The sequence below is a fragment of the Leptodactylus fuscus genome, chromosome 4, assembly GCF_031893055.1.
Source record: "Leptodactylus fuscus isolate aLepFus1 chromosome 4, aLepFus1.hap2, whole genome shotgun sequence".
Taxonomy (NCBI): domain Eukaryota; kingdom Metazoa; phylum Chordata; class Amphibia; order Anura; family Leptodactylidae; genus Leptodactylus; species Leptodactylus fuscus.
In genome coordinates, this window is record NC_134268.1 from 165086095 (window position 1) to 165158183 (window position 72089).

The 72089-nt window shown below is 43.1% G+C and overlaps 1 protein-coding gene across 1 annotated transcript; it reads right to left on the bottom strand.

Moving 5' to 3' along the window:
- Positions 1 to 19287: 19287 nt before the first annotated feature.
- On the bottom strand, positions 19288 to 45084 carry GPD1L (glycerol-3-phosphate dehydrogenase 1 like). Its single transcript, XM_075271335.1, has 8 exons — positions 44917 to 45084; positions 39693 to 39870; positions 37424 to 37564; positions 36445 to 36583; positions 32333 to 32445; positions 23791 to 24024; positions 21771 to 21877; positions 19288 to 20717 (listed from the first exon to the last, which is right to left on the bottom strand). The coding sequence occupies exons 1-8, from the start codon at positions 44958 to 44960 to the stop codon at positions 20621 to 20623; spliced, it is 1053 nt and encodes a 350-aa protein (XP_075127436.1). The 5' UTR covers positions 44961 to 45084; the 3' UTR covers positions 19288 to 20620.
- Between the last annotated feature and the right edge of the window lie 27005 nt (positions 45085 to 72089).

Genomic DNA, 72089 nt, shown 5'->3' on the forward strand with positions numbered 1-72089 from the left:
CAATGGCACTGTATAGCAGTAGCAAAAATTGTGGGTGCACGTAACCCCCATATATTCTTTGAATTCCCAGTCAGACAATGGCACTATATACCAGTAGCAAAAATTGTGGGTGCACATAACCCCAATATATTCTTTGAATTCCCAGTGAGACAATGGCACTGTATAGCAGTAGCAAAAATTGTGGGTGCACGTAACCCCCATATATTCTTTGAATTCCCAGTCAGACAATGGCACTATATACCAGTAGCAAAAATTGTGGGTGCACGTAACCCCAATATATTCTTTGAATTACCAGTCAGACAATGGCACTATATACCAGTAGCAAAAATTGTGGGTGCACATAACCCCAATATATTCTTTGAATTCCCAGTGAGACAATGGCACTGTATAGCAGTAGCAAAAATTGTGGGTGCACGTAACCCCCATATATTCTTTGAATTCCCAGTCAGACAATGGCACTATATACCAGTAGCAAAAATTGTGGGTGCATGTAACCCCAATATATTCTTTGAATTACCAGTTAGAAACTGGCACTATATAGCAGTAACAAAAATTGTGGGTGCACATAACCCCAATATATTCTTTGAATTCCCAGTGAGACAATGGCACTATATACCAGTAGCAAAAATTGTGGGTGCACGTAACCCCAATATATTCTTTGAATTACCAGTCAGAAACTGGCACTATATGGCAGTAGCAAGAAATGAGGGTATTTGTAACCCCAATATATTCTTTGAATTCCCAGTCAGACAATGGCACTATATACCAGTAGAAAAAATTGTGGGTGCACATAACCCCAATATATTCTTTGAATTCCCAGTGAGACAATGGCACTGTATAGCAGTAGCAAAAATTGTGGGTGCACGTAACCCCCATATATTCTTTGAATTCCCAGTCAGACAATGGCACTATATACCAGTAGCAAAAATTGTGGGTGCACGTAACCCCCATATATTCTTTGAATTCCCAGTCAGACAATGGCACTATAAACCAGTAGCAAAAATTGTGGGTGCACATAACCCCAATATATTCTTTGAATTCCCAGTGAGACAATGGCACTGTATAGCAGTAGCAAAAATTGTGGGTGCACGTAACCCCCATATATTCTTTGAATTCCCAGTCAGACAATGGCACTATATACCAGTAGCAAAAATTGTGGGTGCACGTAACCCCAATATATTCTTTGAATTACCAGTCAGAAACTGACACTATATAGCAGTAGCAAAAATTGTGGGTGCACATAACCCCAATATATTCTTTGAATTCCCAGTGAGACAATGGCACTATATACCAGTAGCAAAAATTGTGGGTGCACGTAACCCCAATATATTCTTTGAATTCCCAGTCAGACAATGGCACTATATAGCAGTAGCAAAAATTGTGGGTGCACATAACCCCAATATATTCTTTGAATTCCCAGTGAGACAATGGCACTATATACCAGTAGCAAAAATTGTGGGTGCACGTAACCCCAATATATTCTTTGAATTACCAGTCAGAAACTGGCACTATATGGCAGTAGCAAGAAATGAGGGTATTTGTAACCCCAATATATTCTTTGAATTCCCAGTCAGACAATGGCACTATATACCAGTAGCAAAAATTGTGGGTGCACATAACCTCAATATATTCTTTGAATTCCCAGTGAGACAATGGCACTGTATAGCAGTAGCAAAAATTGTGGGTGCACGTAACCCCCATATATTCTTTGAATTCCCAGTCAGACAATGGCACTATATACCAGTAGCAAAAATTGTGGGTGCACGTAACCCCAATATATTCTTTGAATTACCAGTCAGAAACTGACACTATATAGCAGTAGCAAAAATTGTGGGTGCACATAACCCCAATATATTCTTTGAATTCCCAGTGAGACAATGGCACTATATACCAGTAGCAAAAATTGTGGGTGCACGTAACCCCAATATATTCTTTGAATTCCCAGTCAGAGAATGGCACTATATAGCAGTAGCAAAAATTGTGGGTGCACATAACCCCAATATATTCTTTGAATTCCCAGTGAGACAATGGCACTATATATCAGTAGCAAAAATTGTGGGTGCACGTAACCCCAATATATTCTTTGAATTACCAGTCAGAAACTGGCACTATATGGCAGTAGCAAGAAATGAGGGTATTTGTAACCCCAATATATTCTTTGAATTCCCAGTCAGACAATGGCACTATATACCAGTAGCAAAAATTGTGGGTGCACATAACCCCAATATATTCTTTGAATTCCCAGTGAGACAATGGCACTGTATAGCAGTAGCAAAAATTGTGGGTGCACGTAACCCCCATATATTCTTTGAATTCCCAGTCAGACAATGGCACTATATACCAGTAGCAAAAATTGTGGGTGCACGTAACACCAATATATTCTTTGAATTCCCAGTGAGACAATGGCACTGTATAGCAGTAGCAAAAATTGTGGGTGCACGTAACCCCCATATATTCTTTGAATTCCCAGTCAGACAATGGCACTATATACCAGTAGCAAAAATTGTGGGTGCACGTAACCCCCATATATTCTTTGAATTCCCAGTCAGACAATGGCACTATAAACCAGTAGCAAAAATTGTGGGTGCACATAACCCCAATATATTCTTTGAATTCCCAGTGAGACAATGGCACTGTATAGCAGTAGCAAAAATTGTGGGTGCACGTAACCCCCATATATTCTTTGAATTCCCAGTCAGACAATGGCACTATATACCAGTAGCAAAAATTGTGGGTGCACGTAACCCCAATATATTCTTTGAATTACCAGTCAGAAACTGACACTATATAGCAGTAGCAAAAATTGTGGGTGCACATAACCCCAATATATTCTTTGAATTCCCAGTGAGACAATGGCACTATATACCAGTAGCAAAAATTGTGGGTGCACGTAACCCCAATATATTCTTTGAATTCCCAGTCAGACAATGGCACTATATAGCAGTAGCAAAAATTGTGGGTGCACATAACCCCAATATATTCTTTGAATTCCCAGTGAGACAATGGCACTATATACCAGTAGCAAAAATTGTGGGTGCACGTAACCCCAATATATTCTTTGAATTACCAGTCAGAAACTGGCACTATATGGCAGTAGCAAGAAATGAGGGTATTTGTAACCCCAATATATTCTTTGAATTCCCAGTCAGACAATGGCACTATATACCAGTAGCAAAAATTGTGGGTGCACATAACCCCAATATATTCTTTGAATTCCCAGTGAGACAATGGCACTGTATAGCAGTAGCAAAAATTGTGGGTGCACGTAACCCCCATATATTCTTTGAATTCCCAGTCAGACAATGGCACTATATACCAGTAGCAAAAATTGTGGGTGCACGTAACCCCAATATATTCTTTGAATTACCAGTCAGAAACTGACACTATATAGCAGTAGCAAAAATTGTGGGTGCACATAACCCCAATATATTCTTTGAATTCCCAGTGAGACAATGGCACTATATACCAGTAGCAAAAATTGTGGGTGCACGTAACCCCAATATATTCTTTGAATTCCCAGTCAGAGAATGGCACTATATAGCAGTAGCAAAAATTGTGGGTGCACATAACCCCAATATATTCTTTGAATTCCCAGTGAGACAATGGCACTATATACCAGTAGCAAAAATTGTGGGTGCATGTAACCCCAATATATTCTTTGAATTACCAGTCAGAAACTGGCACTATATGGCAGTAGCAAGAAATGAGGGTATTTGTAACCCCAATATATTCTTTGAATTCCCAGTCAGACAATGGCACTATATACCAGTAGCAAAAATTGTGGGTGCACATAACCCCAATATATTCTTTGAATTCCCAGTGAGACAATGGCACTGTATAGCAGTAGCAAAAATTGTGGGTGCACGTAACCCCCATATATTCTTTGAATTCCCAGTCAGACAATGGCACTATATACCAGTAGCAAAAATTGTGGGTGCACGTAACACCAATATATTCTTTGAATTCCCAGTGAGACAATGGCACTGTATAGCAGTAGCAAAAATTGTGGGTGCACGTAACCCCCATATATTCTTTGAATTCCCAGTCAGACAATGGCACTATATACCAGTAGCAAAAATTGTGGGTGCACATAACCCCAATATATTCTTTGAATTCCCAGTGAGACAATGGCACTGTATAGCAGTAGCAAAAATTGTGGGTGCACGTAACCCCCATATATTCTTTGAATTCCCAGTCAGACAATGGCACTATATACCAGTAGCAAAAATTGTGGGTGCACGTAACCCCAATATATTCTTTGAATTACCAGTCAGACAATGGCACTATATACCAGTAGCAAAAATTGTGGGTGCACATAACCCCAATATATTCTTTGAATTCCCAGTGAGACAATGGCACTGTATAGCAGTAGCAAAAATTGTGGGTGCACGTAACCCCCATATATTCTTTGAATTCCCAGTCAGACAATGGCACTATATACCAGTAGCAAAAATTGTGGGTGCATGTAACCCCAATATATTCTTTGAATTACCAGTTAGAAACTGGCACTATATAGCAGTAACAAAAATTGTGGGTGCACATAACCCCAATATATTCTTTGAATTCCCAGTGAGACAATGGCACTATATACCAGTAGCAAAAATTGTGGGTGCACGTAACCCCAATATATTCTTTGAATTACCAGTCAGAAACTGGCACTATATGGCAGTAGCAAGAAATGAGGGTATTTGTAACCCCAATATATTCTTTGAATTCCCAGTCAGACAATGGCACTATATACCAGTAGAAAAAATTGTGGGTGCACATAACCCCAATATATTCTTTGAATTCCCAGTGAGACAATGGCACTGTATAGCAGTAGCAAAAATTGTGGGTGCACGTAACCCCCATATATTCTTTGAATTCCCAGTCAGACAATGGCACTATATACCAGTAGCAAAAATTGTGGGTGCACGTAACCCCCATATATTCTTTGAATTCCCAGTCAGACAATGGCACTATAAACCAGTAGCAAAAATTGTGGGTGCACATAACCCCAATATATTCTTTGAATTCCCAGTGAGACAATGGCACTGTATAGCAGTAGCAAAAATTGTGGGTGCACGTAACCCCCATATATTCTTTGAATTCCCAGTCAGACAATGGCACTATATACCAGTAGCAAAAATTGTGGGTGCACGTAACCCCAATATATTCTTTGAATTACCAGTCAGAAACTGACACTATATAGCAGTAGCAAAAATTGTGGGTGCACATAACCCCAATATATTCTTTGAATTCCCAGTGAGACAATGGCACTATATACCAGTAGCAAAAATTGTGGGTGCACGTAACCCCAATATATTCTTTGAATTCCCAGTCAGACAATGGCACTATATAGCAGTAGCAAAAATTGTGGGTGCACATAACCCCAATATATTCTTTGAATTCCCAGTGAGACAATGGCACTATATACCAGTAGCAAAAATTGTGGGTGCACGTAACCCCAATATATTCTTTGAATTACCAGTCAGAAACTGGCACTATATGGCAGTAGCAAGAAATGAGGGTATTTGTAACCCCAATATATTCTTTGAATTCCCAGTCAGACAATGGCACTATATACCAGTAGCAAAAATTGTGGGTGCACATAACCTCAATATATTCTTTGAATTCCCAGTGAGACAATGGCACTGTATAGCAGTAGCAAAAATTGTGGGTGCACGTAACCCCCATATATTCTTTGAATTCCCAGTCAGACAATGGCACTATATACCAGTAGCAAAAATTGTGGGTGCACGTAACCCCAATATATTCTTTGAATTACCAGTCAGAAACTGACACTATATAGCAGTAGCAAAAATTGTGGGTGCACATAACCCCAATATATTCTTTGAATTCCCAGTGAGACAATGGCACTATATACCAGTAGCAAAAATTGTGGGTGCACGTAACCCCAATATATTCTTTGAATTCCCAGTCAGAGAATGGCACTATATAGCAGTAGCAAAAATTGTGGGTGCACATAACCCCAATATATTCTTTGAATTCCCAGTGAGACAATGGCACTATATATCAGTAGCAAAAATTGTGGGTGCACGTAACCCCAATATATTCTTTGAATTACCAGTCAGAAACTGGCACTATATGGCAGTAGCAAGAAATGAGGGTATTTGTAACCCCAATATATTCTTTGAATTCCCAGTCAGACAATGGCACTATATACCAGTAGCAAAAATTGTGGGTGCACATAACCCCAATATATTCTTTGAATTCCCAGTGAGACAATGGCACTGTATAGCAGTAGCAAAAATTGTGGGTGCACGTAACCCCCATATATTCTTTGAATTCCCAGTCAGACAATGGCACTATATACCAGTAGCAAAAATTGTGGGTGCACGTAACACCAATATATTCTTTGAATTCCCAGTGAGACAATGGCACTGTATAGCAGTAGCAAAAATTGTGGGTGCACGTAACCCCCATATATTCTTTGAATTCCCAGTCAGACAATGGCACTATATACCAGTAGCAAAAATTGTGGGTGCACATAACCCCAATATATTCTTTGAATTCCCAGTGAGACAATGGCACTGTATAGCAGTAGCAAAAATTGTGGGTGCACGTAACCCCCATATATTCTTTGAATTCCCAGTCAGACAATGGCACTATATACCAGTAGCAAAAATTGTGGGTGCACGTAACCCCAATATATTCTTTGAATTACCAGTCAGAAACTGGCACTATATAGCAGTAGCAAAAATTGTGGGTGCACATAACCCCAATATATTCTTTGAATTCCCAGTGAGACAATGGCACTATATACCAGTAGCAAAAATTGTGGGTGCACGTAACCCCAATATATTCTTTGAATTCCCAGTCAGACAATGGCACTATATAGCAGTAGCAAAAATTGTGGGTGCACCTAACCCCAATATATTCTTTGAATTCCCAGTGAGACAATGGCACTATATATCAGTAGCAAAAATTGTGGGTGCACGTAACCCCAATATATTCTTTGAATTACCAGTCAGAAACTGGCACTATATGGCAGTAGCAAGAAATGAGGGTATTTGTAACCCCAATATATTCTTTGAATTCCCAGTCAGACAATGGCACTATATACCAGTAGCAAAAATTGTGGGTGCACATAACCCCAATATATTCTTTGAATTCCCAGTGAGACAATGGCACTGTATAGCAGTAGCAAAAATTGTGGGTGCACGTAACCCCCATATATTCTTTGAATTCCCAGTCAGACAATGGCACTATATTCCAGTAGCAAACATTGGGGGTGCACGTAACCCCAATATATTCTTTGAATTCCCAGTGAGACAATGGCACTGTATAGCAGTAGCAATAATTGTGGGTGCACGTAACCCCCATATATTCTTTGAATTCCCAGTCAGACAATGGCACTATATACCAGTAGCAAAAATTGTGGGTGCACATAACCCCAATATATTCTTTGAATTCCCAGTGAGACAATGGCACTGTATAGCAGTAGCAAAAATTGTGGGTGCACGTAACCCCCATATATTCTTTGAATTCCCAGTCAGACAATGGCACTATATTCCAGTAGCAAAAATTGTGGGTGCACGTAACCCCAATATATTCTTTGAATTCCCAGTGAGACAATGGCACTGTATAGCAGTAGCAATAATTGTGGGTGCACGTAACCCCCATATATTCTTTGAATTCCCAGTCAGACAATGGCACTATATACCAGTAGCAAAAATTGTGGGTGCACGTAACCCCAATATATTCTTTGAATTACCAGTCAGAAACTGGCACTATATAGCAGTAGCAAAAATTGTGGGTGCACATAACCCCAATATATTCTTTGAATTCCCAGTGAGACAATGGCACTATATACCAGTAGCAAAAATTGTGGGTGCACGTAACCCCAATATATTCTTTGAATTCCCAGTCAGACAATGGCACTATATAGCAGTAGCAAAAATTGTGGGTGCACATAACCCCAATATATTCTTTGAATTCCCAGTGAGACAATGGCACTATATACCAGTAGCAAAAATTGTGGGTGCACGTAACCCCAATATATTCTTTGAATTACCAGTCAGAAACTGGCACTATATGGCAGTAGCAAGAAATGAGGGTATTTGTATCCCCAATATATTCTTTGAATTCCCAGTCAGACAATGGCACTATATACCAGTAGCAAAAATTGTGGGTGCACATAACCCCAATATATTCTTTGAATTCCCAGTGAGACAATGGCACTGTATAGCAGTAGCAAAAATTGTGGGTGCACGTAACCCCCATATATTCTTTGAATTCCCAGTCAGACAATGGCACTATATACCAGTAGTAAAAATTGTGGGTGCACGTAACCCCAATATATTCTTTGAATTCCCAGTGAGACAATGGCACTGTATAGCAGTAGCAAAAATTGTGGGTGCACATAACCCCCATATATTCTTTGAATTCCCAGTCAGACAATGACACTATATACCAGTAGCAAAAATTGTGGGTGCACATAACCCCAATATATTCTTTGAATTCCCAGTGAGACAATGGCACTGTATAGCAGTAGCAAAAATTGTGGGTGCACGTAACCCCCATATATTCTTTGAATTCCCAGTCAGACAATGGCACTATATAACAGTAGCAAAAATTGTGGGTGCACGTAACCCCAATATATTCTTTGAATTACCAGTCAGAAACTGGCACTATATAGCAGTAGCAAAAATTGTGGGTGCACATAACCCCAATATATTCTTTGAATTCCCAGTGAGACAATGGCACTATATACCAGTAGCAAAAATTGTGGGTGCACGTAACCCCAATATATTCTTTGAATTCCCAGTCAGACAATGGCACTATATAGCAGTAGCAAAAATTGTGGGTGCACATAACCCCAATATATTCTTTGAATTCCCAGTGAGACAATGGCACTATATACCAGTAGCAAAAATTGTGGGTGCACGTAACCCCAATATATTCTTTGAATTACCAGTCAGAAACTGGCACTATATGGCAGTAGCAAGAAATGAGGGTATTTGTAACCCCAATATATTCTTTGAATTCCCAGTCAGACAATGGCACTATATACCAGTAGCAAAAATTGTGGGTGCACGTAACCCCAATATATTCTTTGAATTCCCAGTGAGACAATGGCACTGTACAGCAGTAGCAAAAATTGTGGGTGCACGTAACCCCCATATATTCTTTGAATTCCCAGTCAGACAATGGCACTATATACCAGTAGCAAAAATTGTGGGTGCACGTAACCCCAATATATTCTTTGAATTACCAGTCAGAAACTGGCACTATATACCAGTAGCAAAAATTGTGGGTGCACATAACCCCAATATATTCTTTGAATTCCCAGTGAGACAATGGCACTGTATAGCAGTAGCAAAAATTGTGGGTGCACGTAACCTCCATATATTCTTTGAATTCCCAGTCAGACAATGGCACTATATACCAGTAGCAAAAATTGTGGGTGCACGTAACCCCAATATATTCTTTGAATTCCCAGTCAGACAATGGCACTATATACCAGTAGCAAAAATTGTCGGTGTATATAGCCCCAATTCTATTGCTAGGGGACTTGCAGGGTATTTCTGAGGTGAAGGTGGGGGGGCACACCGTTGGAACGGGGATTTGGGGTGTATACATGGGGTATACGGGAATACACTGTCAGTGTGTTCCATTCAGGATCCTGGGAAAGCTGGGTTGCGGCGATTGAGCCCGTCAGTGCCACGTTACACTGACAAGCTTCTCCCTGGAATTGAAGTTATATGTAAGCCCAATATATTCTTTGAATTCCCAGTGAGACAATGGCACTATATGGCAGTAGCAAAAATAGTGGGTGTATATAGCCCCAATTCTATTGCTAGGGGACTTGCAGGGTATTTCTGGGGTGAAGGTGGGGGGGCACACCGTTGGAACGGGTATCGGGGGTATATATCGGGTATACGGGAATACACTGTCAGTGTATTCCATTCAGGATCCGCGGAAAGCTGGGTTGCGGCGATTGAGCCCGTCAGTGCCACGTTACACTGACAAGCTTCTCCCTGGAATTTAGCTCTTACAAGAGCTGTTGGTTGTCTTCTCCTTCCTATCCTAGCCTGTCCCTGCCTACCCAGAATCTAAGCCCTAGCTAGCTGGACGGAAACCTCCGTCCCCGGTGAATTGCAAGCTCAGAATGACGCGAAGCTGGGCGTCGCTGTTCTTTTAAATTAGAGGTCACATGTTTTCGGCAGCCAATGGGTTTTGCCTACTTTTTTCAACGTCACCGGTGTCGTAGTTCCTGTCCCACCTACCCTGCGCTGTTATTGGAGCAAAAAAAGGCGCCAGGGAAGGTGGGAGGGGAATCGAGTAATGGCGCACTTTACCACGCGGTGTTCGATTCGATTCGAACATGCCGAACAGCCTAATATCCGATCGAACATGAGTTCGATAGAACACTGTTCGCTCATCTCTAATCATTACTGCTCCTGGCACTTCAGGGGATGACACCTCACACAGCTTCAGACTATTCTCTGTAACAGCAATGTGCAGCACAATCTGCCAATAAACTAGATCACCATTTAAAGCACTTAAAATAATCAGTTAACATCCTAACTCGACCATGGAAGGAATGGCCATGGCCTTATGAAATGTCCTTTATTTTACATTATGCAGAGCATCAGATTTCTGCATTAGTTATCTGGGAAATGAAAAGCACCAGGATATGCGACACAAACAAGTCAAGGTGCTCAGAGCAATGCTCTGCTATAAAACCTTGGGCCCTGGCATTCACGTAAGTGCTGCTTAGACACAAAGAACTCCCTTTCATATATAGTAATGGTACAACCCAGAGGAAAAGGCAGAATAAATCGCACCAGTGGCGTAACAAGTGACTTGTGGCCCCTCCGCTATGGTGCTCTTCAGACCGCAGAGTATAATAATCGTAGGCCCAGGGAAGGTGAAAAAAAATAACAAATACTAATAGTCACTTTGCCTCACCTTTCCTGGGCATCCTGGCTCTGGCTGTCTTCAGCATCTTTGGCTACCTTCCCGACGTCTCTGCTGAGCCCTGTGATTGGTTCTCAGCAGTCACGTGGGAGCGCACTGACACCGCTGTGCCCCATGTGACCGCTGGGACCTGATCACAGGGCTCAGTCACATGACATAAGACATCGGAGAGGTGGGGCCACACGGTGGCTCAGTGGTTAGCACTGCAGCCTTGCAGCACTGTGTCCTGGTGTTCAAATCCCATCAAGGGCAAAAAACCCATCTGCAAGGAGTTTGTATGTTCTCCCCGTGTTTGCATGGATTTCCATCCCATATTCCAAAAAAGACATACCGATAGGGAAAAATGTACATTGTGAGCTCTATGTGGGGCTCGCAATCTACATATAAAAAAAAAAAAAAAAAAAAAGACATCGGAGAGGTGAGTACAGTGGCATAACTACCACCCGTGCAGCAGAGGCAGCTGCCACAGGGCCTGGGACATTAGGAGCCCGGTGACAGCGGCGTTTTTTTTTCTTAATAGGCCGTTAACTCCAGCCGGTAACGGGCCCTATTTACTTACTGATCCTGGCAGGGCTGGGATCGGTACAGTGTTGGTCAAAAGTATTGGCACCCCTGCAATTCTGTCAGATAATACTCGTTTTCTTCCAGAAAATGATTGCAAGCATAAACTCTTTGGTATTAATATCTTCATTTATTTTGCTTGCAATGAAAAAACACAAAAGAGAATGAAAAAAAAGTCAAATCATTGATCATTTTACACAAAACTCCCAAAATGGGCTGGACAAAAGTATTGGCACCCTCAGCCTAATACTTGGTAGCACAACCTTGAGACAAAATAACTGCGAACAACTGCTTCCGGTAACCATCAATGAATTTCTTACAAGGCTCTGCTGGAATTTTGGACCATTCTTCTTTGGCAAACTGCTCCAGGTCCCTGAGATGTGAAGGTGCCTTCTCCAAACTGCCATTTTGAGATCTCTCCACAGGTGTTCTATGGGATTCAGGTCTGGACTCATTGCTGGCCACTTTAGAAGTCTCCAGTGCTTTCTCTCAAACCATTTTCTAGTGCTTTTTGAAGTGTTTTTTGGGTCATTGTCCTGCTGGAAGACCCATGACCTCTGAGGGAGACCCAGCTTTCTCACACTGGGCCCTACATTATGCTGCAAAATGTGTTGGTAGTCTTCAGACTTCATAATGCCATGTACACGGTCAAGCAGTCCAGTGCCAGAGGCAGCAAAGCAACCCCAAAACATCAGGGAACCTCCGCCATGTTTGACTGTAGGGACCGTGTTCTTTTCTTTGAAGGCCTCTTTTTTTCCCCCCTGTAAACTCTATATTGATGCCTTTTCCCAAAAAGCTCTACTTTTTTCTCATCTGACCAGAGAACATTCTTCCAAAATGTTTTTGGCTTTCTCAGGTAAGTTTTGGCAAACTCCAGCCTGGCTTTTTTATGTCTCTGGGTAATAAGTGGGGTCTTCCCGGGTATCCTACCATACAGTCCCTTTTCAGTCAGACGTTTACGGATAGTACGGGTTGACACTGTTGTACCCTCGGACTGCAGGGCAGCTTGAACTTGTTTGGATGTTAGTCGAGGTTCTTTATCCACCATCTGTACAATCTTGCGTTGAAATCTCTTGTCAATTTTTCTTTTCCGTCCACATCTAGGGAGGTTAGCCACAGTGCCATGGGCTTTAAACTTCTTGATGACACTGCGGACGGTAGACACAGGAACATTCAGATCTTTGGAGATGGACTTGTAGCCTTGAGATTGCTCATGCTTCCTCACAATTTTGCTTCTCCAGTCCAGTTCAGACAGTTCGCCACGGGGCCCCGCCCTTCCTAGTTACGCCACTGGGTGAGTATATATAATTATTATTTAAGTCACCTCCCCTGGCTAGTATCTATTGAAAAGGGGCCTGGTGACATGCTGGGGCTCCTTTGCATTTACAATATGTATAGTGGTTGGGGATTCAGGCTTTCCCCGACTACTGTCATAGTGCTACCGGGCCCTAGCTATCTCCAGCTGGGCCCAGTCGCACTCCCTGCAACCACGATTGTTACGCCTCTGATTCTCACTAACATTACTAAGGGCTCGTTCACATCTGCGCCCGTTCTCCGTTCATGCAGGTTTCTGTTTCCTGCACAAAACAGAGCAGGAGATGGAAATCTGCAGGACTCTTTCAAACCCATTCATTAAGGGTACGTTCACACAGTGGTATATAAAGCAAAATTCTTCATTTTCTGCCATGTATTTGTCTGTGGTCAGATGAATGTGCCTATTCAACAGGGATTTTTCTTCTTCCATATTTTATTAGTATCCTGCTGCGATCTCTGCCTCCTATTGAAAACAATGGAAAGCAGATTCTGGATCGGAATCCACCTCCAAATCCACGGCACATTCCTATGTGTAAACGTACCCTAAGGCATCTACTGGAGATGTATTGTGCCAGGCATAACAGGACACATTCTTGTGTAATCCATGCCTTGTGTGTGAGCTGGTTTGGTCACACAAGGAAGACCTGCACAATTGTAGGAATGTGGTTTTCATATAATAGGGATCAAAGAGCATACTAAGGACTGAAATTTTCTCTGAAACTTAGATATGATAAAAATATCTCCAATGTGTTATCTAAAAGTACAACTTCTGCTAGCAGGTAATATGTATAAGACTACAATAAACTAGAGAGGAGCCAGAGAATGCAACACAGATTTGAATATTTTGAGCTCCAAAAGAAACTGGTGGTATTTATCGATCGCTCCAGTTTTTAGGCATAGATGGATGATATTGTGGTGCAAGGCCCTTTATTGCATCAAATGTGTGGCAAAGAGCAATATGGACCCATGGGCATTGTATGTGTTGCGACATGGTGCATTTGTAGGACACTAGAGATGAGCGAGTACTGTTCGGATCAGCCGATCCGAACAGCATGCTCCATAGAAATGAATGGATGCAGCTGGTACTTCCGCTTTGATGGCGGCCGGCCGCTTAACCCCCCGCGTGCCGGCTACGTCCATTCATTTCTATGCGAGCGTGCTGTTCGGATCGGCTGATCCGAACAGTACTGACTCATCTCTATAGAACACCTATTCTTATTAAGAAGCAATGCTTTTAGGTAAGGCTATCTACAATGACTCAATGTCATTCACTTCAATTTATTACAAAGTGGAAATTTATTATGAGGGGATTTTTTTTAATGTCGGTTTTTCCAGAGTATGCACTTCTGTGTTTTGCATCAAACTTTGCGTGATAAGTCTAACACGTCTGCCCTGAGTTGTTACTCCATTTTTTTTAAAGTCAAATATGGTGTACAGTCAAAAAATCTTCTGTACTAGTGTCGAACTGGGATGTCTAGTGCCTACCAGCAGAATTTATTCTAAGGGATCAACATACTGCTACTGACATACAAGCCAAAAAAACAGTCCCATCATTTTCCTGGCCCCATCAGATTTATCATAATGTATGCCAGTTTTCTGCTCACCCATCATACGATGTGCACCGCTTCAATATCTAAACCCGCCGTTTCACATTGTAAGGCAAGCAAGCAGCATAGCTCCTGGAATTGTTAACATTACTGGTAGCTGTACTGCCTTAAACAAGTGGATCTGCATGTGTCCCTGCTGTTAGATCCCACCAGATGTAATAATAATGGCCTATCCTGAGATGCATAAACCCTTTTGTTTAGGAAAACAAGTTACATTAACTTGCGGTGGCCTAAGGCCTCCTCCGCTTCCCCTTCTCCCATCAGGGTGTCATGTGTGCTGAACATCATGTTGCAACTGAATGTGCGGCAGGATCCACTCAAATCTGAAGAGGAGGTGGAGGCAGCCATGGGCAGGAATGGGGAATCAGTAAGTTAATAACAGCCGTTACAGGCTGGGCTAATCCAGCCGTAACAATTTATTAAGAAGTCAACGAATGGCCCGTAATGCCCCCTAAAGGTGTGGAGCCCAGGTGGGTCAGTCTGAACCTGTTCCGAAAATAAGGCATGGGGGAGGTTTCTGTTTAATTGCCTAATATAAGGCACCCCCCGAAAATAAGGCATCCCCCAAAAACCATTGCAGCCTGCTGAACACTGTGCGCGATGTTCTGTGTGCTCAGGAAAGCCGGTTGCTGCTTCTGCTGTGATACCGTAGGTTGTATCCACTGTCCCTGCTGTAGGATGAGCTGAGAGATGCCCGCTGTGCATATGCTGCGGGGAGTTGGCTCTCCCAGCTCATCCCACAGCAGCCAGAACAGTGGTATCGCAGCAGCCAGCTTTCCTGTGCACATGGAACACAGTGCACAGCATTCAGCTGGCTGCAATGCCCACAAAGTGACGCTCCGTGGCAACTGCCGGCAGCCTCGCCCACCACTTCCGCCGCCGCGATCAACAGCAGCACCAGCCCTGCTATGAAGATGGGGAAGGTAAGTAGCTTACCTCTCCCCTTTCCCTCCTGCATGTCTTATGGAGCGGGTTGTCCCCCGCTCCATAAGATACCCCCCCCCCCCATGATACCCGGTCTTATTTTCGGGGAAACACAGTAGAGAGGGTATTCATACTCACCTTGCTTTCTTCCCTTCCATTTTGTCTAAAGTGTAGTGAGTGTTGTAAATATGCAGAAAGTTGCTAAATATGTTAGAATTGCAAAACCCCATTTTACACCAGATACTTGGAATGAAAAGTTTGATCATTTCCCCTATTACCGTTATAACATTGCAGGAGAAACCAAGGGAATACAAACTTTGTTTTTTTTTCTTGATTTGTCCTGAATAACTTCTCAATTATGTCTTGAACGTGAAAACTGTTTCTCAGCTTCCAAGGGTGATAATACAGAGATGCAGCCGGCAGTAAAGGGATTAAAGCCTTTTTTCAATGAAAAGTGTTTATAAAGGTTAGTGACTGGAATGTGGACTTCTTAGTTATACACTTACTCTTTCCTCTAAGAAAGCTTTCTGGATGGTAAGTGGTGCACGATTACACAATAGACAGCTTGTTCAAACAGTAGAGGAATACATAGAAGCTATACACTAAAGGTACATCACACAGAACTGAAGAAAATGTTAGCTTCTGGTATTCACATCACCACTTCACAGGTCAGTCAGCTAGCAAATCCTCTAAAAAAATATTACATTGTTTTTTGATCCTTTGCTTTTTGATGAATTATTCATTTATGCTATGGACATCTCTATTATAGTACTATAATGTATTATTCCGTTTCTATTTTAGAAAGCCTACTGTGGCAAGTTTACCACTTTATGAAATGCAGAGAATTTAGATAGCAAGTAAAAAAATATCTTGAACCATTAAAATAGAAAATCTACTGAATACATAGAACAATGGAGGCTTTATGTAATAGATCGCACCAAAAATGTGATGGCATATAATACTTGGATATGACAGACCCTGTGCTGATCATAAGAATAAATGGGTTAACCCAACATGTTCCCTGCACAGGGGAGCTCTTGGCCACTCCATACAGGTGAATAGGGAAGTATGGTAACTTTAATGTACACAGTGGAGGCCCTGAGAGTCATTGCGTAGGAGCAATAACAGCTCATAGGGCTGGTGGAGCTTCAGTCTGACAAAAAGAAAAATCATTAGTACATACTGAAATAATTTTGTTGTCACCACAAGCCATTGGTAAGGACCAAACAATTGTTATTTAGGCCCTTATAATAAAAGCACAGAATTAAAGGAGGGTTTCCCCATGACTATACCCATTTATACACCCATTTAGACAGAGCTGTTTTATAATACCGTTTATTCTGGCAGGGATGCTTCCTGGGAAAACGTATACAAATATAGGGACCTAACCGATCAATGTCAAGGCCAGTGTCTGACCATTAAAGAGCCTTAAAATAAGAGTAACAGGATCAGCCAAACCAAAATCCCATGCGTACTACTGAGTTTCTTCTCCTTTTTAGTGCAGAACAGGGTTTTGATTTGTTGACTAAAACACTTTAGATCAGGGGTCGGCAACCCCTGGCACGCGTGCCAAGAGAGTTGTTCATACGAAATAGAATATGGACAGTTGTGAAGTAGATGTCCAATCAATGATGGGCTTGTTTGTGTCAACAATCTCACCCTTAAGTGAATGGGATGATCAGGGGGCTGATCTCATTGTTAAAAAAAACAACATACAGAAAGCTCAATAAAATCTGCACAAGTTGGCTGATAAACCAAAAGTAGCTGAACATACCAAACTGTTACATTTTTGGCCAACCACCACCTAAAATCATCCCTCAAGTACAAAAACTCTTTTTGGCAAAGTGAAGTCTGTGGTCAGCCCTTGTGAATAAATGTTCAGGCTATTCACAGATGTTTGTATATTATAAAAATGTAATGTGGAGTGAAAAGGAGTGAAAGGGGCTGGCCCAAGTTTTGCAGCTATCCCCTATCCACAGTATAGGTTGTAACATGATGATTGATAGTAAAGAATGGGATAAGGGGAGTCCTGTTCCCCTGTTCAAATGAAGCAGTAGGCTACCACTTCATTCATCCTCTATAGTAGTGTTCTTCAACCTTTTCTACTTGCGAGAAAAAAAAAAAAATTCCAACCAAGTATCCCCAATGGACAACGCGGTGTCAGTCAAGTGACAAATTTTGCTCCCAATCTCAAGTGGGGAAGAATAGCTGAGACACATAGCATGCTACGCTAATCCTCTTGCTTGTGAGGGCACACACTAAAAATTCTAAGGGTCTTTTAGCTTCCAACCAAAGATTCACTCATCAGGTCATTGATCATAAGCCATTTACCTTTTCAGCAAAGACTTTTCTGCTGCTGTAGAGGGGACCTGCCCCCTTAACTCTGACCTTATGTCTTCTTACGTCTGCCTCTGTTCATTATTTGAGGATGGTTGATGGTTTGGGAAGCAATATGTCTAAAGCTTAAAATTACCCTTCTTAGTATGCAGAAATTCTACATATAAAGTCAATTACAATTATAAATATTTTGCTCTATTTGTCTTGCATGGAACCTTTAGTGCAGTCTTTGTTAAAACAATGTATTATGGCCACCAAAGAGTTAAATTTTGGTCTCATCTGACCTGACTAAATTCTCCCAGATCTTAGATCATAGCTCAGCAATGAAGTTTTGCGCGGTAAGCGTGCAAACAGGCCATAAACGTTGAGTACACTACTTATGGTTTTCTTGGAAACAATTGTACCCATCGATTCTAGATCTTTCTGTAGCTCTCCACAGGTGGTCCTTGGCTCTTGGACAACTAATTATTTTCAATCCTCTGTTTGAAATCTTGCGTGGCACACGTGGTCATGGCCGGTTTATGGTGAAATTATGTTCTTTCCACCTCCAGATTATGGCCCCAACAGTGCTTACCATACCCTTCAGTAGTTTAGAAATTATTCTGTAACCAAATACCATCAGTATGTTTTGCAACAATAAAGTCTTGAGACAGCTCACTGATTGTACCCATCAGGAGATGTTGCTTGTGTGGTACCGTAGTAATGAGACAGCTTGCTATAGGCCATCAATTGAACCACCTGGTATTTTTCACTAAGGTGCAGAATTGCTTTCTAATTCCTGTTAGATTTCAGCTGGTGCCATTAAATGTAAAAACAGCCTTAGGGTCCCTTCACACGGCGTAAGCGCGCCGCTCATTTACATACGCGTGTCCGAGCGCGGCGCTTCAAAACAGAGCCTATTGATTTAATGGGAAGTGCGCGTATATGTCGATATACACGCGCTTCCCATTGAACTCAATGGGCTCTGTTTTGAAGCACCGTGCTCGGACACGTGTATAGGAGTCTAAATGAGCAGCGTGCTTACGCCGTGTAAAGGGGCCCTTAGTCTGTATTGCAGCCCTTTCCCAAGTTCAGACTACCGTTATTTATTGTCTGTTGCTCCCGCCTGTCACAGGATGGAAGCTTTCTTTAGTCATGTTTTTTTCCCTTTTCTGATGGAAGAAAAAAGCGGTTCATGTGGGACTTGTAAACAAATATGATGGAACACCGTGACGATTATGTGGTTTACATTAAGGTCAATGGGAACGGACACAGACTGAGGCGTTTGTGTCCATTACCCTGCAACAGTTAATGTCCGTTACTGTTATCCAATGATAGATGACAGGAATGGACATTAACAGTGGTAGTGGGAACTTAGCCCAACTCAGGATTGATAGAGAGTAAGTATTTAAATGTAATGTAGTTGTAAGAAACCACATGTGTAGAAAACAAAATGACATGACATAAAACAATATATTTAAAAGGTGAATAGAAGCCATAAAACCTGCATTACACAATACTGTAAAGGAAGAAGTGACATTGCTATAGTGATGTTGAACATGTAAGGTTTTAAGAAAGGGTAACAACCGACCTGTAGGTCTAAGCAAGAATATATGGTAAGCAAGTAAGTATGGTAATAAGTAGTCATGTTGGAAAGCAGGTAAAATGAAAGACACAGAAAGCATACTCCGTTTCTTTCATATGATTTAATAGAAGTCCAAGAGCATCACCATGTTGTACAGTGTATGTAAAGGAATGGCACTTTCTCCCATAACCAAGCACAGGAAGATCAATGTTGTAACAGATAGCCTGCCGTTGTAAAATATGCATCAATGGTTAAAAGTTTTAAGATCTGGAATACAGTATGTGTTAAAAAAAGATGAACAAACCTAAAATATGATCCCTCAGATAATCTGCCCCTGAATATGAACACATTTATATGCAAATATAGTGCAATAAAATCTAACCTCAAAATATCCTAATATTTGTGTTGTAGGAATTAAATGCAGCAGAAACCCAAAACCAATATAACAGTCACTATGATACTTTGTATTGTTCAGGAGCAGGCAAGTAAAGGGACATATGCAGTAACACAATCTAACCACCATCACTGTAGGAGGAATAATAATTCTTATATACGTTAGAGAGATAAGCTGTTACAGTATATCTTGCAATATCTTGTAGAATAAAAAATAAGGAGCCAGAGATATGGCAAGGTCAGACATCATACATGTGCTCCAAGATAATCTGCTTCCTGTTTTCATTAACCTAATGAATGATGTCTTTGTTGGTATGCTTACCTACGGCAAATTCATTGCAGAAAAATTAATGTGGAAAAACTTGTTTGTGTAAGGTCCCTCTCACATGGACAGTATTTGCTTAGTATTAGACTATATGAAGATGTAATAAGTCCATGGTAAAATGGCACGCCTGGCACATGAATGATATCCTTGTGCTGCTTGTGCCTCCACGGATCCATGAATTTCCTTCAGTTTGCTCAGGAAGTAAAATGGGCAATAATAGGTTCTGCCTTAAGTTTTGTTCCAGTCTCACAGCCCTATATACAGACCATGACAATACACGGGGTGTGTAAGTGGCCATGGAAAAAAGGGTTGCACCTCTACCATCTTTTGGACCCACTTCTGGTTTTAGCTTACAAATACGGATGCAAAATATGAAACTGACCTTATAGCTGAATGGAAGAGAGGAAGACTTTCAAGAAATCTATTCAAATTCATAAACTAAGATTTTCTGCAGAACAAAATTTACCATGTGTAAACATGCCTTTACAAAGACAGTTTTTTTTTTTTCCCTACTGTCTAGGCAAAAAAAAAAAATGTTTTGAGTATCAAGATTTTGCAGTGATTCCACAAGTGATAGCTTTTACACATTCTTACTTTTGTGCGTTAGTGGAGACTAGGCTCCAGAATTTTGCAGCATAATATAATTCATTTAAAAAAAATATGTATATACTACAAATGCTCAGGATGGCTCTGCAGACAGGAGATAACTTCTTCCACAGGTTTACCTTCATAGCAGATTCGATACACAGCAGTGAAAAGTGGAAATCTAGGGTGAAACCAAAGAAATTTAGAAATGCATCCAATGAGCTAGTAGGCGCAAGATCAATGTTTTTCTATTGGGTGTACAAGTCACAAATCATGTGAGATAAATAAATACTTTCTATAAAAATATCTATTTTATTTACATTTTTTCACTAAGAACACACTTGTACTATTCTAGCAGAGCAGTGGTACCTTTAAAGAGGACCTTTCACTGATTTGGGCACAGGCAGTTCTATATACTGCTGGAAAGCTGACAGTGCGCTGAATTCAGCGCTTTGTCGGCTTTCCCGATCTGTGCCCCGGGTAAAACGCTATCGGTCCCGGTACCGTAGCGCTTTATAGTCAGAAGGGCGTTTCTGACAGTTAGCCAGGGATGCCCTTCTGCCCAGCAGCGCCTATCGTGCTGTACTGTGTGAGCGGGGAGGAACGCCCCCTCCTTCTGCTCACAGTGCTCGTTCATAGAAGAGTATTATCAGGAGGGGAGGGGGCGTTCCTCCCTCGGCACCATTATGTAACAAAACCCTGGAGATGCCGGCGGTCATGTTTGACCGCCGGCATCTCAGGGGTTAACACCCGCGATTGGACCCGGTTCCGACCATGGGTGTTACAGGGCATTGTCAGCCGTATGTTACGGCTGACACCCGTAGGGCATGGTGCACACACAGGTTCTGTGTGCGCACCATGCAGCCGCTGTAGTAGTACGGCAGTTTGCAGGAAGTCCTTCCCGGCAGCGCCGTACTATTACGGCGGATGTCGGGAAGGGGTTAAAGCGCTTCTTTGCAGACAGTTGCCTTTGTCTAATGTGTTAAGATTTTCTGTGGACATGCATGGCCACCTTTTCTCCTCTCGATGTTGGATCAGTTTCTCTTGAAAAGTAGAGAAGTCACTGGCTGCTTCCTTGTTAGCTCTTGAAAGTAATTGAGCCATTTTACAACTTCCTAGTGTGCTGTGGAGCAGCAGCCACAGGCTAGGACAAATGTTAACTTCTCAATCCATTGTCATGCATTGTAGACTCACTAATGAGTGCGCCACTTCCCCAGCGAAGCTTGTCACTTACTTGTCTACCATGCCTTTCTGCTGCAGGATACGGTACACTTCTGCAGAGGTTTGAGGTCCTTGTAGCTTCTGTCCATTCAGCATTTCCTTTTCAAGTTCTTCTATACTCTACGCACAAGAACACAATAATTGTCAATTCCAGAAAGCACTCGATGTGGGTTCATTAAATCCTTACCTGTAATGAATAATCTAGCTGCAGGTTACATAGGGACGCAAAGAGTGGTATATAGACGAAATCTTACTTTAAAGAAGTAGAAATATTTGTTTCATTACACACAAGGTGTGGTGCTATATCCGAGGGCTTTTTTTTCCTATTCCCAAGCCGTTTCACAGCTGGAAAGCTTTGATAAGACTCAAACTAACAGAAATGTATGATCACAGGGAGAAAATGCCGCTTCAGCACCGAGATGAAATGAATCTCTTCTGTACTTGAAAGTCTAGTAACACATGCAGAGATATGCAAACTGATTATACAAGGCAAGCTGTGAGTTTACCAACATGGAGCGTAGGTGGCTTACAGGCAACATTCACAAGGGTTTGCTAAAAAACAAACCATTACGGTGCTTGGACAAATTTGTGAACTACGCCAAAAAGTTTATATTGCTTCAAATGATGCCGTATGACTTAAAAGAAGCCATGTGCTGTGATCGAGCGACTCGAGTCATTTAACCACTCAACACAACCTGCCTCATCTTATCAGAGACCTCCCACATGTCACTTTCTTCACCACCATGTAATAAATGTACGAATGCCAAACCTGTGGCCTCGAGCTGAAAGCCGCCTTGGGACACAAAGCATCGACAGCTTCAAAGAAAGTGAACAAAACAAATACCGCAAAAAGGTATAAAGAGTGACTGATGTTCTAAACAGGATTCGCCTTTGAAGACTGCAACAAAACTAAATTCTATGATTAAATACAAGTATGAGAGTGTTGTGGAGAGGACTTGTGTGTAGCTCTGTCCAACCTCAAAGGCTCAACCTTACTCCTATGTACCACTATAAAAGAGGATGTTTCTAATGAGAAGTCCAAGAGAGCCCCATTACACCACAATAACACCCATGCGGCCCCATTTCTACATGAAGCTAAACCATATATTGTTTGTTTCCTACATAAGTTACTGTAGTACACATCTATGAGAAGTTCATGCTCGCCATCAGAGAAAGGGGTCAGAAAACACAATACATGTGCCAGATACCAGTGTGGGATCCTATATTCACAGCACAAGTCATTGTTCCTGCTGTTTTCATTCAATCAATGCACTATTGGGAAAGGTGTGTGTGTGTGTGTGTGTGTGTGTGGGGGGGGGGATTTATTAAGTCTTAACATCAAAAGGAACAGTCGAGGGCACGCTTTGCTCATCATGAGGCTGGGTCACAAAGTCCACGCTTTCCTCTGGTGCCCATACACCCAAGTGCAAATCTAGAACAGCCCCATTTACACCATTGTTGTAGTGCAAATGTTCAGAAAAATGTCAAAGCTGACACAAAAACGCCACTTGTAGCTAGGTTTAACCACAAATAACAGATTTGTAACTATAAGTATTTAGCAAAAAACTAAATTCAGATTAATGCGCTCCCCATGATCAAAAACTAAAAAAAAAAAAAAAAAAAAAAAAAAGGCTAACAATAGTAAAATCGTCATAAGCCAAATGGCTTTATAATGGTGAGTATAGGAGATGGCTGCACACCCTAGTTGACCGACTGGCTGGAAACGTACAATCGGTAGGAGACTATTAGAACAAAAGAAAAGAAAAAACCTGGTGGCGCAAATTCAAAAATATATAATATACCAGGTTTTTTCTTTTCTTTTGTTCTTATAGATTTGTAAATATCTTATGCTACAAAAGTTTAAAAAAAAAAAAAAAAAAAAAAAAAAAAAAAAAAAGGCGGGGATTTTATTAATCCCCCCCCCCTTTATATTTTTCAGAGCATATCTGTCACAACCCTTTAACTCTTTGAATTTTAATTCATCTATACTTAGTTATTCTGCAAAGGATGCATAAACATAACCAATTCAGTACCTTGCCAGTGTTAACAAATGCCTCAGCCACTTTTCGATTACGCCCTCCGTAGCAAGTGGTAATAAGATCGGCGATTCCACAGCTCTCCAAAAATGTAGCAGTGGATACTGGGCCTTTACAGAAAACCTTGGCGAATGCAATCATTTCCATAAGTCCGAGACGGATGACAGCAGCTTTCGTGTTATCACCACACTTGAGACCATCACCAAAACCGGCGCCGACAGCCACAATATTCTGTATGAAAGAGGGAAAAGATTTTGCAGTTAGTTTTACATCTCCTGCTTAAAGGTTTAATAAAAAGTGTTTGAAATTTCTATTTTTACTACAAACGTCAATCAAAAAGTTAAGTAGAAAGGTAGGCGTCCCTATAGGAATAGGCAAATTGCGTATTGTGTACCGCAAAATTTAAAGAGGACCTTTCATCAGATTGGGCACAGGCAGTTCCATATACTGCTGGAAAGCCAACAGTGCTTTCCCGATCTGTGCCCCGGGTAAAGAGCTATCGGTCCCGGTACCGTAGCACTTTACAGTCAGAAGGGCGTTTCTGACAGTCAGCCAGAAACGTCCTTCTCCACAGCAGCGCCTATTGCGCTGCACAGTGCGAGCGGGGAGGAACGCCCCCTCCCCTCCTGATAATACTCGTCTATGGACGAGCACTTTGAGCAGAGGGAGGGGGCGTTCCTCCCTTCTCACACTGTACAGCGCGATAGGTGCTGCTGTGGAGAAGGACGTTCATGACTGACTGTCAGAAACGCCCTTCTGCCTACAGATAGCTCTTTACTCGGGGCACAGATCGGGAAAGCACGGTCAGCTTTCCAGCAGTATATGGAACTGCCTGTGCCCCATACCATGAAAGGTCCTCTTTAAGAATCAACTAAAAAGTGAAATTCACCTAACCAATCCATTAGTCTATGGTACACAATGCACAAATTGACTATTCCTGTAAGGAGGGCTGCACATTGTTACTGTCTGGACACACAAGAATCGCCAAAGAAACACTTCCTCAGGTGGGTCAACATTGTACCTAGTGTTTAGCAGACCTGGAATTTTCCTATGTGTCAAAATGGGACCAGGAAGTAGAGACCAGCTGGGAACCAGTAAATATTGGGATGGGAGAATCCGTTGCGCAGGTTTTAATTCTCAGGATTTTGTTGTTTTTTTTTTGCACAAAAATAATTCTCCTTACTGGACAACCCCATATTCACACAAGATGGACGTACAATAAAATGATGGCTATACTGTATATCAGCACTTGTTAGAAAACCATCTCTAACTCTTGACATAGAATAAACATTTTGCAATAGCCCTGTATACTACAAGCAAACCATTTATATTCCTATGGAGCTGTGTATGCAGTGTATGTCTATGACCGTAAAGCTCTATTAACAAGCCCGTTTAATGGGTGGCATGCTGGGTAGAAAACCTTGATTAACTCGACAGTAAAAGGCAAAGAAAGCAGCCAAGAGTTCTTACAGACCCATGGCAATACTTATGTAGCAGAGATTGTGCTGGATACTTGGTAAGCAGCATCTTGAAGAATTGCAGTCTTATACCCTTAAATATAAACATCAAATGTATTCTCTCACTCTTCACTAAGTCAGGCACTTATGTAGGAAAGTCATGTTATACCGTTCACACACTGCTGTTCTGTAGCCTGTTAAAATTTGACCAAGCACAACATTTATATGGGGTTTGTATGTTGTCGCTGTGTTTGAGTTAGCTTCTGTTAGTCTCCCCTATTTTTTGCTTATTTTTAGAAGTAGTGGTGTGAGCGATGATGGAATCCGTACAACACTGCAAGTCATGCTGGAGATTAAGAACAGTACATTAAAAATACCGCCATTTATGGAGTAACTACAAAGATAGCAAAACAGACACTGGAATCTGAGTCTTTAAAAAACAGGTAAAGGCTAAGGAACCAAGCTGTAGGATCCAGCGCTTAGGACTGCTCTGGGAAAAATAACAAAACACTGCAATTCATAGTACTGGTAATGTGAATGAGATTTTGCTTAAAGGGAAAAAAACCTTTTTTGTTAATAAAAAAAAAAAAAAAAAAAAAAAAAAAGTGTATTTTAGTGCTATTAATTGCACTAAAATACTTTTAGCAGTATTCTGAGTGATTTCTATCTAGGACCTTCTGACATTCTCTACATTTGTTTACATGTTTCCCCATAGCTTTTGCTCTCCTAGCCGACAACTCCCTTGAACCCCCTCTCTCACAACCCTCTCTGTCTCCCCAGCTATTCCGTGGACTAGTAGATCTATCTATCTCACGCAGCCCCAATGCCCCCACAATCATACCTACCTATGTTCTATGTCCTGGAGATCAGCGTCTTCTGTCCCAGCGGCACCCTGTTCTGTGGACTTCTTGCGCATGTGTGGTATGAGCTCTTCACTTCTGCTGGAGTCTATACAATAAGGGCTCGTTCACACGGGGGGGCGGCAGATCGGATTTTTGCACCGAGAGTGACGCAGGGAGCCGCATCACACTCAGGTCAAAACCCGCCTGCCACGACCGTCGTGGCTTTCCCCTCCGGAATCGGCTCAAATCAACTGGCCGAAACTGGAGGTTGCTGCCGCCAGGCGGAAGCTGCGGCACAGTGAGCTGCGGAATCCGCCTGAAGAAAGGGTAGCTCGCTTCTTTTTTCCGCTAGCGGCAAAATGCCGCTAGTGGAAAAAAGAACGCTAGTGGTCTCCATTGTATGAAGGTGGATTTTGAGGCGAAATCCGCTGTCCAAATTCGCCTCCTTGTCCCCGTGTGAACTAGCCCTAGCTTTATTGTGGAGGTGTTTTGGAGGGAGGGGGAGTTTTGGTGATGCTTCGTTTCTGGAAATGGAACATCACTGGATCATCAGAAAATGTGGCAAGTAGAGATTTTTTTTTTTTTTTTTTTTTTTAAATTAAAGTCAATTAGAAGTTAGTCAGGAGTGGGGTTTAGTTTAGGGACTGAATTTCTATTTATCCCGGACAACCCCTTTAAAAGGGAGTCCATCACTGTTCTCAGCTACGTTATACTGCTCCCATAGTGTTGTAAATGCTAATAGCAGAATAAAAACTATACCTTTCCTATGTTTCAGAGCCCCTGGGATGCGGAGAAAAAGCACTTTTATCCCCCCTTGGAGCACAGGGGGAGTTTTCTTCTATTACTGAGCACTGCTGCATCATCACTAAACACACCCATCCTGCATTCAGCTCTTCCCCCTGGGCAGTGGGAGTTGATCCTGGAGGGTGGGAGTTGATCCTCCTACTGAGCTGAATGCAGGATGGGCATGTTTAATGATGATACTTCAGTACTCAGTAACAGAAGAAAACTCCCCTGTGCTCCAAGATTCTCATTTGAATAAATATTAAAAGTGCTTTTACTGATGTTAAACATTTTCTTTCCTAATAATATGTTCCTTTCATGTTGAGTAATCTAATGTCATCTACCAACTGTTATTTTTTTGGTTACAAGTTGTTTAATGACTAATGTCTTTGTTTTATAAACTCCTTTTCTGTGAACTTAAATTGTAAAAATTGTAAAACTCAAACTCTGAATTATTAAAAAGAAAAAAAAAAAAAAAGTGCTTTTTCTCCACATCCCTGGGCCTCTGAAATATAAGAAAGGTATTTTTTTTATTCTGCTAACAGCATCTACAGCACTAAGGGAGCGATTTAAAGTAGCCATGGGCAACGATAGACACCCTTTAAACTACTCACCCACACATTGTGGAGAAAAAGAAAAATGTAGTATGTTAGTTGCAGAATTACAGAATTAGTGTTTCTTCTATTCATTTAATAGGGAAGAAAAAAAAACAAAATTATATATATATATATGTATGTATATATATATATATATATATATATATATATATATATATATATATATATATATTTTATCCCGCATCCAGCGAATATGGTATAGCTGTTAGATTGGTGGCCCAGAGTTTGGATTGTTATCATCAGTCATAAGAACAAGGGTCCATAATTCCCCCTATATGAACAGAGTAGGGACAGAGGAAGAATAAGAGAGTACAAGACATAGCCATTTTCAGTAGAACCTTACAACTGAATGAAGTGGTAGCGTGCATGTCACTCTATTCGGATAATAGGACTCAGAACCCCAGCATTGGCCAAACCCCACTGACCTAGCAGTTACCCTCTACTCAATGATTGGGGGATAACTTATTATCAGAATATACCTTTAAGTACATAATGCCTGGAGCAAACATAAAAGTTTTAGAAACCTTACATTCTATTAAACCAGGCTGCAATAATAATAAAGAAAAAGGTGAGTTTTTTTTTTTTTTTTTTTTTTTTAAAAAAAGCAAGCCAAAGTATGGATATCTTATCACCTTCTTGCCATGCTCCTAGACACATACTGCATTTAAATGAAGCAAAAGCAATTCCGGTGTTCAGCACCAAGCTACAAGTCCACATATAAATGCCCTTTTAAGTAATGAGTGTCCATTGCAGGGAAGGACACTGCAATGGAAAAACACAGATAGATAAATAGAACATCAGGGCACATTAGGTAATGGGCAATTTAATATTTTTATAGGTAATAAGAGCTGGAGATGTTTAAGGATTTAAATGGAAATGCAAGGATTAAAAATAACATACGTTTGCTATGTATTGTACATTAGAGGACTGAAAAATGTGAGCTGAACACAGCAGGCGAGGGAATCGTTGGCATAATAGGGCTCTATTATTGGGCTGGAGCTGAGTAAGGGAAGTGCAATGCTAGAATCAGATAACAAGTGCAGATAAATGTTGTCCAGAACATTACACTTGCATCTAGAACACATTTGTTTCTACTTCTGGAAACTTTCATTGTGGTATATGGAGGTCTTCATTTGTTCATAAATGCAAAGCACAATTATATTTAGTTTACATAATTGATAAGAAATATATTATATTTATTACATACACACAAACATGGAGTTACACAAACTATGCAGTATGCAGTTCTTCCAGAGCTGGTGGGTGAAGACTAGTTGCCATGCTCACAGAAAGAGAACTCAAACTCATTTTTCTCTCCCTCACTCAGGAACATCCCCAGGATCATGCAAAACACAGAGAGGTGTTCTTAGAAAGCTCCTATTTATCTGATGCAGGAGTCTCAGGCTAGGTTCACACTGGGTTTTTTGGACCGGATTTTGACGCGGGAATCCGGTCCAAAAAATGCCTCCCGCGGCTAGCCGTGACTGTTGCAGCATTCTGACAGTCGCGGTATTCTGCTCTGGATTAGGCCCAAAAGAATGGGCCTAGTTGGGAGGGAGTGTCGCACCGCGGATGCCCACGACTGATTCGGTCACAAAATCTGCGGCAAGAGAGGGCAGGTCGCTTCTTTTTTCCGCGAGTGGGAAGAAACTGCTCGCTGAAAAAGGAAGTGAATGCCTGCCATTGAAGTCAATGGGAAGCACTTTTTTTGGACCGGATTCTGAGGCAGATTCCGCATCAAAATCCGGTCCAAAACCCCCCGTGTGAACCCAGCCTAAGGCTGAGGCCCCGTATTGCAGAAATGCAACTTTTTTTTGTTGCAGATTTTGCTGCGGTTTTTTGAGCCAAAGCCAGGAGTGGATTGAGCAGAAGGTAAAAGTATAAGAGCTTCCTTTATATTTCCCATTCCATCTGTAGCCTTTCCTGGGTTTGGCTCACAAAAAAGCTGCAAAATCTGCAACATAAAAAAAACTAAATTGCATTTCTGCAACGTGGGGCCTCAGCCTTAGGCTACTTGCATAGGACATGTTGAGGTGCATGGAGCCAAGCATTTTTGCTTTTGACATTTTCAGCTCCTGCTCACTGCTCCTCCACTTTCTATATACCTATTCTGAAGTCTGCCTTAGATGGATAAAGCAAGAAGTTAGTTTAGCAGGAAAGTGTTGGGGCAGCCAGATTAGGGAAGACAATACAAAAGTATTTGCTTGTACCATGGATTTATGCAGTCTAAGTTTGTTGAAATGACAGTGATCACTTAACACTTCCAAAGTGGAGGATGGAAGTTCCATAGTTAAAAAGAATGCAGTCTTAGGACAAGATTATATTGGGTCAGGGCCAGAAGTGTAAGATCTTCAGTGCCCATGGCTGGCATGGTTTCTCCAAAACACAAATTATGTATGCTGAATGGACTCTCAGCCAGCCCTTTACTTGAAAAAAAAAAAAGGAAATCCGAAGGCTCTCCCAAAAGAACTGGATATATGGTTGCAGTAGATGGAAACCATTTAGTTACAGGCAGAAGTAGAGGCATGAGAATATATGCACCATCATCATAACTATATCAATAAACCGAAATAAACACGGCACTAAAACTAGGAGGAGAATGGCCGCTGCTTTATGAGGCATTGCTGATGCAGATTATTTAATTAAACAAGGCTTAAAAGGGGTTGTCCAGTTTCAGCAAATAAAGGTTATGGTTTGTACAATGAGAAGTTGCACAATTTTCTGTACTGGTTCCTCAAGGTTTTCTAGATATCTGTAAAACTCAGTCCATGGTCATGTGATGGACACACAGGTGCACAGCTCGGGACAGTCACATCATGCAGCTGTGTGTCCATCATATGACCATGAACTGAGTTTTAATAATTATGACATGACACATACATCCTTCTTATCCTGAGGTTTCATCCTCTAACTAATAGGTATGAGACGAACACACAAACACCCCAACCCCCCCCCCCCAAAAAAAAAAACAAAAAAAAACACACAACTAAAAACACACATCAGCAAGTCATGTTATTGCTAATGAAAGTCTGACTCATGTGCAGATACTTACTTTATTGGTCACCCCTCAGTTTATTGCTGGTTTTAGCAAATACTGTGTTTGTTTAAAGCACATAGTTACAGGATTAGTTTCATATACTTGTCTAGCAGGGTTCACAGTGCAGAGTTTAATTCAATGGATTGTTCTAGCTCCTTGTACATACTGTGTTTCAGTTTCTCTGTAGGAATCTGATCTTTTCTACTCTCCGGGGCAGAAACTTTTAGGCAGAGTTACCCTAGACCATCTTAAACTGCAACAGGTTTTTGTCGTCAGGGACCTCAGAAGCCCAATTACAGGCCTCAGCAGTCCCCGATGACAGGCAGAAGTTCCGGGGACAGCAGGGAGTCACACCGGAGCCCAGAAGAGGCAAGTAGCACTTTTTTTTTTTTAACGTTTGCTTACCTCTCCTGGAGTTCCACCTATATTCTGGGATCCGAAGAGACCCCAGGCTGTGATAATAGCAGTTTCAGTTTGGACAAAATTTACAAATATTGTAATAACTGAACCAAAATAACCAACATGAACAAAATCATGCCAGTTATGCTGCTTGATGTTCACTTATTTTTTTAATTAATCGCCCAGCCATAATGTAAACTGTAGTTTTGAAGAAAATGCCACACATTAAGCAGTTGAACTGACCATTAAAAATAACACACGCAAGTGTCAGGAAAAGGTATCATAAACTGTAAAGAAAAAAAATAAATCTAAAAAGTAAAACAATGGTAACAGTAGCACACGCACGCGCATACACACACAGTGTGTCACCAGCCGGCTGTACCTCACTAACTCACAGTGGCAACACTACAACTCATAATAGCTCCAGAAATTGATCCCCTTTTTCCTATATTTCTGCAGTATTAGGCAGGAGCTTTGGAAACCTGGACAACCACCACCAAGGTATTCTGTGTACCAAATGTAGCCTCCATTACTTCTCTGAAGAGCTTGTCACCCAACTTTTCCAGGCTACTGAATTCTAAATTTGCCTAGAAATAGTGATACATCTCTATAGTCTGAGTCCTTGGAAAACTGCATGGCGACACAGAGAAGCTGGAATGGTGACCCATCGAAGTGGTTACTCAGCTTTCCCAGACTTCAAAATTTATCCTGAACAAGCTCAAATGATTAGATTGGTGGTGGGAACAGGATTTAAAGTCCTTACGAAGGGAAAAAGAAAGCTTACCAGTGAATTCCCTGCACTGGATAAAGTTTTATCAGTAGATTCACGAGAGTCCCAATTACTTCCTTAGAAGAGCACAACAGGGAAAGCCATAAGTCTCTCATTCCTGTAACCAACACCGCCCCTGCTGACCCCCTGACTCCTCTACTCTATGGACCAGCATAGCCATAGCCAGCACAGACAGACTTCTGGCACCCCGCTATGCAAAAACTACTAATTAGGGCACTGGTGAGTCTTATTTTTCCCTGCGTAACCCCTTTTAAGGCTGTAAAATAAACTATAATATGGCTTATGATTGCCAATATATATATATATATATATATATATATTAAACACAACATACCATTTAAAAGTCTAAGGCTAGGTACACACCTGTGTTTGCGTTTCCAATCCTGGGGTCCGCTTGGGGACCCCAAAAACGGAAAACCTAATCTGCTTAAAAAGAAAGCGGTTATCCGCGATAAAAACAGAAAAATGTGGAGAGAAAAGTCCTGCTTGCATCTCTTAAGTGGATTTGGGCACGGAAACCCCAAATGTAGACCGGGCACAGTCGTGAGCCTAACCTTAACTAGTAAATAACTACAGACATCAGAAGAGTGATTTTCTGTTTCTGTACATTTTACCTTTAAGGCCCCACACAGTTCCACAGTATCAGCATCCTCCACTACAGTGATACGGAAATTTGGAGTCTGTAAAAGTTCTTTGAACAAAAGACCATGTTCAAGGATTTTGCTTCCTGGACATAAAGGAGAGAACATCTATTAGAACAGTTATTTCTTTGCATTAAACATTGCTGGCAGAACGTTTTCCATTGGCGTCAGTATGCACATGTATTCATGAAGGCGTATTTACACAGGCTTTCCCATTGAACAAATACAAGTTTAACGGCAGCTGTAACCCATAACCTAAGAGACCAACATCAGTAGAATACATCAATGCAGCTAACAAATGCACACTCTAGTAACAAATGGAAAGGGATTACAAATCTCTCCTTTAGGAATAACAACAGAAAGAATACTTCAGATGATATGGAACACAAGGAATGCTGGGCAAGTGAATGGGAAATACTTGAAAAGGAATGGTTGTAGAGATCTTAATGCCAAACACATCTGACACACATTTCACCCTCTACCATGAAATGGTAAAATCCACAGTATATGAAGATTTACATACTACATTGCAGTTCAAATTCTCTAATAATCTGCAGGTTGTTTTCAGCAGAACATGGTTGAGATTTTCTCCAAGTCACTCCCTCTGTGGCAGCTGTAAAACGCCATAGAAATTCTGCAGCATTTCACTATGAAAGAGTTCACTGCAGATTTCCATAATGGAAAATAAGTGGTGTTTTTTTTTAAATTCTGCTATGAACCCCCACCCCCCCCAAATAAAGTGGTTTTTGATTTTCCATTCCTAGCGTCTTCAATACATGGTCAGTAGAGGTTTAGCACCTGGCACCCCCACAATGAGCTGTTACAGAGAATGGAGCAGGAAGCGGACAGCGCTTTTCTTTGTAGTGCTTGAAGTCGCTACAGCTTAGGGAGCTGATCTACAGGAATCTGGTCTGGCCACTACACAGAAAATAGAGCTTTTGCCTTCCTGAGAATAAGCTGCTGAGAACAGCTGATGGAGGTCTGACATCCCACTATCAATCTGCCATAGCAGACCTATACTTACGATAGGCCAGCAATATTGTTAGCCTGAAAAATCCATTTATGATAGGCTACCAATTGTCGTTGGGGGGTCTGACTCCTCATTGCAGTGTCAGACTCTAATGGCTGTTCATGGTACTGCAGCTTATTACATCTCAATCCCATTCAAATGAAAACAGGCACAGTCACAAGTTTCTGTATAGTATAGTGCCTAGTAATGTGGCCTTCAGGGTCACCTGAATAAGCTGATTGTTGGGGTGCAGGTATTCAACTCACCCTATGATCTGGTGTTGATGCGAAGGATACACAACTGCACGAGACACAAAAAAAAAAAAACCCTTCCCATATTCATATGGAAGAAAGAGCTCTACAACTGTACTCCTACAAGATCCTTCATAACATTGATCACGTACCCTTTGGCTGGAGAGTCACTGATAATGCAGCCAGTCATCATAGAATGCAAGCCTAATTAACGGAGAAGAAAACTAACAAGACCTCTGGAACATTAGTCACTGGATCCCCACTTAAGCCTTCCTTATGTAAATCTCAGCAAACCTCAAAGAGTACCTATCTACAGCTGGATTTACATTCATTTGCTTTCTACATAATACAATTAGCAAATCTGAAAAATCTTCAGGAAAGGTGCCCTGCGCCCACATACGTGCCAAAGCCGGATGGCATACTTCTCTTGATTTTGTCCCAACATCATTTATAAAGGCGGTAATTAACTTATTTCGGTTACTTTTCTCTGACCCATAAGCCATATTTATCTCATATTCTGCAGAACATTCACTTAACACATATCAGAGAGGAAGGGCACAATTATGATGCTCAGTGAACATGTAGCAGAAAGAGATAAGAGCCCATGCTTTTAGATACATCAACTACCTAGAAAAGGTCTTAATGACCATCATAATATACATATTAATAAACCTAAGTAGATTTTATGGGTGTCACATTATTACCTGATCTCCAAAGCATGAAATTGGATAGCTAGAACATTAGGTCTCGGATTTGTCGCCTTTCGAGACATTAGGATGAGATATAATAAAATTATGCATGGCCAAAAGAAGACCCTGTGTCTGATGGCGTAGTGTATAGGCTCGTGATTAGATATAAATAGCTTTTTATTCTGTCTGCTGGATGATATGGTTTTACAGCGTTTGGAAATGTCTTTTTTATTATCAATGTAAAAATGTTATATATATATGTGTATATATATATATATATATATATATATATATATATATATATATATATATATTAGAGAAATTGTGTGGGGCGAATCTGAACAACAGTTACCTTGAAAAGGTTTGGTTGAAGGGAAACACAGCAAATATCATGCCTTCAGGGATGTACATCAATTTTTTTTTTTTTCTTGGAGCTTATGTGTTTCCAATGGTATATTAGAAATGCGCTGCTCATAACCACCATTAAAAACTATGTGCAGTTTCAAAGTAAAAATGCATTATGTAAAAGTCGCTGAAGAATCATTGTGATCAGGAAAAAAGATTGGCGTAATACAGAAGCTCGTTGGATCATAAAATCAGTTCAACGCTGAAAGTTCAGTTCACAGGAACCACGGTTGGGCAGAGAAATATTGCCCACACATAGACCGTATTTGGGCTGAAAAATATGTTTGCATGAAAGAGCCTTTAAAGAACTCTGACCAAACCCCCCCCCCCCCAAAAAAAAAAAAAAAACAAAAAAAAACAAAAAACGATTGTCACTCTAGAGGATTCTTTCATGAATACTGCACTCATCTCTGCAATCCAGCTTCTCCTCTATTCCTGATCAGACTTCATCTTGATTTTTAGATTTCCCTCAATGCTCTGTTATCAATCCTTTAATGCATCAGCATCACATGGACAGCTAGAGACTGTACTATATGTACCTGCTGGAAGACTGTGCAGTTATCCTCTCTACATAAACTATAAGTATACGGTTAGGGAGACTGAGCTGTGATGTCCTTTACCACAGCTGTGCGACAGGAACTGCCTGCTGTATAGTAGTTAGCGACAGAAGTTTCTGTCTCCCTTGGCTGTTTGGTAAAGCCCTTTATACATTAAGACACTTAAAGAGGACCTTTCACCGATTTGGGCACAGACAGTTCTATATACTGCTGGAAAGCTGACAGTGCGCTGAATTCAGCGCACTGTCGACTTTCCCGATCTGTGCCCTGGGTAAAGAGCTATCGGTCCCAGTGCTCGTCCATAGACGAGTATTATCAGGAGGGGAGGGAGGCGTTCCTCCCTGCTCACACTGTACAGCGCGATAGGAGCTGCTGTGGAGAAGGACGTGCCTGACTGACTGTCAGGAACGTCCTTCTGACTGTAAAGAGCTACGGTACCGGGACCGATAGCTCTTTACCCGGGGCACAGATCGGGAAAGCAGACAGTGCATTGAATTCAGCGCACTGTCAGCTTTCCAGCAGTATATAGAACTGCCTGTGCCCAAATCGGCGAAAGGTCCTCTTTAAGCTCCTGCATCATTCCTTGTATTCCATTGAATAAGAAGAATTCATAGAAAGAAGTAACTAAATAATGTCTGAATTATTATTGGAAGAACATAATGAATGGAACCCCTCCCCCAAAAGGAGTTATTCCTTAACAAGTAGTTGCACTTCAGTGACTACTAGGACTCCTACATCTGTGTATTGGAGCAAAACCAATGCATTAATAAGTGTATTATAATTGTATCCCTTGTACCAGGATCTCTAGGAAATGCTCTTCTATAGAACCTCACAAGGATAGGGAATGCTGTGACTTTACAAAAAATGCAGAATTTCTAACCATATTGCATAGCTGAAGGTAAAACATAATCATATTCACTGCCAGGTTTCTGGACAGGCAATGATCCCATTTCCCACTGAAGGACACTACAGTCGGCCCTGACCCAACCTAAAATGGCAGCATTACAGGTAATGTTATATTGCTTTCATTCCAGCAGTCACTAAGAAAAACAAGTAGAATTGAATCCTGAATACATCACAAATCTACCGTAACATGCAATTTGCACTGTTTCATCCTGCCCTCTATCTGTTATACGGCTATAAATAGACTCATTAGTTTCCATATATACATTACCTATTGTTGTCTCACAGAACTTCTCTGCTGCCACTTCATTTGCAATGTTGGCTCCCATCAACACACTGATATCAATGCCCATCTTCTCGCGGATAATGTCAGAAATCAACTTCAGACCCTCAGGGCCTTCATCTATACCCTGAAGACAAGCAGAGCAAATGTCATATCATGTGGAGACGGGATCTAGACCTGCTGTCTGGTTCTGTATTTAGCTTGTATTTTCTGCTTTAAGTAAGAAACTTGGGATTGGGGATGGAATTTAATAGAAATAAGACAGGACACTATACACCATTTCCTATATATCTTTACATTTAGGATGCCCGCAGGTTCTGTGTTAACATTGTCTCTCTGAACGTAACAGGTATTCCCATCTCAGCATACATGGCTATATCCACAGGATATGCCATTAACACACAACAGATTCAGGTCCCTGAGGTTGGGACTGCATCTATCTTAAGAACACGGCCCTATCTGTCACCATAAGTGAAAAAGGGCCATGCATGAACAAGTCTCTCCATTCACTCGTATGGGACTTCTGAAGACAGCCAAGCAAGCCACCATGGCAATTATAAGAAGTCTCCTACAAGTGAACAGAGACTTCCACATGTGTGACCCTCTTTCATTCACTTGCAGGCATGAATAATGCCCCATTCTCAAGACTATGTGGGTTCCAGAATTGGGATCTACATTTATGGCTTATTTCATGCATATAAGTACTATATAAGTTTTTTTTCAAATCTGACTTAAATGTTAATGACAGATTACATAGTTACAAACATACAATCATAAAAGAGGTTTCCAGACTTTAGTAAGTTCTAGGAAACCACAAAAACCCACACCCCAAGCATATAATTTCATGAAACTGCAGCATGCCACAAAACCCATATATAAATATATACTTAAATATACAAAATTTTTAAAAAGTTGTATAAAACTCCTAATAAAAAGAAAACCCAGAAATTTTCAATAAATAAGTCACCTTGATGAGCGTTATCCCAAGAGCTTTTGAATGAACTTTTCCAGCGATTTCCTGACAGATCTTGTGTATGAACTGGTGAGGAATGACAAACACGAGCAGGTCCGCATCTTTTACTGCATCAGTCAAGCTTGGAACGGCAATCTACATAACAAGCATGATAAATGGTTAGACATGGCTAGGGGATATCCTTCCTTAAGGCCGGGGTCCCAAGTGGTGTAAAAACCGAGGTTCGCTCACTAGCAATTTGTGGGAAAATACGTGGTGTGGCCGAGAAGAGATTTTCAAAGCTATCGCGGTTTTGGAAATCACAGCATATTAATTATATCTATGGAAACGCCGTCGGTTTCCCTATAGATCTAATTGAAGCAGAAAGTCCGAAGAGGAAACTTCTGTGAACTTTCTGTGCAAAGACCTGCAGGAAGAACCACAATGCGTTGCTGCTGCTGCAGCTTTTCCCACATTGCTTTTTTTGGCTGTGTGGACACCATGTGGGGCCTTAGCCTAAAGGGGTGTTCCCACAACAACAATCAAAATTCATATACAAGTATTTTGTAATTTATCACAGTCAACCGTTGAAAAAAATTAGCAAAATTGCACAAGTCTCTACAAAAGCCCATTGAAGGGGCAAATATTTCTAGTATACCTTGTGTAAGCTCATGAAAAAAAGTTGGCTAAGGCTAGAGTCACATCTGTACATGGGGCTCCATCATTTAGGTCTGCTGGGGAACCCCAGATGACTAAAACAGTGGTTACCTGCGAAGGCCATACTTTTTATACTGAAACCAGCAGAGAGAAAAGTCCACTGTGAAGGACTCTCCGCTGATTTTCTGCAGTTTCTGCCGCAGAGTCTCCAACGGAGCCTCCAGCACAGACGTCAACCTAGCCTTCCATATACTGATGCAGACTTCAAACCAAAATACTGCTGTGTGATAGTGGCTATGTAATCTGAGCACTTTCTGAATTAAAACCTGGGCACGCCCAAATATCTTTTAGGGGCGAGGTTGGTCTGCACTATATCAATGAGAATTGTAAGTCAACAAGCCAGTCAAGGTCACACCTTTTTAATGAGAATATGTGAACTTATCTATGTTGTGTAGATAAAAATAAATAAATAAATCCATGGCCTAGTCTGACTTCAACTCCTCATCCCTCCCTAAAGGAGGCTGTCATTCAAGTATGAGGGTTTGAACTTTTCAGCATTTGCTCATACTGTTTGGGAGCATTCACACGATGTAATGCGGGGCTGATTTTTGCACAATAATTCCCGTAAGAATCAGCACTGCAAAACAGAATCCCATTGACTTGAATGGGTTCCATTTAAAATGTGTAAAACATTGAAATCAATGGGTTAAAAAGCCCCCCCCCCCTGATTTCAATGTGTAGCGCACGTTAAACGGAACCCTTCGAAGTCAATGGGATTCCGTTTTGCAGCGCTGATCCTAACGCGAGTTATCGTGCGTGAATCAGGGCCGCGTTACATTGGGTGTATGCACCCTTTCACGCTCAAAACTATAGTAGTACTATACAGATTTTTCTCTGGTTAAGTTAAATCTCTCACATTCAGCTAAGACTATGAAGGAGATGCAGTTTTTGATGAGTCTGAAAAAGTGAATTAGCCTTAAAGGGGTTGGCCACTTTCAGACCAATATTGACAAACAAATGTACAATAAAAAGTTGTACAATTTTCCAATATACTTTCTGTATCAATTCCTCATGGTTTTCTAGATCTCTGCTTGCTGTCACTCATTCTGTTACTTCTAGAGGATAAAACTCTGACCATGGTCATGTGATTTATGGTCCATGGTCATGTGATGAGTACACAGGTGCCGCTCGTTACAGTCACAGCACAATAATCATCTGCCTGGTAATCAGCTGTGCACCTGTGTCCTCATCACATGACCATGGACCATAAATCACATGACCATGGTCAGAGTTTTATCCTCTAGAAGTAACAGAATGAATGACAGCAAGCAGAGATCTAGAAAACCATGAGAAATTGATACAGAAAGTATATTGGAAAATTGTATATCTTTTTATTGTACATTTGTTTGTCAATATTGGTCTGGAAGTGGCCAACCCCTTTAATTCACATCAGCATCAGAGGCTTCGCCTGCAGGACCATTTCATCTGGCAAGGTAATGGAGAACAGACCCCATTGTAGTAAATGGGATCTCTCAGAATCTTATAGATGCAGATGCGAAGCCGGCCTCAGTCCGATAAGAAGGTGCGGCATGAGGAGAACAAAAGAACAAATAAAGTATATTCTTACCACATTCTCCGGTAGTTTATGACCAGAGAGATATTTCACATTCTCGTGATCTGTGTTGATTATGTCGGTCAGCTTCCTTCCATTAATAGTCTCTTCAAACACCCACATGTTGACAGAGGGAGCAAATTTTGGCAGGTTTTTCACATTGTTTCCTACAATTTTAGCTACTGCAGAGCCCCTGAATAAATGCAAGAAAAATAAAATGTATTCAAAGCAAAGCAATAAACACAACTGGAAAAAAAAAAAATGGGTTCAAAGATGAGAAAATGTGTTGCAGATATGAAACATGGCCAGTGGGGTGTAGAGGAGATTTTGCAGATATACATATCAGCTGCAAGTGTGCCATATACCAGTGAATGGCTGCTGGGGTAAAGTGTGTGTATTGACTCCGCATTGCTGCAGACAGGTAAAGAAAGGGTAGTTCATCAAGATGACGGTTCTGGGAAACTTTAAGTTGTTCTTTGCATCCCAGGTGCTTTATTCACTTGGTCTATGTAAAATCTTATATGAAGCTGCTGCTTCTGAGCAAGTAGGAGAGAGTTGTGGAGCAGAATCTGCAATTCTCTCCCTGTGTTGTCTATGGGAGACATCATAACAACATAATAATGACCAGAGCCAGATATGAACACACAATAGCTTTTCATAACTTCTTTTCCCCCTTGTGAAATGGTTCCTCTGTAATATTGCTGCTTTTATATGCAAGGTTTCTGGTGACAGACTCTTTAACCCCTTCCTGCCGTGGGCATTTTTCAACCAAGTGGCGGACGTTGAGGAGGGGTTAAAGGGGTGCTCCAAATTAAACAACAAACTCAGACTTAAACTACCACGTTGGGAATGTTTTGTTTTACATTATATCATAAGTATTTGTAGCAACTGATATTAAAACTATTAGAAAGTGGGTTAAGAATCAATCAATAAAACGGTACCTTTGTTTCAATATATATCTACCACTGTAAGAGAATCCATTCAGTGTTGTGTAGAAGCTGATTTCTTAAGATATTCTCTAGCTTGTTGTTCTTGATGTTCTTTCTAACCCCATAGTCACGGTAACTATGATAAGGTAATGGTCCGGTTGTCCATCTACTCCCTCCACCAGAGAACAGGGTGCCCTGTATGGTGCTCATTAAAAATGTTTTAAGGGACTTGTCAAGATTCCCTGACCAAGATGAGCTGATCTTGGTCACATGTTTAATTAAGCATCTAAGATGACGGATACCGAAAGTCCATGTGCTGGCCATGCCGAACACCCACTTATCCTTGACCAATTGTATTACGTGTTTTATAAGATGTCAGCATATGTTTTTCTATATCATGAAAAAGCCAACCCATAAAAAATCATGTGACCAGGCAATAACGTATAAAAATCGGTGTCTATTGGAAGTCTGTGGGCAGGCACACTATAGATTGTATGCTATGGGTGCGTGTTCCTATTTGTTAAATAAAGCTAATGTTATTTTGGTTTTAGACGATATCATGATTTGATAAGGATTTAGAATTTTCCCCACATACTACATACTTACCTATCCATTCAGCCATGGATCCTCTCTTTGGGTCCCTGGTCTTCCTGTCCTTGGTTCCACAGCAGTGCATAATCCAGTGACTGAACAGTGATGCAGTGTACAACAGAGAATCAATGCTCAGCTACTGATTGCCTATACATGGGCGCTTCGGCCGGAGTGTCAAAAGACCAGGAACCTAAAAGGAAATAAAAGGCTGGATCCCTGGCCAAAAAGAGAGACAATTGTGTAGTACTTGTCATCTTAAAGCTGACCTTTCACTACCTCCACCAAGTCCAGTTCTCTGTTAACAGACACTGCTCCACAAAGTTGGAATTTCTCCAGTTCCCACCATTCCTGAGAAGTCGGTGCTGTTAGTTTTGGTGTCTGATATGCTAATTAGGCTTTCTACAGTCAGGTGGGCAAGGTCAGGCAGGAGCAGAAACGTGGGTGTGATTCAGAGCTCCAATCAGAGATGAACAGTGTAAGAGGTCAGAAACACCCCCCCTACCTGCTCCTTTCTGACACAGCCCACTTGACAGAACAGAACCTAAATAACTTATCAAGCACCAAAAATAACACCACTTATTACTCGGGAATAGTGGAAAAAACTGTGCTGGAACCAGTGGACCGGTGTGGAACTTGGCGGAAATGGAGAAAAGTCCTCTAAGCCTCCAGTTTAAAAAAAAACAAACCCAAAAACAAACAAATGGAACATCCCTTTAAGCCTCCGTAAGAGGCCAATTAGAGCCAGCATGAAAATTTGATGCACTTTTCTAACTACAGAACGGTATGTCACAGCTCCTGCAAGCAGATTTTCAGGGTAAGATTTGCATGATGTCAGACACAGGCCTTTTTCAGAAGGATGGTGTCCACTGGTGTGGATGTTTATGAGCCATCTGCTCTTACAACTCTCCTAGGAAACAGTTAAAAACCTTCTACGCAAAACTGAAGGACATCATATTATGTCAAGGGAACACCATGCAGTGTCAGCTTACACAGCTGGACACAGACACTTCATGTGTGACATTTAATAACAGGTTTATAGTGGTTTTATGAACAAGGCGACTGTAACTGAAGCTAGTGCGCATTTAGTATTGTAAGCCTTGCCTTGTGGAAGAGCCTAATAACATGACAGACATTGTAAAAGTAGTAATCCATAGAAGCCATTACTGTGCTCATAACAATGGAGGAACATTTTACTACACGTTACTCTGGAACACAACATACATATACAGTCACATTTCTAAATTCTTCAAGAGAAGATGGTGACCAGTGATGCATATGGTATACTTCATGGCAGCCACTGCAGGGAAATGTAGCCTTACATAGTGACTGATCATGTGAATGGCTACCCGTGTAATACAGGGATGTCCTATGGCTTCCAGAAAGGGATAGATAGATAGATAGATAGATAGTCTACCAATAAGTATTTGGACATTTATTCATATTCAGTAGTTGGTAGACCCCAGCAGATGCTTCCTTACAGACGGTATTGAGCGACACAATAATCCCGGATGCCTGGTGAAACTCCTGGTGCATGTGAGCCATCGGTAGGGTGCGGTTTCTCTGGCCAGCACTCATCGGTCTCTATCCCCCAGTTTTGGGGATCTGCCGACTCGGGGCACATTCTGACAATCACCAATCACCTTCCACTTCGTAATCACATAGGCCACTGTCAATTTTGGGTAATTCAGTTCGCTTGTTATGTCCCTTAAGGATTGACCATTTCTGTTGTACCCCACAATTACCCCTTTCTCGAAATCTGACAACTCTGCGCTTTGTGGCATCTTGCATATGACTAATGCCAATGCTGTTTCCAATTTGACGGCGGAAGGCGTGACATACATCACGACCGCAGATTTTGTATCTTCATTTGCATGGGTGTCCAAATACTTATTGGTAGACAGTGTAGATATATAGACAGTGTAGATAGATAGCTAGAGATAGATAGATAGATAGATAGATAGATAGATAGATAGATAGATAGATAGATAGATAGATCAGGGTCACCTGAATGTAATGGTGTTACAGTTTTGGCTGGCCTAGTATTCTTTTGGTCACTCAGTGATTCGCACTTACACTTCAGGCTATAGTGGATATCCTTGACATGCACAATAGTGCAAACCACAGCGTGACCTCTGACTAGACTGTGTTACCTCTGCCTGATCCCGTCATTCTCACATAGCAGGGACAAGGCGACTAGTCATAACCCAGCGAGCAGTCTGAAGCGCCAGAGACACCCTCAGTGCTCCAGACTGCTCACCAGCATAACCGGATTTATACATTTCTCTCTGCAATGGAGGCTTTGTATCGGGAAATGAAAAGCCAAGTGACCCTAACGTGTCTACCAGTGCATTTACTTGTATGTGCTAATCTCTGGTAACTCCCTTTAAATGAATGTGAGCTGAACCTGCATTTTGAAAGGACCAGACAACAATCTGTATGGGATGACCAACAACAACTGTCATCGAAAAGAAGAATTGGGCACGTCTGCTGCATCATTGCCACAGGAAAGAAGCAACTGCCAGAGGCGTCTAGCAATCCCCCATTTGACTATATTCATCTGGTGCAGATTTTATTGCAGAAATTTCAGCGACTGTCCTATTCATCTGAATGAAACTTGCAGAAATCCATGTTTGCTCTCAGAACAACCCCATTCAAAAGATGGGGAAGGATTTCCACTCTCAGCAATGTCTGCCATGCATGCGGCCACTCTTCAAGGTACATGCACACGAAAAACTGCACATGCATGAGGTCTTGGATTTGCTATTGATTTTATGGTGAATTTAACCCTTTTCAAATCCATGGCAAGAATTGACTGCTGCAGACTTTACAGTCTCCACCAAATGTCATTTATTATGTCATATACAAGAGATGAGGAATCTCAGGAAATCTCATTGTTGTATATACTGCCATATTACATTGCAGATTCTGCATTCTGCATTCAGGCATAATCTGAAACATGTCAATGTTGTTTTAAACATGTAAACACACACACAACTTCTATATGTAAGGGCCAGGAGAGACAGCGGTCTAGCTCACATCTTTCTGGAGTATATGAGCAGCTTTACTGAAAATACGAAAAGTGAAGAAGTTGTTTGTGCCTGAAAAGGCTGTATATCCCAGTCTAGGACACCATGGTAACAGATTCCATATAGCATGCCTCTAAAGCTGGGGGAGGGGGGAAACCACAAGGATTTCACAAGACTGCAGAAATAGGTTTGGCTCCATACTAACAACTGGTAATCAATGTTATCTGGTTTTTCAACTCTGTATCATGGTAACTAATATGTTTGTCCCAGCATGCACAAATGTGTATTCCTATATGACTGGTAGCAGTTATTGCTGATGCAGATTTTCCAGGAGACAAGTCCTATCCTGTTGGGATACATTCACACAATACAGTTTTGGGGCAGTTAAAATTGCATAAGGAAAAAAAATGCAAATTTTATATAAATATCTGTCACTTGGTGACAAATACTGCATGAATGTGAATGCACCCTTATTGAGTGCAGTTTTGGTGCATGCAGCCGTGTGACTAGAACCCTAGGAGTTGCAGTATGATCACTATGTAGCAATAGTGAAGTGTGGCTGCTTGTAGATACAAGTGTGATACATGTATCAGGCAGGCAGCCGGGTGCTAATCCCAGGCATTAGGATTGTATACATGTCATGGTATTAGCAGTCTCCTCCGGCATGACACCCGTCCTGCTCCATGTACTCACCAGTTCCCGGAGCCTACAATGCACACTCTGAGGGGACCGGCCATGGCTGCTCGCTGCTGACTGCTCAGGCTCTTCCTCCTTGTTTTGCTCGTGTCCTCTTCGTGTTTTGCTGAAGAACAACCTGCAGGCCAACACTTATGTCACTGCTCAGCGACCGCAGCCTCACAGCATTGTGGGGGTTGTAGTCCTGGCCCCTCCCTCATCCTCCTCTTCATTGTACTGTCGTGGTGTATTACTGCTGAAGAAACCCCAAACTATCGTATTACCAGCTCAGGAAGGCAGCATTATGTATGGTGTACAATGTACTATACTGTATGTGCTAGTATGTATGTAACAATTAGTGAGGCTCTGGTCACATTGTATGGATTATATACAAGTATATACATTATATAACATTGGTACCAGCTTGTGAGGCACTGTTCACACTGTATGGATTATATATACACGTATGTACATTATATAACATACTAACTTGTGAGAAACTATTCATGCTGTATGGATTATATTCACAAATATGTACGTTATATAGCATTTGTACCAATTTGTGAGTCACTATTTACATTGTATGAATTATATATACAATTATGTACATGTACGCGCGCCGCGGCAAATTTAGCCCCGCCCACTTTTGTGTTGACTCCGCCCATTCTCATTAATTTTTCATGTGCCTGCACACAGTATAATCCTCCTACAGTCACCCGTAAATTATATGTTCCCCCCTCTATCTCTCCCCCAGTTTCATATACACCCTTCATCTGCCCCCAGTTTCATGTCCCCCCTCCATCTCTGCCCCCAGATTCATGTCCCTCCATCTCTGCCCCCAGATTCATGTCCCCCATCTCTGCCCCCAGATTCATGTCCCTCCATCTCTGCTCCCAGATTCATGTCCCCTCCATCTCTGCCCCCAGATTCATGTCCCTCCATCTCTGTCCCCAGATTCATGTCCCCCCATCTCTGCCCCCAGATTCATGTCCTCTCCATCTCTGCCCCCAGATTCATGTCCCCCATCTCTGCCCCCAGATTCATTTCTCCTCCATCTCTGCCCCCAGATTCATGTCCCTCCATCTCTGCTCCCAGATTCATGTCCCCTCCATCTCTGCCCCCAGATTCATGTCCCCCCATCTCTGCCCCCAGATTCATGTCCCCTCCATCTCTGCCCCCAGTTTCATGTCCCCTCCATCTCTGTCCCCAGATTCATGTCCCCCATCTCTGCCCCCAGATTCATGTCCCCTCCATCTCTGCCCCCAGATTCATGTCCCCTCCATCTCTGCCCCCAGATTCATGTCCCCCCATCTCTGCCCCCAGATTCATGTCTCCTCCATCTCTGCCCCCAGTTTCATGTCCCCTCCATCTCTGCCCCCAGATTCATGTCTCCACATCTCTGCCCCCAGATTCATGTCCCCTCCATCTCTGCCCCCAGATTCATGTCCCCCCATCTCTGCCCACAGATTCATGTCCCCTCCATCTCTGCCCCCAGATTCATGTCTCCACATCTCTGCCCCCAGATTCATGTCCCTCCATCTCTGCCCCAGATTCTTGTCCTCTCCATCTCTGCCCCCAGATTCATGTTCCCTCCATCTCTGCCCCCAGATTCATGTCCCCTCCATCTCTGTCCCCAGATTCATGTCCCCCATCTCTGCCCCCAGATTCATGTCCCCCATCTCTGTCCCCAGATTCATGTCTCCACATCTCTGCCCCCAGATTCATGTCCTCTCCATCTCTGCCCCCAGATTCATGTCCTCTCCATCTCTGCCCCCAGATTCATGTCTCCACATCTCTGCCCCCAGATTCATGTCCTCTCCATCTCTGCCCCCAGATTCATGTCCTCTCCATCTCTGCTCCCAGATTCATGTCTTCACATCTCTGCCCCCAGATTCATGTCCCTCCATCTCTGCCCCCCGTGTCATGCCGTCCTCTCCTTCATCTGCCCCCAGTTTCACATTCCACCTCAGTGTACACATTACAGTTACCTTCTCTTCGTTCCCCCACCGCTCTCTGCGCGCCCCTCTCTCTCTCACTCGCACACAGTTGTAGACGCGTGCAGCGAAGCAAGGAGCTGAACTGTGTCAGCTCCTTGCTTCAGCCGCGTATGTGTTCAAATTTCAAATCCGAGTTGAAATTGAGACATACCTCCCTCCAACCAGGACCGCGGGACACGTCACCGAAATCGTGAATGTCCCGCGGAAATCGGGACGGTTGTGAGGTATGCATTATATAATATACTAACTTGTGAGTCACTATTCACACTGTATGGATTATATATACAAGTATGTACATTATATAACATTTGTACTAACTTGTGAGGCCTTGTTCACATCTGTGTTCAGCAAATCCATTTGAAGTCTTCAAAAACTGATTTCAAGCTTTCCGGATTAAAACCCATTGATTTCAATGGATTTTAAAAGTAACGCTGGGTTCACACTAGCGCCTGGACTCCGTTTTCAGGTTTCCGTCTTCTGCATACAGAAGACGGAAACCTGTCATGCCGAGTCCGGCCGTGAGCGCTGTTGAGCACTTTATGCTCTCCGCTGTGAAACAGTTTTTTTTTAAACTGGACACAGAGTACTGCATATACGACTCTGTGTCCGGTTTAAAAAAATGGTTTTGCGGCGGAGACAATAAAACGCTCACCGGCGCTCTCGGCCGGACATCTTTCAAACCCATTCAAATGAATGGGTATGAAAGAGTCCTGCAGGTTTCCATCTCCTGCTCTGTATTGTGCAGGAAACGGAAACCTGTATGAACGGAGACCGGGAGCAGATGTGAACGAGCCCTAATCCGCATGTGTCCATTTGTGCCATTTCCATCTGGTTTCCACTTTTTTGTGCAGAAAGAAAAGTAGAACTTGCAGGACTTTGCATTCCGTTTTCTCACTGTGCATGCTCAGAATAAAAAAGGGGGAAGGAAAAAAAAAAGGATTGGTCAAAAATGGACACAAATGAATTACAAATGGACACAAACTGAGGGCTAGTTCACACCTATGCCTGGTCTCCGCTTTGCAGGTTTCCGTCTTCTGCCCGAGAAACTGGACAGGAGATGGAAACCCGGCAGTCAGTTTTCAAACCCATTCACTTGAATAGGTTTGCAAAGTGACCGCCCGTGAGCGTCTTGTGCCTCTCTGTGGCAAAACGTTTTTTTTTTTTTAATCGGACACAAAATCCTGCATGTCACAGGCACAAAACACTTACGGGTGGTCACTTTGCAAACCCATTCAAGTGAATGGGTTTTAAAACTGACCACCCGATTTCCGTACCCTGTCAAGATTCGCTGGGGCAGAAGACGGAATCCCAGCGGTGGGCACAAACTGGACAACGAGTACAAGTGTGACTCCCCCCTTAAAAGTATCATGCTCATGCAGTCTAGTAATGCGGGATAGAGGTTGGATAAGGGGTTGGTCTATTTATAGAGAGTCAAGGGTCGGGGGGGCTTGTCAAATGTTCACCTTGGGGCCTAGCCATTCCTAGTTATGCTACTGGTCTTGGGTCCAACATCTGGGACATAGCTCACTTCCATTCACTTGAATGGCACTAAGTTGCAAAGAGGACATGGAACTAATGAACAAGTTCTAGAAAACCCCTTTACTTTCTCGCAGACTGTTACCGTATCTCTAATCAGCTCTGCTGAACTAAACGTGTGTGTTTGTTGAGGAGACAGATAATAAAGATGTCTGCCAGCAGCTACATTATGTGTGCAACAAAAGGGAAATGTCAATAAGCTAAAATCATGTTCACATTTATTGCCATATCATGGTCGGAATAGAATTCTTTATAGTGGCCCCTATTATTGTATGAGAAAGGGTTGAAAGCTTGTACACATAGCTAGCATGACATTTTGGGAAAGATCAGTGTCAGATCATACACAAGATTGTTAGTATTTTGTATTGTTTCAGCTATACTCCATTGTATGAACTCTTTTCACTTGCAGAATGTAGCCTTGCTCTGTTATTTGGCAGACGTACATAGGAATATTTCACAACACATACAATACTTCTAACCTGGTAGCAGGGCCAGACACTGAATACACTTCCAAAATGTCATTCAGTTGCCTACTTTTGACAGTGTTTTTGTGCTCATTCCAGATAAAGAATGGATGCTCCATACAAATTTTAGCGGCTTTAGAATTTCTAAAAGAAATGTAACATTTTTTTTGGTAAAATAACAGTCCAGCTGTCTGTTTACTATGACAACTGGATTAATTACCTAAATATATATCAATTTCTCTTGTCATTTATTAGGACCTAACTACCGTAGAAATGGGCGAACTTCTCAATATTTGATTTGTTTCAGGTTCTGGTTCCTTGGGCGTATGTATTAGAAAGAGTACCCTCAAAAAAACGATAAAATATAACTTTTATTCGATATAAATTAAAAATCAGGCCTGTACAATAAACGTTTAAAAACATTCATTAGCCCTTAGGTGATTACGGACTCTCCTATGCCCAAAACACTCTGATACAAGGGGGTGTGTGGAGCTACACCACTTTGAACTGTATGCACCTCCGAATGGTAAGAAATCACACCCTGTACTCGTCTATAGAGCCACAGGTGGGGGAGAGAAAGAGTGGGGGCAATGGGGTACGGGTTCAGCAACTATAGATAGAGAAAATCACCTGTACCACTAATTATCCCCACACCATGTCCCTGGGCTAGTAGTGCTGCTAGGGTGGATATGTGGACTAGAACACCCAGGAAATGAAACACTGGTGCTCTGATGTGGAGGGTGGCTTGTCGGGGAAGATGTATCCTGCCAAATCTCACTCCCGTTCTCAGTGAGTAACTCCCATTTACAGACGTTTCACCTGACACTGATATTATTCCAGATGAAAAACCCGATATACAAGTATTATGTCTGTTCCCTGGGTTTTGGTTGCACTCAGCTAATACCGGTCATGTTTCAGACCACATTCAATTGGAGCCCTCCTACACCTAGTAACCTTACAGTGTCTATTGATAATACTAGGGTACTAGTCCTAGTCTACGATAGTACAATGATGCAATAGATAGTCTCATTAAATGTATGTCCCTACGCGTTTCGCTAGTGTTCCCTAGCTCATCAGGAGACCAAGATTTCTGTTCCACCCTAATAATAGTTGCGGTGAAAACCGCAGTTCTCGGGACCCTAGTGGTGTCCTATTTTGTCAGGGTTTTCTTTATGTGACAAAAGTATGGCTCAAGTGTGCAGAGATTTCTCTGGCTTATTTTTTCAGTGTCCTGCTGCGGTCTCTGCCTCCCATTGAAAACAATTGAAAACAGTGGGAGAAACTGGTTGACCCATTTGTAAAGCTGACCAATTTGCAGTAAGTAGTATATTTTAAGACTGCAGGCTGCCATAAAAGGCAGCCTATAGCTTGGCGAAATGTTTGCAGGGCACAGGTAAGAAATGTAAATTTAGTGTTTGGGAGCATTTTCAGACCAGCGATTTATGTCATTTTAAATTGAGGATTTAGAGCGGCTCCACAGAGATGGTGGAATGTTTGTCTTAAGCATTACAGAACACACCTTAAAATATTCAAGAGCACATTGCCCAAATTTCTCAGGACATTTCTTTGACGTTTTAGAGACATTTTAATAAATCTACATGTAATGTAAGTATAGTAAACTTTATATTATTGTTATATCTGTGTCTATAACATTATTTAGAATGTTGTTTGATATTATTATTATATCTGTGATTTGCAAACCTTTAGGTGTAATCAATAAAATAAAAAATGCAGTTCAAAAAGGACCTGCTGAACAAGTATATGCATTCTTAGTGTGTGAGTCACTGACTGAGTCACATTTCTAAAGAAAATATCACTAAGGGCTCGTTCACATCTGCGTTCGGGTCTCCGTAGTTCAGGTTTCCGTTTCCTGCCTAAAACAGAGGCAGGAGACGGAAACCTGCAGGAGTCTCTCTCACCCATTCATTTGAATGGGTGAGAGAGATGTCCGGCCGTGAGCGGCGGTGAGCGTTTTATGCTCTCCGCCGCGAAACCGGGTTTTTTAATCCGGACACAGAGTCGGACATGCAGTACTCTGTGTCCGGATAAAAAAATCCGGTTTTGCGGCGGAGAGCATAAAACGCTCACCGCCGCTCACGGCCGGACCCGGTCTGAGCTTTCCGACTTCTGGCATGCAGAAGACGGAAAGCTCAGAACGGACAGGAGAACGCAGGTGTGAACCTAGCGTAAGGGCTCGTTCACATCTGCGTCCGGTCTCCGTTTATTGCACAAAACAGAGGCAGGATACGGAAACCTGCAGGACTCTTTCATACCCATTCATTTGAATGGGTTTGAAAGCTGTCCGGCCATGAGCGGCGGTGAACGTTTTATGCTCTCTGCCGCAAAACCGTTTTTTTAGATTCAGACAGAGTCGGACATGCAGTACTCTGTGTCCGATTTTAAAAAAACCTGTTTTGCGGCAGAGAGCATAAAACACTCACCGCCGCTCACAGCCGGACCCGCTCTGACAGCTTTCCGTCTTCTGCATGCAGAAGACGGAAAGCTGAGAATGGAGACCCGAACGCTAGTGTGAACCTAGTGTTACAACCAAATTAGCCATTGTTCCAGAGCCTAAGTCTCATTGTATGATAAGTATAGCAATTGCATGCTATACACTTCCATACTATCACTATTTTTGAGAAATAGCCTATTGAATATATATTATTTTAAGACAAACCAATATCGAATATATATATATTACTAGCATTACCCGCGACTGTGTCCGCGGCCCCCTCACACCCTGCGCGACTCACCTCCTGCACTGCCTCACCCCTCCCCCGCGCACCTGCCCTCTTCCCCACGCATGCGCGGCAGCGCCAAGGCCGTTCCTCCGCTGTGGCGCACCCGCGGCTGCCACTCCCACCCACGCGCAGCAGCTGGCCCACTCCGCGGCACGCAACAACGGCCCCCACCAATGCAACACACACAAACCCCCCGGGGTCCCCCCACCCCACTCCCCCCGCAGGCCTACCTTCAAACCCCCCACCTCCCTTAACACTTCCCTTAACCCTCAAAACCCCTTTTCCCTGCACCCGCCGCACTCACCATATAGATGCTGGGGAGGTATGTGTGGCGTTGCCGCAACATCAGCCAGCATGTGTGCTGCTTTCCAAGACGTCTGCTTCTCCGGCCACAAAGTACGTGGGGTCATGGCAGCAGCGCTCCGGAGATGCGGGCAGCCGCCATGTTCTTCAGCGCACACTTGCTCACGCGGCCTGCCCACACATCGCCACCAAAGTATGGAGACGCTCTGCTGTCTCTGCGGCGTGCCCACAGACCGCCGCGCACCAATAGGAGGCCCGTTGAAAGACCTGTGCTGACGTCATGTCAGGTCCTGCAAAGGAGCCGGAGACAACTTTCGCCAGTCGCAGTGGTGATTTCGGGTGAGTGAGCAACATCTCAAGTAGCGTATGTTTCTTTCCTGGGCAATATGTAGGTATGTGTGAAATTTCCCCAAAATCCATTTAGCCGTTTGGCTGTGATTGAGGAACAAACATCCAAACACACAATCATCCAAACACACAAACTTTGTAAGGATTTTAAGACAAACCTCTAAAAACCTATGTTCCCTCCCTGGAGGGTAAAGGTATTAGAGTGAGCTTTAGGTACAATATTTTAGGGATTAGTTCATGCAGAAGAATGTTAGTCATCAAAAAAGCGGTAATGGAAGTAGTAGTAGTAGTATTAGTATTGGTAAAATGTAATCCTTCTAGTTCTATGTTTTCCTCTTTTTCATTGTTTGTTGTCTACTATCTGTTTGACATAACAGTACTTAAATAAGTGCAAAAAACCACTGCATTATTAGATCACCAATAATAGACCTACCCAGTCCAGTCATATTAATGTGACCACCGCCTACTTTTGACGTCAACGTTAAATAACCAATTGTAGAAGGCACGTGTCATCAGCCATCTGGGTGCACTCATCGTTGTGGAAGGCACGATGGATCAACACAAGTATGCATCTATCTTTCGTTTTTCTTCAGGATGATGGCATTTACCAGCAGGGCAATGCGGCATGTCATAAAGCTTGCGGTGTACGTGCGTGGTTCGAGGAGAACCAGGATGAGTTTACTGTACTCCCTTGGCCAGCAACTTCACTTGAACCCAATCGGGAATCTGTGGGACCACCTCGATGGGGTTTTTCACGCCATGGATGCTCAACTGCGTAACCTTGTGCAGCTGGACACTGCACTGGAGTTGGCATGGCTCAATATCCCAGTGAACATCATCACAACATCCCCTCTCTTCCTGCACGTCTCACAATGGTCTGCTCTGCAAAAGGTGGTTATTTTAGATTTTGACAGGTGGTCACATTAATGTGACTGGACTGTGTATATGGGAGTAAATTCCACATGGTCAACAAGAGAATGTAAAAAAAAAAGGATACTAGGGAGTAGATTTTACTCCATTAGTCAAGGGATAGTGGATGATATCCATCATGGACTTGTAAGTGCTATATCATTGTTTTGCTATCGTGTAGGTGGCTGTTTGGTGGACATTTTTGTAATATGGGAACCAATTCAAATAGCTGTATGTCCAAAATACTGGCATAGATTTCTACTTAAGCGCACAGGAGATGTGCTTAATTTAGGATGAGGTGTGCATCTTATGAGAAATTAAGCGCAAACCCTAGTAGCTTCAACCCTACCCTATACAGATGTACAGGACATACTTTCCCTGGTATTGTTTAGTTTGAGCACTGCTAGGGAGAACTTTAGAGCCTTTTTCCACTAAAAGAAAGAAAAAAACGGTTAATAAAACAATATACAAAAATGTTCACCTAACATCTCTCTTACACTGTAGCAAAAAAATGAAACAGCAAAAGCAACACTTACACTTTCAAAGTTTTCCATGATGTCATATGTAAATTTAAAGTTTTCTATAAAGTAATCATGAATATGAAATGTGTTCTGATACAGGAGCATCTGATGATATCAATTTGCAGCTAGCGCAGTGTATACTAGTATGTACTAGACTGTAGGGGACTTCATTTAACTTTCAAAATGTTTTTGGGTATCACATCTCATGCCAAGCAATGTGAACACATGGCAGATAATTATGCCAATTGTAGCCTCCAAATGCCTCTGAGCATTCAGAGTAGGAGTCTGTGTACATTGCCTGTCTATGCCTCATTGGGTTCAATAAATTCTGTGTGCAAATCCAGTTAAACTACATTTCCCTTGAAGGTTATAGATGTAAAGTTTCTGTCAAATTGTGATGCATAATGTAACCCTTTGTTAAATGCATTCATGCACCGAGCTTCCAGTGTTTACTTTCATCTCCGCGCTCCTTTGTTTACAGATAAAAGCTGAATATTTTATTGAAATGTATTATGCCAATGGTAACTTGTGGTTTGTAAACAGAGTTGGTGTAAGTGAACAGGGCATACAGATAATCAGCTCTCATTGAAGTTTTCTATATGCAAATAAATACAATGTCATTTTGCAGGGTCTGTAGTATGACTACACATTGCTTTGCCCTCTTTCTTTTGCCTGGCACTTCATACTTGATTTCTTTTTCTTCTGCCATATTCAGAGAGCTATACAAAAAGACTTTACCTGTTTACTTTCATTGTCGGTATTGTACAAACTTTGTTTGCATCCCGACTTTCATCTACAAAGTGATTTTCATAATTTATGTTGAATTATAGTAATTGCTTTCCCTCAAACAGTAGTACATGTGAATGCATACAACTTAATAATACATTTTATTTTATTAAAGGGTCAAACCTACAGTATATTAAATACTGATCAGCAGGGTATAGGAAAATAAATAGCAACAAAACAGAACAGAACATGCACCTTCAACACACCCTGACCAGTGATGAGGATATATTTCCAAGCATTTCCTGTGTGTTGAGACATCAGTGCAATGTATAGCAGTATTCAACACGGTGCAAGGTAGGCCATTACGAGTATTGCATTGGGCCCACAAGCTTCAAGTTACACCTCTGCCCCCATTGATAAGTGTCCTGCTCAATCTTTTCACAGATTCTGTGGCACAAGATTCCCTGCTAATTTGTCTCATAGACATTCATACAGTGGGGCAAAAAAGTATTTAGTCAGTCACCAATACTGCAAGTTCCACCACTTAAAAAGATGAGAGGCGTCTGTAATTTACATCATAGGTAGACCTCAACTATGAGAGACAAAATGAGAAAACAAATCCAGAAAATCACTTTGTCTGATTTTGTAAGAATTTATTTGCAAATTATGGTGGAAAATAAGTATTTGGTCAGTAACAAAATTTCATCTCAATACTTTGTTATATATCCTTTGTTGGCAATGACAGAGGTCAAACGTTTTCTGTAAGTCTTCACAAGGTTGGCACACACTGTTGTTGGTATGTTGGCCCATTCCTCCATGCAGATCTCCTCTAGAGCAGTGATGTTTTGGGGCTGTCGCTTGGCAACACAGACTTTCAACTCCCTCCAAAGGTTTTCGATAGGGTTGAGATCTGGAGACTGGCTAGGCCACTGCAGGACCTTGAAATACTTCTTACAAAGCCACTCCTTCGTTGCCCTGGCGGTGTGCTTTGGATCATTGTCATGTTGAAAGACCCAGCCACATTTCATCTTCAATGCCCTTGCTGATGGAAGGAGGTTTGCACTCAAAATCTCACGATACATGGCCCCATTCATTCTTTCATGTACCCGGATAAGTCGTCCTGGCCCCTTTGCAGAGAAACAGCCCCAAAGCATGATGTTTCCACCCCCATGCTTTACAGTAGGTATGGTGTTTGATGGATGCAACTCAGTATTCTTTTTCCTCCAAACACGAAAAGTTGTGTTTCTACCAAACAGTTCCAGTTTGGTTTCATCAGACCATAGGACATTCTCCCAATACTCTTCTGGATCATCCAAATGCTCTCTAGCAAACTTCAGACGGGCCCGGACATGTACTGGCTTAAGCAGTGGGACACGTCTGGCACTGCAGGATCTGAGTCCCTGGCGGCGTAGTGTGTTACTGATGGTAGGCTTTGTTACATTGGTCCCAGCTCTCTGCAGTTCATTCACTAGGTCCCCCCACGTTGTTCTGGGATTTTTGCTCACCGTTCTTGTGATCATTTTGACCCCACGGGGTGAGATTTTGCGTGGAGCCCCAGATCGAGGGAGATTATCAGTGGTTTTGTATGTCTTCCATTTTCGAATTATTGCTCCCACAGTTGATTTCTTCAATCCAAGCTGGTTTCCTATTGCAGATCCAGTCTTCCCAGCCTGGTACAGGGCTACAATTTTGTTTCTGGTGTCCTTTGACAGCTCTTTGGTCCTCACCATAGTGGAGTTTGGAGTCTGACTGTTTGAGGGTGTGCACAGGTGTCTTTTTATAGTGATAACAAGTTTAAACAGGTGCCATTACTACAGGTAATGAGTGGAGGAAAGAGGAGACTCTTAAAGAAGAAGTTACAGGTCTGTGAGAGCCAGAAATCTTGATTGCTTGTAGGTGACCAAATACTTATTTTCCACCATAATTTGCAAAAAAAGTCTTACAAAATCAGACAATGTGATTTTCTGGATTTGTTTTCTCATTTTGTCTCTCATAGTTGAGGTCTACCTATGATGTAAATTACAGACGCCTCTCATCGTTTTAAGTGGTGGAACTTGCACTATTGGTGACTGACTAAATACTTTTTTGCCCCACTGTATACCCCCACTGAGGGGGCTAGGCGGGCTAAAAATGAAGTGGAATATGAGGCTATTATTTGCACCAGTAAATTTGTTTGAATTCAAAATCTCACCCTGTCTTTGCCCACCTTTAAAAAATAAATAGTCAAGTGTGGCGCAAACTGTGGTGGTGGTGGGGGGAATCACAATTTTATGACTTTGCACCAAAAATTGCTATTTTTTGACATTGTATAAGAAAACAGGTATAAATGCAATGAAACATATCTCCTATACAGTTCTATGGTAAAACCTGCTGCCTGCAGCCACCACTAGGGGGAGCTGCAGGTGGCAGGAATTAACCCCTTCCCGCCGGTGGCATTTTTTGAGTTTTGTTTTTGACTCCCTGTCTTTCAAACCTCACAACTTTTTTATTTTTCTGTTCACATAGTCATATGAGGGATTAAAGGGATTCTACTAGAGATGAGCGAACACTAAAATGTTCGAGGTTCGAAATTCGATTCGAACAGCCGCTCAATGTTCGTGTGTTCGAACGGGTTTCGAACCCCATTATAGTCTATGGGGAACAGATACTCGTTAAGGGGGAAACCCAAATCCGTGTCTGGAGGGTCACCAAGTCCACTATGACACCCCAGGAAATGATGCCAACACCTCTGGAATGACACTGGGACAGCAGGGGAAGCATGTCTGGGGGCATCTAACACACCAAAGACCCTCTATTACCCCAACATCACAGCCTAACAACTACACACTTTACACACTCAATACCACCTCTCTGACAGTAGGAAAACACCTTGAAACATGTGTATTTGGCACTTGCAGTGAGGAGAGCTTGTCACCAGCAGTGAATTTGGCCCTTGTAGTAAGTTGAGGTTGGCACCAACATTTGTTTTGAAAATCAGGGTGGATTGAGCCTCTAACCAGCAGAGTTTGGGCAAATTCATGGTGGAGGGAGCCTCTAAAAACCCCAGTTTGGACCAATTCATGGTGGAGGGAGACTCTAAAAACCCCAGTTTGGACCAATTCATGGTGGAGGGAGACTCTAAAAACCCCAGTTTGGACCAATTCATGGTGGAGGGAGCCTCTAAAAACCCCAGTTTGGACCAATTCATGGTGGAGGGAGCCTCTAACCAGCCCAGTTTGGACCAATTAATGGTGGAGGGAGCCTCTAAACAGCCAAGTTTTGGGAAATTCATGGTGGAGGGAGCCTCTAACCAGCCCAGTTTGGACCAATTCATGGTGGAGGGAGCCTCTAAACAGCCCAGTTTGGGCAAATTCATGGTGGAGGGAGCCTCTAACCAGCCCAGTTTGGACCAATTAATGGTGGAGGGAGCCTCTAACCAGCCCAGTTTGGACCAATTAATGGTGGAGGGAGCCTCTAACCACCCCAGTTTGGGCAAATTCATGGTGGAGGGAGCCTCTAACCAGCCCAGTTTGGACCAATTAATGGTGGAGGGAGCCTCTAAACAGCCCAGTTTGGGCAAATTCATGGTGGAGGGAGCCTCTAAACAGCCAAGTTTGGACCAATTAATGGTGGAGGGAGCCTCTAAACAGCCCAGTTTGGGCAAATTCATGGTGGAGGGAGCCTCTAAAAAACCCAGTTTGGACCAATTCATGGTGGAGGGAGCCTCTAATTAGCCCAGTTTGGACCAATTAATTGTGGAGGGAGCCTCTAACCAGCCCAGTTTGGACCAATTAATGGTGGAGGGAGCCTCTAAAAAACCCAGTTTGGACCAATTCATGGTGGAGGGAGCCTCTAATTAGCCCAGTTTGGACCAATTAATTGTGGAGGGAGCCTCTAACCAGCCCAGTTTGGACCAATTAATGGTGGAGGGAGCCTCTAACCACCCCAGTTTGGACCAATTCATGGTGGAGGGAGCCTCTAACCACCCCAGTTTGGACCAATTCATGGTGGAGGGAGCCTCTAAACAGCCCAGTTTGGGCAAATTCATGGTGGAGGGAGCCTCTAACCAGCCCAGTTTGGACCAATTAATGGTGGAGGGAGCCTCTAAACAGCCCAGTTTGGGCAAATTCATGGTGGAGGGAGCCTCTAACCAGCCCAGTTTGGACCAATTAATGGTGGAGGGAGCCTCTAAACAGCCAAGTTTTGGGAAATTCATGGTGGAGGGAGCCTCTAACCAGCCCAGTTTGGACCAATTAATGGTGGAGGGAGCCTCTAACCACCCCAGTTTGGGCAAATTCATGGTGGAGGGAGCCTCTAACCAGCCCAGTTTGGACCAATTAATGGTGGAGGGAGCCTCTAAACAGCCCAGTTTGGGCAAATTCATGGTGGAGGGAGCCTCTAAACAGCCAAGTTTTGGGAAATTCATGGTGGAGGGAGCCTCTAACCAGCCCAGTTTGGACCAATTCATGGTGGAGGGAGCCTCTAAACAGCCCAGTTTGGGCAAATTCATGGTGGAGGGAGCCTCTAAAAAACCCAGTTTGGACCAATTCATGGTGGAGGGAGCCTCTAATTAGCCCAGTTTGGACCAATTAATTGTGGAGGGAGCCTCTAACCAGCCCAGTTTGGACCAATTAATGGTGGAGGGAGCCTCTAACCACCCCAGTTTGGGCAAATTCATGGTGGAGGGAGCCTCTAACCAGCCCAGTTTGGACCAATTAATGGTGGAGGGAGCCTCTAACCAGCCCAGTTTGGACCAATTAATGGTGGAGGGAGCCTCTAACCACCCCAGTTTGGACCAATTCATGGTGGAGGGAGCCTCTAACCAGCCCAGTTTGGACCAATTCATGGTGGAGGGAGCCTCTAAACAGCCCAGTTTGGGCAAATTCATGGTGGAGGGAGCCTCTAAAAAACCCAGTTTGGACCAATTCATGGTGGAGGGAGCCTCTAATTAGCCCAGTTTGGACCAATTAATTGTGGAGGGAGCCTCTAACCAGCCCAGTTTGGACCAATTAATGGTGGAGGGAGCCTCTAAAAAACCCAGTTTGGACCAATTCATGGTGGAGGGAGCCTCTAAACAGCCCAGTTTGGGCAAATTCATGGTGGAGGGAGCCTCTAACCAGCCCAGTTTGGACCAATTAATGGTGGAGGGAGCCTCTAAACAGCCAAGTTTTGGGAAATTCATGGTGGAGGGAGCCTCTAACCAGCCCAGTTTGGACCAATTAATGGTGGAGGGAGCCTCTAACCAGCCCAGTTTGGACCAATTAATGGTGGAGGGAGCCTCTAACCAGCCCAGTTTGGACCAATTAATGGTGGAGGGAGCCTCTAAACAGCCAAGTTTTGGGAAATTCATGGTGGAGGGAGCCTCTAACCAGCCCAGTTTGGACCAATTCATGGTGGAGGGAGCCTCTAAACAGCCCAGTTTGGGCAAATTCATGGTGGAGGGAGCCTCTAAAAAACCCAGTTTGGACCAATTCATGGTGGAGGGAGCCTCTAATTAGCCCAGTTTGGACCAATTAATTGTGGAGGGAGCCTCTAACCAGCCCAGTTTGGACCAATTAATGGTGGAGGGAGCCTCTAACCACCCCAGTTTGGGCAAATTCATGGTGGAGGGAGCCTCTAACCAGCCCAGTTTGGACCAATTAATGGTGGAGGGAGCCTCTAACCAGCCCAGTTTGGACCAATTAATGGTGGAGGGAGCCTCTAACCACCCCAGTTTGGACCAATTCATGGTGGAGGGAGCCTCTAACCAGCCCAGTTTGGACCAATTCATGGTGGAGGGAGCCTCTAAACAGCCCAGTTTGGGCAAATTCATGGTGGAGGGAGCCTCTAAAAAACCCAGTTTGGACCAATTCATGGTGGAGGGAGCCTCTAATTAGCCCAGTTTGGACCAATTAATTGTGGAGGGAGCCTCTAACCAGCCCAGTTTGGACCAATTAATGGTGGAGGGAGCCTCTAACCACCCCAGTTTGGACCAATTCATGGTGGAGGGAGCCTCTAACCACCCCAGTTTGGACCAATTCATGGTGGAGGGAGCCTCTAAACAGCCCAGTTTGGGCAAATTCATGGTGGAGGGAGCCTCTAACCAGCCCAGTTTGGACCAATTAATGGTGGAGGGAGCCTCTAAACAGCCCAGTTTGGGCAAATTCATGGTGGAGGGAGCCTCTAACCAGCCCAGTTTGGACCAATTAATGGTGGAGGGAGCCTCTAAACAGCCAAGTTTTGGGAAATTCATGGTGGAGGGAGCCTCTAACCAGCCCAGTTTGGACCAATTAATGGTGGAGGGAGCCTCTAACCACCCCAGTTTGGGCAAATTCATGGTGGAGGGAGCCTCTAACCAGCCCAGTTTGGACCAATTAATGGTGGAGGGAGCCTCTAAACAGCCCAGTTTGGGCAAATTCATGGTGGAGGGAGCCTCTAAACAGCCAAGTTTTGGGAAATTCATGGTGGAGGGAGCCTCTAACCAGCCCAGTTTGGACCAATTCATGGTGGAGGGAGCCTCTAAACAGCCCAGTTTGGGCAAATTCATGGTGGAGGGAGCCTCTAAAAAACCCAGTTTGGACCAATTCATGGTGGAGGGAGCCTCTAAACAGCCCAGTTTGGGCAAATTCATGGTGGAGGGAGCCTCTAACCAGCAGAGTTGGGGGAAATCAGGGTGGAGGGAGCCTAGTATTAGCAGAATTGTGCAACGCTTATGGTGGATGAGTATGAGGATGCGGAGGAATTGGAGAGGTTGAGTACAGACATGGAGTTTCATGTTGGGGTGCTTTACACAGGTGGGCACAAAAATGACGGCTCTACCCAGTGGTGGTTCATTTTTATCAAAGTGAGCCGGTCGGCACTCTCAGCTGACAGACGGGTGCGCTTGTCAGTGATGATGCCACCGGCTGCACTGAACACCCTCTCAGATAGGACGCTGGCGGCAGGACAGGACAGCACCTCCAAGGCATATAGGGCAAGTTCAAGCCACAGGTCCAACTTCGACACCCAATACGTGTAGGGCGCAGAGGGGTCGGAGAGGACAGGGCTGTGGTCGGAAAGGTATTCCCGCAACATGCGCCTATACTTCTCACGCCTGGTGACACTAGGACCCTCCGTGGCGGCACTTTGGCGAGGGGGTGCCATCAAGGTGTCCCAGACCTTAGACAGTGTGCCCCTCGTTTGTGTGGACCGGTGAGAACTTGGTTGCCTACTGGAGGAACTGCCCTCCCTGCCGCCAACGTCACATGCTGGAAACATCTCCATCATATTCTGCACCAATTGCCTGTGGCAAGCATTGATGCGATTGGCCCTCCCCTCTACCGGAATAAAAGACGAGATGTTGTTTTTATACCGGGGGTCAAGGATAGCAAAGATCCAGTACTGGTTGTCCTCCATGATTTTGACAATACGCTTGTCGGTTGTAAAGCACCCCAACATGAACTCAGCCATGTCTGCCACAGTGTTAGTTGGCATGACTCCTCTGGCCCCACCGGAAAGTTCAATCTCCATTTCCTCCTCATCCTCCATGTCTACCCATCCGCGCTGCAACAATGGGACGATTCGAAGTTGCCCGGAAGCCTCCTGTATCACCATCACATCATCGGACAACTCTTCTTCCTCCTCCTCCTCCTCCTCCTCCTCCATTAAACGCAGTGAAGCGGACAGATGTGTGGACCTACTCTCCAGCTGTGACGGATCGGATGCTATCCCTAACTCCTCTGTGTGATCTGAGTTATCCCTGATGTCAATCAGGGATTCTCTCAGAACACACAAGAGCGGGATTGTAAGGCTCACCATCGCATCCTCAGAGCTCACCCTCCTTGTGGACTCCTCAAAGACCCGTAGGATGTCACAAAGGTCTCTCATCCATGGCCACTCATGGATGTGAAACTGAGGCAGCTGACTTTGTGGCACCCTAGGGTTTTGTAGCTGGTATTCCATCAAAGGTCTCTGCTGCTCAACCACTCTATTCAACATCTGAAACGTTGAGTTCCAGCGTGTGGGGACGTCGCACAAAAGCCGGTGTTGTGGCACATGCAGGCGTTGCTGGAGAGATTTTAAGCTAGCAACGGCTACTGTCGACTTGCGAAAGTGGGCGCACATGCGCCGCACTTTCACCAGTAGCTCTGGAACATTGGGGTAGCTCTTTAGGAAACGTTGCACCACTAGGTTGAAGACGTGGGCCAGGCATGGAACATGTTGGAGTCCGGCAAGCTCCAGAGCTGCTACCAGGTTCCGGCCGTTATCACAAACGACCATGCCTGGGCCCAGGTGCAGCGGCTCAAACCATATTGCCGTCTCATCGAGGAGGGCATCCCTCACCTCGGAGGCAGTGTGCTGTCTGTCCCCCAAGCTGATCAGCTTCAGCACAGCCTGCTGACGTCTACCAACGCCAGTGCTGCAACGTTTCCAACTCGTAGCTGGGGTCAATCTAACAGCGGAGGAGGAGGCGGTGGCGGAGGAGGAGGCGGTGGCGGAGGAGGAGGCGGTAGAGGAGGAGGAGGAGGAGGGGGGTGTTCTTCTCGTGTCCCTGCCAGGAATGTTAGGCGGGGAGACGAGGTACACCGGGCCAGTTTGGGAAGCAGTCCCAGCCTCAACTACATTCACCCAGTGTGCCGTCAGTGAAATGTAGCGTCCCTGTCCGCATGCACTTGTCCACGCGTCGGTGGTCAAGTGGACCTTTGTGCAAAGCGCGGAACTAAGGGCCCGCCTGATGTTGAGTGACACGTGCTGGTGCAAGGCGGGGACGGCACACCGGGAGAAGTAGTGACGGCTAGGGACGGCATAGCGAGGTGCCGCAGTTGCCATCAGGTCCAGGAAGGCGGGAGTTTCAACAAGCCGGAACGCCAACATCTCCTGGGCCAGCAGTTTAGCGATGTTGGCGTTCAAGGCTTGCGCGTGTGGGTGGTTAGCAGTGTATTTCTGCCGCCGCTCCAATGTCTGAGAGATGGTGGGTTGTTGTAAAGAAACGCCTGATGGTGCCTTTGATGGTGCAGGAGAAGGAGATAAGACAGGACCAGGGGAGGATGAGGTAGAAGTCAACAAAGTGGCGGAGGCAGATGAAGTGGTGTCCTGGCTCGTCCTCTGGAGTGCATCGCCAGCACAGTCAGCAGTGGCAGTGGCAGAGGCAGAGGCAGTGGCAGTGGCGTGAACGGCAGTCGGCCTTTGTCCTGCCGTTGCTGCCTGCCACTGATTCCAGTGCTTGGATTCCAAATGACGGCGCATTGAAGTGGTGGACAGGTTGCTCTTCTCAGAGCCCCTAATCAATTTCGAGAGGCAAATTGTGCAGACAACACTATATCTGTCCTCGGCGCATTCCTTGAAAAAACTCCACACCTTCGAGAAACGTGCCCTCGAGGTGGGAGTTTTTCGGGGCTGGGTACGAACTGGAACATCTTGGGAGATTCCGGGTGTGGCCTGGCTTCGCCTAAGCTGCTGACCTCTGCCTCTGCCTCTAGCTACCCTTTTTGGTGCTGCACCTGCCTCAACATCCACACTACTTTCCCCGCTTGACATCCCCCCTGTCCAGGTCGGGTCAGTGTCCTCATCATCCACCACTTCCTCTTCCAACTCCTGTCTCATCTCCTCCTCCCGCACAATGCGCCGGTCAACTGGATGCCCTGACGGCAACTGCGTCACATCATCGTCGATGAGGGTGGGTTGCTGGTCATCCACCACCAAATCGAACGGAGATGGAGGAGACTCTAGTGTTTGAGCATCTGGATACAGATGCTCCTCTGTTAGGTTCGTGGAATCGTGACGTGGAGAGGCAGGTTGAGGGACAATGAAAGGAGCGGAGAACAGCTCTGGGGAGCAGGGACAGTTTGGGTTATTGTTCTGTAAAGCTTCGGAATTTTGGGAGGAAGGAAGACAAGACTGTTGGGTAATAGGAGGAGAGGAGGCAGAGTCTGACTGGCTGCTGGACAATGTGCTGTAAGCGTTCTCTGACAGCCATTGCAAGACCTGTTCCTGGTTCTCGGGCCTACTAAGGTTTGTACCCTGCAGTTTAGTTAATGTGGCAAGCAACCCTGGCACTGTGGAGTGGCGCAATGCTTGCTGCCCCACAGGAGTAGGCACGGGACGCCCTGTGGCTTCACTGCTACCTTGCTCCCCAGAACCATTCCCCCGACCTCGCCCACGGCCTCGTCCACGTCCCTTTCCGGGAGCCTTGCGCATTTTGAATTCCTAGTTAGAAATTGGCACTGTATACCAGTAGTAAAAATTGTGGGTGCACGTAACCCCAATATATTCTTTGAATTCCCAGTCAGACACTGGCACTATATGGCAGTAGCAAGAAATGAGGGTATTTGTATTCCCAATATACTCTTTGAATTCCCAGTCAGACAATGGCACTGTATACCAGTAGTAAAAATTGTGGGTGCACGTAACCCCAATATATTCTTTGAATTCCCAGTCAGAAACTGGCACTATATGGCAGTAGCAAGAAATGAGGGTATTTGTATTCCCAATATACTCTTTGAATTCCCAGTCAGACAATGGCACTGTATACCAGTAGTAAAAATTGTGGGTGCACGTAACCCCAATATATTCTTTGAATTCCCAGTCAGACACTGGCACTATATGGCAGTAGCAAGAAATGAGGGTATTTGTATTCCCAATATACTCTTTGAATTCCCAGTCAGACAATGGCACTGTATACCAGTAGTAAAAATTGTGGGTGCACGTAACCCCAATATATTCTTTGAATTACCAGTCAGAAACTGGCACTATATGGCAGTAGCAAGAAATGAGGGTATTTATAACCCCAATATATTCTTTGAATTCCCAGTCAGACAATGGCACTGTATACCAGTAGTAAAAATTGTGGGTGCACGTAACCCCAATATATTCTTTGAATTCCCAGTCAGAAACTGGCACTATATGGCAGTAGCAAGAAATGAGGGTATTTATAACCCCAATATATTCTTTGAATTCCCAGTCAGACAATGGCACTGTATACCAGTAGTAAAAATTGTGGGTGCACGTAACCCCAATATATTCTTTGAATTCCCAGTCAGAAACTGGCACTATATGGCAGTAGCAAGAAATGAGGGTATTTGTATTCCCAATATACTCTTTGAATTCCCAGTCAGACAATGGCACTGTATACCAGTAGTAAAAATTGTGGGTGCACGTAACCCCAATATATTCTTTGAATTCCCAGTCAGAAACTGGCACTATATGGCAGTAGCAAGAAATGAGGGTATTTGTATTCCCAATATACTCTTTGAATTCCCAGTCAGACAATGGCACTGTATACCAGTAGTAAAAATTGTGGGTGCACGTAACCCCAATATATTCTTTGAATTCCCAGTCAGACACTGGCACTATATGGCAGTAGCAAGAAATGAGGGTATTTGTATTCCCAATATACTCTTTGAATTCCCAGTCAGACAATGGCACTGTATACCAGTAGTAAAAATTGTGGGTGCACGTAACCCCAATATATTCTTTGAATTACCAGTCAGAAACTGGCACTATATGGCAGTAGCAAGAAATGAGGGTATTTATAACCCCAATATATTCTTTGAATTCCCAGTCAGACAATGGCACTGTATACCAGTAGTAAAAATTGTGGGTGCACGTAACCCCAATATATTCTTTGAATTCCCAGTCAGAAACTGGCACTATATGGCAGTAGCAAGAAATGAGGGTATTTATAACCCCAATATATTCTTTGAATTCCCAGTCAGACAATGGCACTGTATACCAGTAGTAAAAATTGTGGGTGCACGTAACCCCAATATATTCTTTGAATTCCCAGTCAGAAACTGGCACTATATGGCAGTAGCAAGAAATGAGGGTATTTGTATTCCCAATATACTCTTTGAATTCCCAGTCAGACAATGGCACTGTATACCAGTAGTAAAAATTGTGGGTGCACGTAACCCCAATATATTCTTTGAATTCCCAGTCAGAAACTGGCACTATATGGCAGTAGCAAGAAATGAGGGTATTTGTATTCCCAATATACTCTTTGAATTCCCAGTCAGACAATGGCACTGTATACCAGTAGTAAAAATTGTGGGTGCACGTAACCCCAATATATTCTTTGAATTCCCAGTCAGAAACTGGCACTATATGGCAGTAGCAAGAAATGAGGGTATTTATAACCCCAATATATTCTTTGAATTCCCAGTCAGACAATGGCACTGTATACCAGTAGTAAAAATTGTGGGTGCACGTAACCCCAATATATTCTTTGAATTCCCAGTCAGAAACTGGCACTATATGGCAGTAGCAAGAAATGAGGGTATTTGTATTCCCAATATACTCTTTGAATTCCCAGTCAGACAATGGCACTGTATACCAGTAGTAAAAATTGTGGGTGCACGTAACCCCAATATATTCTTTGAATTCCCAGTCAGACACTGGCACTATATGGCAGTAGCAAGAAATGAGGGTATTTGTATTCCCAATATATTCTTTGAATTCCCAGTCAGACAATGGCACTGTATACCAGTAGTAAAAATTGTGGGTGCACGTAACCCCAATATATTCTTTGAATTACCAGTCAGAAACTGGCACTATATGGCAGTAGCAAGAAATGAGGGTATTTGTATTCCCAATATATTCTTTGAATTCCCAGTCAGACAATGGCACTGTATACCAGTAGTAAAAATTGTGGGTGTATATAGCCCCAATTCTATTGCTAGGGGACTTGCAGGGTATTTCTGGGGTGAAGGTGGGGGGGCACACCGTTGGAACGGGTATCGGGGTATATATCGGGTATACGGGAATACACTGACAGTGTATTCCATTCAGGATCCTGGGAAAGCTGGGTTGCGGCGATTGAGCCCGTCAGTGCCACGTTACACTGACAAGCTTCTCCCTGGAATTTAGCTCTTACAAGAGCTGTTGGTTGTCTTCTCCTTCCTATCCTAGCCTGTCCCTGCCTACCCAGAATCTAAGCCCTAGCTAGCTGGACGGAAACCTCCGTCCTCGGTGAATTGCAAGCTCAGAATGACGCGAAGCTGGGCGTCGCTGTTCTTTTAAATTAGAGGTCACATGTTTTCGGCAGCCAATGGGTTTTGCCTACTTTTTTCAACGTCACCGGTGTCGTAGTTCCTGTCCCACCTACCCAGCGCTGTTATTGGAGCAAAAAAGGCGCCAGGGAAGGTGGGAGGGGAATCGAGTAATGGCGCACTTTACCACGCGGTGTTCGATTCGATTCGAACATGCCGAACAGCCTAATATCCGATCGAACATGAGTTCGATAGAACACTGTTCGCTCATCTCTAGATTCTACCAATAGAACAGCTTTTTCTACAAAGAACACGTTGGAATAGCCTTTAGAAAATCTATTCTCCTACCTTTCTTTTTCTGATCTGCACCGCCATTCTTGAGAATTTTCTTTTTTTTTCTCCTTATGCAAATGAGCCTTCCAAAAGCACAGGGGGTGTCTCCTGTACTCCCCGAAGACACCCCAGCGATGCCTCTGTCTTCTTCTGTCGTTGCCTCTCCGCCACGTCATTAGCCGGCAGAGCCGACTACGCATGTCTGTTCGGCCATTTTCCTGTGGCCTTTTACGCGAGCATCCGTTTCGTTCAAGAACAGTAGTGCGAATCAGAAAAAGAAAGGTAGGAGAAGAATAGCCTTTCTAAAGGCTATTCCAATGTGGATTTTGTTGAAAAAAGGATTCTAATGATAGAATCCCTTTAATGTATTTAGGACAAATCATTCTTCATAATGATACCATTTATTATTCTGTACAATGTACTGGTAATCTGGAAAAATATTTACAATGGAATTGGAGAAAAAGTGAATCTGTGGTATTTTCTTATGGGCTTTGTTTTTACGTTTACTGTGTAGCCAAAATTACATGTCATCTATATTCTATGTTTCATTACAATTCCAGGGATACATGGTAAGTATACCATTGGTCACACCCAGTTATTAATGTATTCATAATGAATAGCAGAGAAAAAGCACGACATAGATTTTTATGAAAATGGATACCCTTCCATTTGCAGTCCATTTGCATTCATGTAAGAAAAAAAAAAATCAATGGTAGCATTCTTCTGACATTTTTTTTACTTTTTGGAGGAAAAAGAAGAAGAAGAAGGAAATGTCAGGACCTTTTTTTCTGTTACAAAAGTAAACAAACATGATAAAAGACAGCGTTCATTCCTCATGTTCTTTACATTAGAGTCAATGGAAGTGGACAGAAGTGGAGGGGTCTGTGTCCGTTACTCTGCTGCAGTTAATGTCCGATGCTGTGATTCTATGACCGATGACAGCAGCAGACCTTAAAGGGGTTTATTCCCATGACGCTTGTTCACTAACCTGCAGGCTGTTGTGCTCTCTTCACTTCCTGCTTTTCTCGGCACATAGGTGGGCGGAGTTTCACTTGCACGAGATTGGTTGTAAATGAGGTAACGGAGCCCTATCTCAGTCCTTATCAGCCAAATTCAATTAAACCGACTGATAAGAGCTCAGAAATCCCAGAGCTCTCACCTCCCCTATCTGTGTCATTTAAGTAGTGAAGCTTCTCAAACAACTCAGAGCTGCTCCCAGACCCTCCCTCCCCCCTGAGAGCAGGCAGCTACATCACTTGACAAATGAGCAGATAATCCCAAGCGCCATAGAAACAAGTGTAAACAATGAAGTGAATAAATTAAGATAGTGGCCAAACAAAGCAGTTTTGATAAAGCAATGCACTTAGGAAAAGTCTTAAATCCACATAAACTAGCAGTATAGATAGGATCCTTATGATGGGACAACCCCTTTAATAACAGTAGTGTGAACATAGCCTAACAGATATTTCATGGGAATACAAGTATTTACTATAATAGACATGTCAGCAGTGGACTGGTGTAGCTTCAGTTAAAAGAAGCCTGTTGTCAGGTTTTACTCTTTTAAACCATTCTCACCTTGATGCAAGGTCCTGGATACCGGCAGTGGACACTTCTAAGTTGCATATGACACAGGGGTTTTTCACACTTTATTTTATAAGGTACCTAACACTAATGGGATCAATAGATATAAATTTGCTGGTTTCCTTTAAATCAGAATTTTCATCCCTTTAGGGGAGTTAGGTTTTGATGAATTAACATATTACTTGTTTTCATTCTGCAGCAAAAAATATTATACAGCTACAGAAGGACCGTTTTGGGATTGAATAAATCCTTTATGCCTTGAAAATAATTGAAAAATGTGTTTTCTACTGCAAACCATATCATAGCATGAAAAATATGGCAACTTTTCAGGCAACCACAAACTGTAAGTTAATAAACAGTTGATGAGATCAATCCAAGCATCTGCCTCTTGTGCTCAGTGAAGTGCTGTACTGGCAGACACATAATTATTACAATTTATGTGCGTATCAAGCTTAAGACACCTAACCTATTTATCCAGCACAGGCAGCATCCAAATCATAGCACAATTAATGCAAAGACAGATGGTCCAAAGACCAGGCAAACACTAACGCGTTTATTTTTGGAGTCCATTCTGTTCTAACAGCAGCCACAAACAAGACGGCCTCTAAGTACAACTAAACTTTAGGGAAAAGCTACGACTGAAGCTTTCTTACCTATAAATAAGGTTAATTTGAAGCATTGGACTGTATTTGAGTATATATCATTTTCAATCAAAGCAGCATCTTCTCTTTTTTACATTAGTTCTGCACAGAAAAGAAAAATCGAGTCATTAAGCCTATTTAGAAAGGGTTAATACTGTGGGTTAGTAGTGGGAGTGCACTTTCTTGTAAGAGGAAAATCTTCCCTCCAGTTGTTTTTCAAGTGTAAACTGTAAGGAACCTCCATGGAGTTGTGCTCTGTTTTCTCTGCCAGATTTATAAAAGAAATGGTTTGTTTCAGGTCCTTGAAGACCAAAAGCATGCCTCAGTTTTCATGAAAATTTGAAATATCTGCAGGGTCTTGCTCGGCTGTCTGTTCTGTATCTGTATAATCCTCCATACATGATGTCTAATCAGTTTTTTCTGCTCCTAATATCCCTATTATGGCTGCAGCACATTTTACATTTCTCTCTCTCAGGCGGTGCGTGTGTACATTAAAGAGCAGTCTACTACCCTCAGCTATGCATTACTACTACTACTGGTTTTACATGTCCCTGACACAGAAATAGAAATTTATAAGCACAAGTCAGGAAAACTGCCTGTTTATGACTAACATCCTATCAGCAATAACACAAGCAGCCAGAAGTAGATACAAGTACATAAGTGTGACATGCTGCCAATCCAGTGTGCCTCCAGGGAAAGCTATTGCAGATGTCTGTGGAGGCGGTGGGGGAAAAGTTCCTCCCTTCTACATTCAATGTGAAGAGAAAACAGGGGAACCTTCTACCTGCACTATCTGTGAACCCATCTTGTTTGACAGGAATTACTAAGGATGGTAGATCCCTACTGACAAGAAGCGAACAGCAAATTAGCTGTCAGAAAACATAATTTGGCAGATGCCGGGTATCTAAATATGGCGGCCGCTCAGGTGTATTGTAACACTAGGTCCACAAGTATATGCAGTGGAGACTGTGTGATACAAGTCTGCAGACATGCGCGATACAGCTCACAGGAGATGGAACTGCGCATGATTAACTAAGTACTAAGAACTCATAATGTACAGGAGGAGATCTGGGACACATAAATTGTAACACAGATGGAGGGGAGGAACCTGTGCAACGAATCTTGCACATGTATATAATCTTAGTAAAACCCAGAGGAAATTGCAAGATTCTGTTAGGTTCCACGCATGCGCGAAATCTTTTCAAATGATCTTGATGTACCTAATACACACGCACGCTTTAACCCCAGAAAACGAAAACTACATAGCGTTGGCGGACTAATGATAATAATTGGCTGTGGGAATGGATAAATACTGATGCCCTGTTATTCCGCTCCTCCGCCCCCCCCCCTTCCCGGAATAGCAGCATCGCTCCTGCCGCTGCTGGCTTCATGCAGGGCAGGAGCATAGCAATGTTGCTGGCATCTGTGCCGGCGTCTAACCCTCCCCGGCATCCGCCTCTCTATTACAGCGGATGCCGGGTCTGTATTGGCGGCTCCTTCCCCCAAAGTGTAAACTATCCCCCCCCTCCAGGCTCGCTCCCATGCACTTAGCCCCTCCTCCCTCCCCCCTGAGAGCAGCAGATACATCACTTGACTTATGACCAGATAAGTCAAGGGATGTGTCAACAAAGAAATGAATAAAGTAAGATAATGGACAAACAAAGCAGTTTTGCTGAAGCAATGTATTTAGGAAAAGTCTTACATTCACATTAACAAGCAGTATAGATAGGATCCTTGTGATGGGACAACCCCTTTAACTGATTCCTATTTCTACATACACTGAGGGATGCCAAAACTTACTAATACCTACCAATGATTGCTCTGATGGACCTTGAAATTGACCTATAGGGGGAAAGAAATGAATTAGGGGAGGAGAATGTTACGGTGCATGGCTCTCACGTAGTGATGTAACATATCGAGGTGTGTGTGTGTGTGTGTGTGGGGGGGGGGGGGGGGGCTGCATGCTCAATCTTTTTAACACTTTTTAGCACAGTTTTTACTACCTTTTTACAATTAATGATACAGTTAGGGCCAGAAATATTTGGACAGTGACACAAGTTTTGTTATTTTAGCTGTTTACTAAAACATGTTCAGAAATACAATTATATATATAATATGGGCTGAAAGTGCACACTCCCAGCTGCAATTTGAGAGTTTCCACATCCAAA

What these genes read in the sequence shown, in the direction of transcription:
- GPD1L (XM_075271335.1), bottom strand. Translation starts at nt 44,960, where the DNA reads ATGGCCGGTCCCCTCAGAGTGTGCATTGTAGGCTCCGGGAACTG. An exon ending in TTGGGATAACGCTCATCAAG is followed by an intron (nt 36,584 to 37,423) that starts GTGACTTATTTA and finishes GCTTGTCTTCAG; the next exon opens with GGTATAGATGAAGGCCCTGA. An exon ending in GTTCTGTGAGACAACAATAG is followed by an intron (nt 32,446 to 36,444) that starts GTAATGTATATA and finishes CTTTATGTCCAG; the next exon opens with GAAGCAAAATCCTTGAACAT.